Genomic DNA, 63,445 nt, shown 5'->3' with positions numbered 1-63,445 from the left:
CATGTGCATCCTGGACCTGGCACACCTGGCTTGCCCATCGCCAGCCTAGAGACACCGCCAGGAGCAGAATCTCGGAGGCCAATAAAGACTCCAACTTTGCAAGCAGAGGGAACCGATTTCTGGCCTCGAAGGCAGGGTCCGGGGTCAGTGTCCTCTACAGGATATAGGAGGACGTGTCCCCGAAGCTGCTCCATCCCTCCACCTCCTGCGATGCCACAGAACACCCGCCAGCGAGTTTCTTCCCCAGCGCGCACCAGAGATGGGCTGCGGGCGGCAGCAGCAGGGGAAGAATCGAGCTCAGGGAACTCAGGCCCCGGCCGTGCACCCCCCCACGCCCACCACCCCTCGCGCAACAAAACTTGCCACGGCCGCGCCTCGACCCAGCTGTGCGCCCGCGGGTCCCGGTTTCACCGCCCGCCCAGCCGGGCAGGGCGTCCTTACCTCGGAAAGGATGGGTGGACTTCGCCGTAACTTACCATCCAGAGGGCAGCCGGCAGCCGCGCCGCCGCGCCTCTGCCCAGCTCCTGGCGCAGCAGGTCGCCCGTCCGCGTTCCAAAAGCGCCATGCTCACTCAGAAGCTCAGGCAGCCTCGCGACCCTCACCTACCCGTCCCAGTACCGCCGCGGTCACAACAGCCAGCCAGCCCTGCGCCCGGTCCCCCGCTCGCGCCCGCGCCAGACTGCAACTGGCGCCTCAGGATGGCGTCAGAACCCAAGGCGCAGGCGCGGCGGGGTCTTAAAGGGACCGGGCCGCCTCTACTGCATAAGGGTTCCAGCAGGTTAGAGGCCTCGCCGGCGGAGAAAAGGAGTAACCGATGGACCGAGTGCAGCGGGGATGGGGAAATCCCTCTCTCCCCTCCGCCTCTCTTTCAAAGCACTAGCCCTCTACTCTGCAAATGGCTGATTTGGGCGTCCACTTGAACAGCCCCTGCCAGCTTGAAAAGGCAGGAGACACACCCCCTCGGAGGCCAGGAGCCACCCCGCGCTTAGCACTGCAGGCCTCCAGCTGGCTCACAGGCGGGAGTCTGACTTCCAGGCCCGGGCACGCGGTGCAGACACGCAGGCTTCAGAAGGCAGCCCCCAGCTCCCCCGAGAGGTGGCCTTAGGTCACTCGCAAAAACAATAACCAACGTGTCAATGGCACTTGTAGTCATTTTCCTATTTAAATTTATAACAGATTTTGCAGAATCTGGGTAGTCTGTGCTACCACCACTACTAATATGTGAGACACACTCCAGCCCCTTTCCTGGAGCCTGGAAGTCCCAGTTCATCCAGGAGCTACTGATGGTGAATCCAGATGCTGCACAGGAGAGTCTCAGGGACCCCCCAGGTTGCACCAAGCCTCCTCCAGACTCCACCCACTGCACCTTACACTGGACACCTGCAAAAACAAACAAACAAAACAAACAAACAAAAAACCTGGTCAGAGACTGCCACACATATCCACTGTTTATCTCACTCTTATCCACTCACACTCAGTTTTTCTATTTCTCTAGGAATCACCTTTCAAAAGAGCAACAAGAAAAACCCAGCTCAGCCATGACTCCATGGTGAGTCCTCTGTGTTCCGTCCTGATCACCAAATGAAAACACCTGACAATCCCAGGGCTGGTGCTCCCCGCCCAGAGCTGCAGGGATAGAGCTGGGCTGGTTTTCATCAGCAGAGGGAGGCCTCTATTGGCATGTCTCCTACTATATAGCAAGCTCTGGGGTGAGACTCCTGAGGACAGAGTGGGGCTCAGAGCATGTGACAGTGTCCTGGGGGAGATTTGTGATATTGACAGCATTCTGGAAATTGTGGTTTCTTATCGTAAGTTTGTTCTGTAGTAAACACTTAAAGCCTATGAAACTTATACTTCTATAATGTTGATTTGAAAAGTTTTACTGAGCTACAATAGATCTACATAAACTGCAAATATTTAAAGTTAGCAAAACAAACATGTTTTATTTTTACAGATGTAGAGAAAGCAGGGTATGTAGTATCAATGTCATTTCCATGTTATAGATGAGAAATTACCAGCAAAATCACAGATAGGTTGCACAATGTCCCCAGAGCTCACATTTGGTCAGAGTGAGCCTGGGTATCTGGGCCTGTGCTTCTCACCACTGGACCTGACTGCTCCCTGAACCGAGCCCAGCACACAGGTGGTCACACCTAGTGAGGTCTGCAGAACTTTTTCTTGGTAATGAGAACATGGTGTGATGTGTATGCATTGTTGTGATTACCTAACAAATGTAAAGAAAAGCTTGTTTCCTACAGTTTCATTTTCTTAAGTGTCATACATTTCTCACGTTAGTGTCCATCTTTCCATCAATCTTTATAGAGCAAATTATCTATGCACTTATTTGCAACATGCTTTTTGAAGCATTATTGCTATGTAATAAATATTGCATAATTTAAACGTGCAGTTTAATGCACACCGAAGCTGAGCAAGATGCTGCATACACGTAGTCCCATCTACACGTGGCAGAGGGAAGAAGATTACTGGAGACCCAGGGTCTGAGGCTGCAGAGAGCTATGATCTCACCACTGAGCTCCAGCCTGGATGACAAAGCAAGACCATGTCTCTAGAGGAAAAAACATGTAATTTCATGTAATTTCACATGTGCTCACCTGTGCATCCAATATAACAATCCAGATAACGATGAATTACACTTAAAAGCTTCCCTGTCTTCCTGGAATTCCTGTGTCCCAGTCGTTTTCCTCTCTCCATACTGAGTCAATGTCTCATCTTTGTTACCTCAGATCTAGTTTTCAAGATTTTGTTGAAGTGAAATCTTATAGTTTCCATTTCATTTGTGTGGCTTCTCGGTCAGCATAATTACCTATGAGTCAGTAATGTGGTTGTGAACAAAGAATGTGTTGATTCTAATGAGGAACAGTATTCCGGTTAATGAGTGCCTCCCTACTATTTATTTATAAATCTCCTTAATATTTGTGTTATTTCCAGTTTCTGAGTGTGAAAAATATAGCTTCTACTTGGCCTGGAGATGTAGGCATCCCATAAAAAATATATAATTTTTACAACAACTAACCTTACTGAGCTGCAAATCAGCACATTTTCTTTAATACATGAGTTATAGGACAAAAAAGAGACTTTACATCTTGAGAAAGTCAGTGACTTTCAGGTATAAACAGGAAGAGAATCTGACCTTATCTGGGGCAGTGTCCAGCAAATGTCAGAGAAGCTAATGCAAGACTAAATTAGACAAATTTACTGGATTGTTTACAATTGAGAATAATAAAGAAGCTGTTGTTTAAATTATCAGAGCACATACGACTGAGGGACTTCTACTGCTATTGAAACCTTTCTCCCGGGATTGAGGACACATCACAAAAATCTCCACGCCCTCCCTCCTGAGATGGTTCTGCCTGGGCAAGCAGAGCAGGAGCTGTGGCCGAAATGCATCCAGACACACCTCCCCTGCCACCACTACATTACCAAAGAATTAACATGCAGGGGCAAAGCCACTAACATCTCTGTGTTACTGGCACTGGAGGAACTCAGAGAAACTGTGTTAGAAGAAAGAAAAGCTCCAAAGCTCTGTCCATTCTCTCATGAATGACAGACTTAGGTCCCACCTCCTCTCTTTATCCTCAGGAAAAGCAGCCTGATCCTGCTGGGAAGGGCAGAAAAGAGGAAGCTGAAGACAGCAGTGGTAAGAGATAGTGGCTGCTGGAAGAAGATCTGGGGAAAAACAAGGAGACACTCTACCTAGAAATGGGAGGAAGATGCATGGATCAGCGTCACACCTGCAGGAGGGGCAGGGATACTTGGAAGGACACACGCTGAGCCAGGACGGCGATGTCTGCCTGGAGTATGGCTCCCTCAGAAGGACAGAGAGTGCCTGTTTGCTGCAGTCCTTCCCACCACATTGACAACTGTCAGGTCCTTGTGGCTCTGGCATGAACTGGGGGAGATGAAAGTCAGAGTCTCCCTGGATAGCACAATTTAAGGACCAAAGCCAAGAGGGAAACAAAATTAAGGTGTCACTGGAGGAATCCGAGTGTCTGGTGACTGCAGAGGAAATGCACTTCAATTCTGGCAGCCACTGCAGTCATGACTTTCAAATGTAGCCCTGAGTAGTTTCACACACTTTTCTACAATAAAGGCCTAGAAGAGATAGGGTGTGATCATTTGTGAAAAAATGCAAAAATTATAAAACAAATAATTAGCTGTCATCCGGAATCTGATAGGAGTATCTGTGGAACATAAAGTTTGAAATAACTGGTGTGCCCCGGCTGTCGTGGGTTCCGGCGAGCGTGCGGGGATGAGCGGGTTCCTCGGCCCAGCGGCGGCGGCTCTGCTCCGCTGGGGGCGCGGCACGGGCGGCGGTGGCCTTTGGGGTCTGGGCGTGCGGGCGGCGGCGGCTCGGCGGAGCAGCTGGACGCGCTGGTGAAGAAGGACAAGGTGGTGGTCTTCCTCAAGGGGACGCCGGAGCAGCCCCAGTGCGGCTTCAGCAACGCCGTGATGCAGATCCTGCGGCTGCACTGCGTCTGCGACTACGCGGCTTACAACGTGCCGGACGACCCCGAACTCCGACAAGGCATTAAAGACTATTCCAACTGGCCCACCATCCCGCAAGTGTACCTCAATGGCGAGTTTGTGGGGGGCTGTGACATTCTTCTGCAGATGCACCAGAATGGGGACCTGGTGGAAGAACTGAAAAAGCTGGGGATCCACTCTGCCCTTTTAGATGAAAAGAAAGACCAAGACTCCAAGTGAGGGCGGCCAGGTCCTCACTGAGCAGAGAGGGAGCCGTTCACGTCAGAGACTCACTGCCAGAAAAGCCTTACCCATTTTGGTTTTCACTCTTGAGACCGCAGCTGCTTGCACTGATCATTTTGGTTCGTGAGCAGTTGGGTGATTTTAGTTTGTCTGGTGTTTGGGCTAAGAATATTTTATTGTGGACTTAATTCCAACCACCGCACTGTAATGATTCAATGCTGTATTATGAGATTGCTGTAAACAAAATTCATTCTTGTATTGTCGCTTATTCTTTGCCTGATTCAGGAGTTAAGTAGGAGCTTTGGAATCATTATTCATGACCCCTCTGCAAATGTGTCAGTCTCCAAAGACAGTATCTCCCCCCAGATTTTGTGTTGCTTCTTTTGTTACGGAAAATGATGGACAAAAAAAGAAACTGGGATAACTGAGGCGTTGGCGTTGTTTTTTAAAATAAACTCCAGCACAGGGATGCTGTGCGTGCCTAAGTTAATTCTGAAGTGCATATGTCTGTAAGGATTTGGAGTGTCTCCAATGTTTTATGTGTGGAAAGTAAGGGTGATTCTCATATTCTTCTATTAAATTTGCCATAAGAAAAAAAAAAGTTTGAAATAACTGCCTAGGCCGGGCGCGGTGGCTCAAGCCTGTAATCCCAGCACTTTGGGAGGCCGAGATGGGTGGATCACGAGGTCAGGAGATCGGGACCATGCTGGCTAACACGGTGAAACCCCGTCTCTACTAAAAAAATACAAAAAACTAGCCGGACGAGGTGGCGGGCGCCTGTAATCCCAGCTACTCGGGAGGCTGAGGCAGGAGAATGGTGTGAACCTGGGAGGCGGAGTTTGCAGTGAGCTGAGATCCGGCGACTGCGCTCCAGCCTGGGCGACAGAGCCAGACTCCATCTCAAAAAAAAAAAAAGAAATGAAATAACTGCCTAAATACTTTGAAACATTTACACTTGATCCCATAGTTAGTCCACATATAACTTCATAAGAAACTTCCAACATGTGGTTATTTTTAATAACTAATACTTTATTAATATCATGCTTATGAATGTAACAAAGACCACAGAGTAGGCTCTATTGGAACTATTGGTAAAAAGCCAACATTGTAAAATATTTAGAGAGATTTATTCTGAGTCAAATGTGAGGCCCGGGCCCTGTGACACAGCCCCAGAAGATCTTGAGAACATGTGCCCAAAGTGGTTTGATGGCAGCATACATTTAATAACATCAATGGATGCGTGTGAGATATATGTTGACTTGGCCCATAAAGACAAAACTGCTAGAAGTGAGGCAATGTGGGGAGGGGATTACAGTTTACAGGTGGATTCAAAGGTTTTCTGGTTGACAATTGATTGAAAGACTTAAGTTTTTTATTTAAAGACCTGAAATCAGCATAACAAAGTGTGTGGGTTAAGATAATGGGTTTTGGAGAACATGATTCTTATTATTGAAGAAGTCTCTTTTTTTTTTTTTTTTTTTTTTTGAGACGAAGTCTCGCTCTGTCGCCCAGGCTGGAGTGCAGTGATGCGATCTCGGCTCACTGAAAACTCTGCCTCCTGTGTTCATGTCATTCTCCTGCCTTAGCCTCCCGAATAGCTGGGACTATAGGCGCCCACCACCATACCCGACTAATTTTTTTGTATTTTTAGTAGAGACAGGGTTTCACCATGTTAGCCAGGATGGTCTGGATCTCCTGACCTCGTGATCTGCCTGCCTCGGCCTCCCAAAGTGCTGGGACTACAGACGTGAACTACTGTGCCCGGCCCCTGAAGAAGTCTCTTATGTGGCCACCCTTAGAGAAAATAGATGGCAAATATTTTCTGTTAAGACCTTTAAAAGATGCTAGGCCGGGCGCGGTGGCTCAAGCCTGTAATCCCAGCACTTTGGGAGGCCGAGACGGGCGGATCACGAGGTCAGGAGATCGAGACCATCCTGGCTAACACAGTGAAACCCCGTCTCTACTAAAAATACAAAAAACTAGCCGGGCGAGGTGGCGGGCGCCTGTAGTCCCAGCTACTCCGGAGGCTGAGGCAGGAGAATGGCGTAAACCCGGGAGGCGGAGCTTGCAGTGAGCTGAGATCTGGCCACTGCACTCCAGCTCGGGCGACAGAGCAAGACTCCGTCTCAAAAAAAAAAGAAAAAAAAAAAAAAAAGATGCTAGACTCTCAGCTAATCCTCTCAGTATAACAAAAGGCCTGGAAAGGGAAGGAGATTCTCTGCAAAATGTAAATTTCTCTCACAAAAGATAATTGTGCAGGGCAATTTTAAAATATGTCAAAGAAATATATTTTAGGGTAAAAGCCTTTGATTCATTTCAAGGCCTGCTTGCTGTCATGTGATGCTATTCTTGAGTCAGGTTGGAATTTGGTATCTTACTTCTACAAAGAATCTGTTTTCTGAGGCTTGAATTCTCTGTTTTCATGAAAATGCTGGCTAGTCGTGCTTGAATTCCAAAGGGAGGAGTGTATAATGAGGCATTTCTGATCCTCTATTTCTAACATGACCTGAGCTAGTTTTTCAAGTGTCTCTGGAGCCACTTAGTGAAGAGAAAGGGTCCATCCAGTCAGTTGGGGCGCTTAGAATTCTACTTTTACTTCATAAGACATATATGAGACTTCTCGCCAGGGGTATCAGAAAACTATTTACTGAGGCAATCACACTGAAGTTGAGACTTGAAAGGTGGTCTCAGATTCCTCCCTGCAAACCTTTTATCCTGACAGGAGAAGAAGAAAACTTACCAGAAAAGTAAAGCAATGATATCTCTGAAATTGCCCATCCGGGAAACACCAGGACACTGGCCTCTCCTTCCTTCTCCCATCCTGGGATTTAAGGAGTTAAAACCCACCCCCTCTGCCCAGGAAGCCAAGGCAGCAGCTTGGAGCTGGAGCCAGAGCCAGAGCCAGAGCCACTCCATCCATGGGAGCTGGGCCTCCTCTGCGTCCCCGCCATGCTGAGTCAGGCTTTGAAATGCAGTCATCATCGGGAAGTGGTTCTTGTTGTGACCCCATCCCCCTGTGTTATTTTCCTACCTTGGCTCACTTAAAATTTCAATCTGGCTCTGAGAGGAGACTCAGCATTTCCTGGGCTGGCCAGGAGAACCTGGGACCTCCCCTCCTGTTTCTGCACCCGCCCCTCCCTGGGCCCTCACTGATGAGCCCGCCAGATGCAGAGGCTCCTTCTCTCCCTGACACTGCAGCCAGGTAGAGGCAGCTGCAGCCACAGCCCAGGGAGGGATGGGAGACGCTGAGGCAGGTGCACGGGCGGGGTCTGGCTCCCCTCAGTTCAGTGTGGCCTGCAGGTGCTGCGTGAAACTGTCTGGTTTGACATGGCTCCCACCAAGGGAGCTGATGAGTGTGGGGGCCAGGAGCACTGCCTCATCAGGCATCCCCTCACCTGCACCAATGAGGAGGACATCCTGGAGCTGGGGCATTAAGATCCACAGATTGTTTTCTCCATGTTGCGAAGTGCAGGGCTTGGATTTCACAAGGCAGATGGCAAGCCAAGTCGGGTTCCACTGCGCTGCGTCCTCCATGGCAGAAAGGACCTGCCCCCCATCACCCTGACAGTGGCTTGCCTGCCCCGAGAGCAGCCAGCTCCCAGAACGGGCTTCCCTTGTTCCTCTGTTCATTCTCTTTAAGAATCACTCAGAGCCAGACACGGTGGCTCATGCCTGTAATCCCAGCACTTTGGGAGACCAAGGTGGGTGGATCATTTGGGGACAGGAGCTCGAGATTAGCCTGGCCAACATGCTAAAAACCCATCTCTACTAAAAATACAAAAATTAGCCAGGCATGGTGGTGCGCATTTGTAATCCCAGCCACTCAGGAGGCTGAGGCAGGAGAATCGATTGAACTCAGGAGATGGAGGTTGTAGGGAGCCGAGATCGTGCCACTGCACTCCAGTCGGGACCACAGAGCGAGACTCTGTCACAAAAAACAAAATTAGTTGAACATTTGAATTCAACCAATGTATTTAAACAAATAAATAGAATAAAAGCACCAGAAAATGATCATCTTAATTGATGTAGGAAAAACATTTGAAAAAATTCAATGACTCATTCAGGATTTTAAAAATATTCTCAGCAAAATAAGAAAATAATTCCTCAATATGAATTCCTCAATGGGATTACAGGCACACACCACCCTCCTTATCAGTCAGTCCCTTAGTAAATTCTATCAGTGTTTGTTAGGATTAGGGTGGAAGTCGAGAATTCATTCATTAATGCCCTGCACAGAGAAGGAGTTGTTCTAATATGTGACCTTCCGAGTTTTGAGCTTGAGACAGGGAAGGGTTCAATCTGTTCCTGAGATTAGACTGAAAAACAAAACGAAAGCTTTATAGTTCAGAGATCTTTGGCTGGATCAACTTTACCAAAATGAATTCTTGACTTGCACCCTAATGCCAACACTTTCAGTTTCATGACTGGATATCCAAAGGATTGAATGGCCACCTGAATTCACAGGCTTAACTGGGTGGAGCTTCAGAAATCTAATCAGGCATCACTCTCTGATGGGAAGTTGGTGGTTGAAAAGGGGAGGTGTGATGAGAAAGGTTCAAGAAAACTTGTGAGCACCCCCAGAAGAGATCCAGAGCACACTCCAATGAGTGACCTCCATGAGGTCCAAGCACACTGCAAACTGAGTCCAGATCTGGTAGGTCAGGGACCTCCACAAAGGGCACTCCTATGATTCACAGTTAGCCAGTCAGGATAGCAACATCGCAGGTCAAGGCGACACAGAGAATTCTCCTGCCTGTTTTTCAGATGAACAGATACAGTCTTTGATTTTTCCTCTAATACAGTTTTATCTACACTCCAAATATATATATTTTTGTTTGTTTTTGTTTTGAGACAGAGTCTCACTCTTGCCCGGGCTAGAGTACAGTGGCACAATCTCGGCTCACCGCAACCTCTGCCTCCTGGGTTCAAGCAATTCTCCCGCCTCAGCCTCCTGAGTAGCTGGGAGTACAGGAGCACACCACCGCGCCCGGCTAGTTTTTGTATTTTTAGTAGAGACAGGGTTTCACCATGTTGGCCAGCATGGTCTCCATCTCCGACCTTGTGATCCACTTGCCTCAGCCTTGTAAAGTGCTGGGATTACAGGCATGAGCCACCGTGCCTGGCGCCTATTCATTCTTCAATGGAGATGGCATGCGAGGATTACTTTATAAAATTCGTAGAAATATTTTTTCTTCCCACTCCAGTCCAAACCATTACCATGCAACTTGATGTCAATGGAAGTTAAGGCTGTTGAGGCAGCAATAATTAATAAAGCTTCATTGGAAACTAAATGTGAGGATCGACCTGGAAGACACACACTGACAAAGTGGGTGTGTACCAAAGTCTTTTACAAGTTGGAATGCTTTTGTGAGAAAGGTCAAAAGAAGGGAATGGGACTCCTCATATCAGTTTGGTTTTTTGCTTGTTTGTTTTTGTTTTCTTGACCCGGCAAGCCTCAAATAGAGTTGTTTTTTGAATGTGTCCTTTCCATTGGAAGATACAATACAGAGGCTACCATCATTGGCCTTAGATGACAACATAATAGGCTAAAACAATTCCTTGCAAGACAACCAGCAAAACTTCATGATCAGAATCAAATCGGTGTCCTTCTCACTGTCTGTAGGTGAAGTTTCCATCAGTACTTGAAGAGTTTGAGGCACTCATGAACTCACGATCAGATTCTTTACTCAGGGACAGGATGTAACCCAATCCTAAGACCTTCCACAGGTGGTTAATTGGGAAGCCTGCCCAGTGTGACCCGCAGGTTTTCACCGGCAATAAGCAGGTGCAGATATGACAAAGAATAACCATAACCTTCATATCACCCCCAGCTGGTTAAGAATGGGATCCTTTTGACCCTTTCTCTCCATAAAACCAGGTTACTCATCTTGTGTGGTGACAAAATATATGGTCTACTTAACAGAGAAAGAGACTCTGTAAAAAAATAAAAATAAAAAAATAAGGACTTTTATTATGAAATGAGCAAAGCAATGGGAATAAATGTGAGATTATCCAGGGAGGTAAAAGAAGACAAAGATTTGAAAGGAAAAATAAGGATGATTATATAAATTGTTTTGAAAGACTCATCCTTGCTCCTAAGGATCAAAACCAAAGGGGTATCAGTGCAATGTTGGATAGATTCCTCCTTCACCCCCTCAATAACCCCCAACATGTTTACCAAGTCTTGGTTCACTCCCAGGATCCCATTAAAACACCCAGCTCAACCCTGCCCAGCCCCCACCCTCACTTCCCTTTGTAATTTTGACATGACTTTATTACAGGACCATCAGGTTTCTATGCCTGCTGCACAGTAGCTCACCAATATTCGGAGACAGCAGGGTTTGCAGTAGAGAGTTTAATGATCACAGGGTGGCTGAATGAGAAGCTGGGAAGAGATCCTCAAATTCATCTCCCCAAGGATTACTCAGGGTTTTCAGGGGATCATGGATAGCAAGGGGCTGGAAAGTTGGTGTATTTTGGTGGTGGTAAGAGGGATGAAGTCATCAGGATGTTGAAACTGCATTTTTTGGTGAGTTGGTGCCTTGCAGGGCCTTTCAGATCAGCTGGCATCAGTAGTTTCACTAACATGCAGAACCTGAAAGAATATCTCAAATGAAAAGTTAATGTTTTACAATGCTTAAATTGTTGCCTGCAGGGCAGTTAAGGGGAACTGTAATCTAAGGTCTACATGATTTTGAGACAGCAGGCTGCCAGCAACCATGAGGAAGCAGGTCAGAGAGCAAGCTGACCTCCTGATGAATGCTGAATGTGCTGCAAGCTTGGTTTATTTTGGTTTCTCCCCCTCCCTTCTTCACTGATTAAATTTATAAAGTTTATAGGTATGGTTTGAATTTCTTCCAAAGAAGTCTTAACCTAAGCCCTGAGACCACTCATGCCCTCAGTGGCACCCCTCTTCCACTAGAACGAGTATATAATCTGCTACATTAGGTGATATAAAACCCAGAAGACCACTCGATACATGGAGATTTTTATTCTGATTTTGTAGGGATGACACCTCTGTTTTTACAAATCTATTTTCACTATAAAGCATTTTTTTTTTTTTTGAGATGGAGTCTTGCTCTGTCGCCCAGGCTGGGGTACCTCACCCTCCTGAGTAGCTGCGATTACAGGCGCATGTTGCCAAGCCCAGCTAATTTTTGTATTTTTAGTAGAAACCAGGTTTCACCATGTTGGTCAGGCTGGTCTCGAACCCCTGACCTCATAATCCACCCACCTTGGCCTCCCAAAGTGCTGGGATTACAGGTGTGGGCCACCGTGCCCGGCCACTGTAAAGTGTTTTTATAATTTTGATGTGGCCAAAGATCTCTCAACAATACTACTTTCAGATTTTATTTTTCTCTCTAATGTCTTGATCAAACCCTTCCCTGCCTCACACTCAGGACTGTGCAGGTCACATATTAGTAAAATTCCATCAGTGTTTGTGGAGTTCATGAATGAATGAATTCTTTTTTTTTTTTTCTTTTTTCTTTTTTCTTTTTGACAGAGTATCCCTCTGTCACCCAGGCTGGAGTGCAATGATACAATCTCTGCTCACTGCAACCTCTGTCTCCCGGGTTCAAGCAATTCTCTGGCCTCAGCCTCCCAAGTAGCTGCATTACAGGCCCCCACCATCATGCCTAGCCAATTATTTTATTTTATTTTATTTTATTTTATTTTATTTTATTTTATTTTATTTTGAGACAGAGATGGGGTTTCACCATGCTGGCTATGTTGGTCTCGAACTCCTGACCTCAGGTGATCCACCCACCTCAGTCTCCCAAAGTGCTGGGATTACAGGGGTGATCTACTATGCCTGGTCTTAATTGTTCTATTTTTGTAGAGACAGGGTTTCACCGTGTTGGCCAGGCTGGTCTTGAACTCCTGACCTCAGGTGATCCACCTGCCTTGGCCTCCCAAAGTGCTGGGATTACAGGCGTGAGCCACCGAGCCTTGAATGAATGAATTCTTGACTTCCACCCTATCCCTAATGCTGTCACTTTCTTGATTCATGAAATGAATATGGATATCTGATATGAATGGATATCTGGTTCAATCCATTAATCTGTGGAGAACCAAAAACCCAATCAGGATTAACTGGGTGGAGCTTCAGAAATCCAATCAGATGTCACTTGTTGATTGGAAGCTAGCAGTGGATACGTGGAGGGGTGTGGATGGGAGTTATGATTAGAAAGGTCAATAAAAGCTTCTAAAGACCCACAGGAGAGACCCAAAGTCTTCAAGCCTGGAGTTACTGCTCGGTTCTTCCTGAGGTCTGAGCACCCTGCAAACTCAGTCCACATCTGGTAAGTCCCTAATCTCTACAAGGACAATCCCATTTGATCTACAGTCAACCCATGTGGGATGGTGACAGTACGGGCACAGAGTTATATCCTATTTTTTTGTTTGTTTTTTTTGGGTTTTGTTTTTTTTTGTATGAACGATTTGAAGCTTTGAATTTTTTCTTTTAAATGCAGTTTTATCTTTGTTTCAAACATTTTGATTTGTGCTTTGCTTTATGTCATTTCAGAGTTCTTGGTGGGAGCAGTGACTCATGCCTATAACCCGAACACTGGGAGGCCAAGGTGGGAGGATCATTTGAGCCCAGGGTTTCAAGACCAATCTGGGCAACATGGCAAAACTCCATCTCCACAAAAAAAAATTTTTTTGGTGGGGGATAGAGTCTTGCTCTGTTGGCCAGGCTGGAGTGCAGCGGCGTGATCTCGGTGCACTGCAACCTCCACCTCCCAGGCTCAAGCAATTCTCATGCCTCAGCCTCCTGAGTAGCTGGGATTACAGCCATCTGCCACCATGCCTGGCTAATTTTTGTATTTTTAGTAGAGGTAAGGTTTCACCATGTTGGCCAGACTGGTCTCGAACTCTTGACCTCAAGTGATCCACCCACCTTGGCCTCACAAAGTGCTGGGATTATAGCCATGAACCACCAGTCCCCAGCATCTACATAAAATATTTTTAAATTAGCCAAGCATGGTGTCATGCATCTGTAGTCCCAGCTATTTGGGTGGCTGAGGTGGGAGAATCTTTGAGCCTGGAAGTTTGAGGCTGCAGTGAGTCATCCTCCCACCACTGCTATACTTCAGCCTGGGCAACAGAGTGAGACCCTTCCTCCCCACAAAAAAAAAAAAAAAAATCTTAAGCAGTTAAAAAAAATCCAACTACTTGAAATCAGTGGGCAGATCCCAACCCACCCCCCAACCCTCAAAAAAGGGGAGAAAGAGTTTAGAAGCCTCTACATGCTAGTATCCCATTCAGACTGTTTAATCCTACAACTGTGGTTTTGTAAGAAAAACAGTCTTAAAGATTTCTAATAATTCCCACAGTGGCCATAAATTATCCTGGGTGTGTAATTTTCCCATCAGTTTAAAAATGCATATGAGAATAACCATGAATTTTCAATGTATAGCTGGCTGGAGTCCCAGAAGCTTTGTCTGGGATGCCTTAGAATTTTGAGGATCCCATTCCATTTCTTAATAATATCTCTAGAGCAAAGGAAATCTTAAATTCTGTTGGAATATGAAGTTTGGGCAAAGTGATTTGCTTTGACAAGTGTTCCTTGTACAGAATTATCTTTTTATACTTGGTGGCGGCCTGTGCCCGCATTGTTCCACCAGTGACCAAGTCTTTCCGAGTTGCATGAAAATTGTCTTGAGACTTGCTTATGTCCTAGTGGTAATTTTTGCCCACCCATGACCAGATTATCCTGACACTAGAGACTTTTTCTCTGGAGTCCTTTATACTTGGCTGTGACCACCATAGTGGCGTTTAATTGGTCATCCTGTGTTGCCTTTAATTAAATTTAATTTTTTTTTTTTAAGCAGAGTTTTGCTCTGTCACTCAGGCTAGAGAGCAGCGGCGCCATCTTGGCTCACTACAACCCGCCTCCCAGGTTCAAGTGATTCTCATCCTTCAGCCTCTCAAGCAGCTGGGATTAGAGGCATGAGCCACCACACCAAGTTAATTTTTGTATTTTTAGTAGAGACAGGATTTTGTTGTGTTTCCCAGGCTGGTCTCCAGCTCCTGGCTTCAAGTGATCAACCCACCTCAGCCTCCCAAAGTGTTGGGATTACAGGCATGAGCCACCACGCCTGGCCTCACATTCTTTAATTTTCTCAAACTGCTTTGCTGAGCTAAGCCCATGTCTTTGGGAGGAAACACCCTTTAACTTCTTGGAAACATTGAACTTCTCTCACTCCCCTCAAGGATAATGTTGAATTTTCAGATTCTACATCTTCTCTTTTGTAGCTACTTAACCTTTTAATTTTTAACCTCAGTCTAGACACAAGACTTTCAATTCTTGCAAAGATCCCCAACAGATCTCCCAAGATCCCCCAACATATTCACATGTCGTGGTTTCTTCCCCAAATTTCATTTAAAACAATCAGCCCCACCCTGCCCGGCTCCCACCCTTCTTTTTCCTATCTAGTTTTCATTGTAATTGAATTATCCTATCTAGTTTTTCATGGTAATTTTGGCCTGATTTCCTTCAGAGAATCTTTGACCTTAATTTTAAACCGATCACATCCTCATTGTAACTCTTCCACCCGAATGGAGACGTGGGGATGCATGCCTGTAATCCCAGCTACATGAAAGGATGAAGCATGACAATCACTTGAACCTGGGAGGTGGAGGTTACAGTGAGCCGAGATGACACCACTGCACTCCAGCCTGGGCTAGGAAGTGAGACTCAGTCCCCAACCCCACCACATCAAAAAAAAATTAAATTATACCACCCAGGTAATCGCTGGATACATGATGATTTCTATTGTGTTTTCTTAGGGAATGTCATCTCTGTCTTTGTAAAATTTTTTTTTTTTTTTTTTTTTTTTTTTTTTTTTTTTTTGTTGAGGCGGAGTCTCGCTCTGTCGCCCAGGCTGGAGTGCAGTGGCCGGATCTCAGCTCACTGCAAGCTCCACCTCCCGGATTTATGCCATTCTCCTGCCTCAGCCTCCCGAGTACCTGGGACTACAGGCGCCCGCCACCTCGCCCGGCTAGTTTTTGTATTTTTAGTAGAGACGAGGTTTCACCGTGTTAGCCAGGATGGCCTTGATCTCCTGACCTTGTGATCCGCCCGTCTCGGCCTCCCAAAGTGCTGGGATTACAGGCTTGAGCCACCGCGCCCAGCCTGTAAAACTTTTTTAACTCTGAAATATTTTGATAAATTTCTGACCAGGGATCCCTCAACAAAGATACTTTCAAGTTTTTTCTGTCTGTCTAATGTCAGAAAGAGATTCAACCCTTCCATATCTCACACTCAGGACTATGAAAGACACATGTTAGTAAAGCTCCATGTTTGTGGAGTGAATCAGTGAATGAGTCCTAGACTTTCACCCTATCCCTAAATCTTTCACTTTGATGGATGAATATTTAAGTTCATCAGTTAATCTGGAAGAAAGCCAAAAATCCAATCAGGATTTACTGGGTGGAGCTTAAGAAATCTAATCAAATGTAGTTTTCTTTTTTTCTTTTTCTTTTTTTTGTTTTTGTTTTTGAGATGAATCTAGTCTATTTCTCAGGCTGGACTGCAGTGGTACAATCTCAGCTCACTGCAACCTCCGCCTCCTGGGTTCAAGTGATCCTCCTGCCTCAGTCTCCCTCGTAGCTGGGACTACAGGCACACACCACTGCACCTGGTTAATTTTGGTATTTTTAGTAGAGATAGGGTTTTACCATGTTGACCAAGCTGGTCTCAAACTCCTGACCTCAAGGGAGCTACCCTTCTCAGCCCCCTAAAGTGCTGACATTACAGGTGTGAGCCACTGTGCCGAGCCAAGGTGTTTTCTGATTGGCAAAGGGGTGATGTGATTAGAAAGGTCCATAAAATCCTCTAAAGATCTAATGGGAGAGACCTGAGGCCTGGAGTTACTTATTAATACTGTGAGGGGTCCAAGCACCCTGAACACTGAGTCCAGATCTGGTAAGTTACCACCTCCATAAAGACACTCCCATTTGATCTGCAGTCAGCCAGTTTCAGATGGTTTCAGGCAGCCCAAGATGGCACAGAGAATTATCCTATCTGTTTTATCAGATGAACGGATTTTGGCTTTGAATTTTTCTCTAAATGCAGGTTTGTCTTTATCCTCAACATTTTGATTTATGCTTTGGTTTTTGCCACTTCAAAATTCTTAGACAAGCAGTTTTTGTGTTTTTGTTTTTTGTTTATTTGTTTGTTTGAGAAGGAGTCTCACTCTGTTGCCTAGGCTGGAGTGCAGTGGCGTGATCTCAGCTCACTGCAACCTCCAACTCCCTGGTTCAAGCAATTCTCCTGACTCAGCCTCTCAAGTAGCTGGGACTACAGGCGCCCGCCACCATGCTCGGATAATTTTTTTTTTTTTTTTTTAGCAGAGACGGGATATCACTATGTTTTCCAGGCTGGTCTTGAACTCCTGACCTTGGGATCCACCCACCTCGGCCTCCCAAAGTGCTGGGATTACAGGCGTGAGCCACCACACCCAGGTTTCTTGACATTTTAAATACATATTTTGTGATTTTGTGTGCCCTTAAATTATAGTTCATAGACTTGGGGGCATTGTGATTTTACAAGTTAGGTTTTCGTTTTTACTAAAAGTTGTTTTTTGAGACAGGTTTTCACCCTGTCAACCAGGCTGGAGTGCAGTGGTGCAATCTCTTCTTCCTGGGTTCAAGCGCTTCTCATGCCTCAATCTTCCAAGTAACTGCGATGGCAGGTGCATGCCACCACACCCAGCTAATTTTTGTGGGGTTTTTTTTTTAGTAGAGACAGGGTTTCACCATGTTGGCCAGGCTAGTCTCCAACTCCTGACCTCAGGTGATACAACCGCTATGGCCTCCCAAAGTGCTGGGATTACAGGTGTGAGCCACGACACCCAGCCCCTTCAATAAAAGTTTTGAAACATTCTATGTAATATATATATATATATATAATGTAATTACATTCTATGTAATATATAATATATATTATATATAATATAACATATATGTGTCATATATATATATATACACACATATATATACACACACACATAGTCTTGCTCTGTCACTCAGTCTGCAGTGGAATGGCCCAATCTCAGCTCACTGCAACATCCACCTCCCAGGTTGAAGTTATTCTCCAGCTTCAGCTTCCCGAGTAGCTGGGATTACAGGTGTGTACCACTATGCCCAGCTAATTTTTTGTATTTTTAGTACAGACAGAATTTCACCATGTTGGCCAGGCTGACCTCAAATGATCTGCCTGCCTCGGCCTCTCAGAGTGCTGGCATTACAGGCATAAGTCACCATGCCCAGCCATTTTTAATGGTTCATTTTTGATATGTGTAAGAGGTCAAAATGATGCAAATGATGCATAACACTGTCACATAGCTTTCAAAGTTTCCCACTGAAATTTTCAATAATGAGGCTGGGGCAGAGGCTCATGTGTGTAATCCCAGCACTTTGGCAGGCCAAGGCGGGTGGATTGCTTGACTATAGGAGTTCAAGACCAGCCTGGACAACATAGGGAAACCCATTGTCTTTAAAAAACGTCAAAAACTAAAAGGTTAGCTGGGCATGGTGATGCATGCCTGTGGTCCCAGCTGCTTGGGAGACTGAGGTGGAAGAATCCTCTGAGCCTGGGAGGTCAAGGCTGCACTGAGCAGAGATTGCACCACTGCACTCCAGCCTGGGTGACAGAGCAAGACCTTGTCAAAAAAAAAGAAAAAAAGGAGGAAGGGAGGGATGAGGGAAAGAAGAGAGAGAGAAAGAGAAAGAAGGTAAGCTTAAATAATGAAAACAAATGGAACCCATTCTAGGGATGACCCGTGAATGTTCCCATCCAGCTTATTTGTAGGAACTGAGAATGTAGGCATGTAGGCTTGTGACGCTCCCATTCCCAATGTTTTAGAATCTTGAGTAATTAGAAATTTCCCCCAAAGGTGGGAGGGATTAACTTTCAGGCTCCTCCATGCTCACTAGTCACTGGATGGAGCACTGGATAGAGAGGAAGGGCTAGTGCGGGTCCTGCCTCCTCACTGCTTGGGAGACGCTCATGCTGATGCAGCAGAGGCAGAACCCTAGCTTTGTGGCCGCTAACTACAGAGTAGAATTGGAGTAAACTGAGGACTCTTTCATCCTCACCAGAGCAGTGACTTTGGCCATAGGAGAAGATGAGATTGCAGGGGCTTGGCCTGAGAGTGATGCCTTTTCTCTGGACTTGTCCTGTGGAACTTTTCCTTGCAGATTCATGAAGATGCACATCCAGACTCCACCCAGACTTCTGGAGCTGGCGGGGCGGAGCCTGCTGAGGGACCAGGCCTTGACCATGTCCACCCTGGAGGAGCTGCCCACGGAACTTTTTCCCCCACTGTTCATGGAGGCCTTCAGCAGGAGACGCTGTGAGGCCCTGAAGCTGATGGTGCAGGCCTGGCCTTTCCTCCGTCTTCCTCTGGGGTCTCTGATGAAGAGGCCTTGCCCAGAGACCTTCCAAGCTGTGCTCGATGGGCTTGATGCACTGGTTACCCAGAGAGTTCGTCTCAGGTGAGGTGGCCCAGATGGGCTGGTGGGGAGGGCCCAGGTGTCCAACACAAGGAACAGCTGGGTCATGAGGAGTGAGGAGGTCTGAGGAGGGCCCACAGGCTTCTGATGGTGCTGGTGAGGAAGCTCAGAGAGGCCTTGGCCATTGCCCAGCTCCTCAGGGAAAGGACTGCTCACCACACGGGGTCCACTGAGGTAACAGGAACCTGTCTCTAGTGGCACTGAAAGGCACCACTGGAAGTGGGAACTAGGCTGGGCACAGTGGCTCACATCTGTAATCCCAGCATTTTGGGAGGCCAAGGCAGGTGGATTGCCCGATGTCAGGAGTTGGAGACCAGCCTGGCTAACATTGTGTCCAGAATTGGTTCCTGCCGGTGCGTTCTTAGTCTCGCTGAGTTCAATAATGAAGCCACGGACCTTCGTGGTGAGTGTTACAGCTCTTAAAGATGGCACGGACCTAAAGAGTGAGTGGTGGCAAGGTTTATGGTGAAGAGCGAAAGGACAAAGCTTCCACAACGTGGAAGGTTGCCGTGGAAGCGCGCAGGTTGCTGCTGCTGACTGGGGTTTCCAGCTTTCATTCCCTTATTGTCCCCTCCCATGTTCCATTTCTGTCCTATCTGTTCCTTTTTTTCAATCCTCCCCATGATTGGCTACTTTTAGAATCCTGCTGATTGGTGTGTTTTACAGAGCACTGATTGGTGCATTTTACAATCCTCTTGTAAGGAAAATTCCCCAAGTCCCCACTCGACCCAGGAAGTCCAGCTGGCCTCACCTCTCAATCCCCCCTCTAAACAGGACACCCCAGCTGCTGTTGGGAACTGGGTGGTGACCGCTCTAGCTACTTCCTGCTGGATAGAGGCAGAGAAGGAGCCCTGCAGTTGTAGCGTCCTCCAGAGGGGAACTCTCTAGGCCAGTCAAAGGTCCAGTGGGTCAGTCCAGAGGTTCTAGGTAGAAGTTGTGAGTAGAGCTCATTTGGGGTTCCATTTGTAAGTCTGCCTGTAGCTTGATGACCTTGATCCTGGAGGAAACAAATTTGACAAGGAGGTTAAAAATACAGGGCCCAAAGGTGAGTAATAACAAGATGGGTGTCACCAGATGTAGAAAGGGGAGAAGCCAGGTCACCCAACTCCAGAGGTTGGTATAAGAGTTTGAAAGGCGTTGTCTGATTTCAGAAGCCTTTTCCTGTAAACACCGGGCAGCATCTCATACTATCCCTGACTGGTTAGTGTAAAAACAACACTCTTCCCCTAAGAAGGTGCAAAGTCCTCCTTTCTCAGCAGTGAGGAGGCCTAGGCCTCGGCGGTTTTGGAGAGTCACTGCCTCCAAAGGGTCTATTGGGGATTGTAGATTAAGGATAGATTTTTTTTTTTTTTTTTTTTGAGACGGAGTCTTGCTCTGTTGCCCAGGCTGGAGTGCAGTGGCCGGATCTCAGCTCACCGCAACCTCCGTCTCCTGGGTTCACGCCATTCTCCTGCCTCAGCCTCCTGAGTGGCTGGGACCACAGGCGCCCACCACCTCGCCCGGCTAATTTTTTGTATTTTTAGTAGAGACGGGGTTTCACCGTGTTAGCCAGGAGGGTCTCGATCTCCTGACCTCGTGATCCGCCCGTCTCGGCCTCCCAAAGTGCTGGGATTACAGGCTTGAGCCACCGCGCCCGGCCAGATTTTGTTATTTCTTGCAAACTGCCTGAGAAATCCTTTGAGTGTGGTGGTAGGATAATGAATTAGATAAACTAGCTATTCTGGTTCCTGTAACTGTGGCCATTCCTAACCCCATAAGTAGGGTTATTAGTTGTATGGCCCTGTGCTGACACACTTGAGCTTTGAGGGGCACTGATAGGGTCTGATTTCCTGGGGCAATGTCAATGTTGGGACTTAGGAAGACTAAGGTGCAGGTGCCTGTCCAGTTGGTGGGGAGGCAGATATAGGTTGAAATTCCATATTCTTATAGAATATGCCTTGGCTGGGTAGGCAGAACTGGTTGTGTACGTTAAAAAGCAGTGTGAGTTTGTTGTTTTCAGTTTTCCATACTCCTAGAGTACTTGCCAAGGTAGCTCCCGTGAGCGGCTGGAAAGGGGCATTGGGAGCAAACTGAGTGGCTCCCTGTGTTCTGTTTTCCCACTGGAGAAGAAAAATTTTGTATCTACTAGGAACTATTCAAGAAAGTAATTGTAAGAGTGGATGAGAAGGCATTCACGAGTGGTGGGGGTGCTGCTGCAGGGGGGTCCAGGGGTGAATGGTCATGCAGGGAGTATGTTTGCCATTACCAAACCCGGACTGTTTGTTAAGCAGGGAGGAGGTGATGGCTTTTGGGGTCCCTGAGGAGCAGACAAGCCATCTGAATGGAGCTGTTTGGGTGACTCGGAAGTCACTATGATCAATGGGGACTTGAAGCTGTAGGGTGTAATTACTCTGATGGGGTGGTAGGTGCCCCAGGGGCAGGCCTGATAACAGATTGGGTTGGATGCATAAAGGGACTTGGAAAGTTCAGATGGTATTCATGGTTACAGGGTCGCGTATGGGTTTTTCATTGCTCATGTAACAGGTGAGGTTGGAAATGTAAGAGCATAAAAGCTGGATTGTGCATCCTGTTAGGGTATTTTTGGTCCTATCAGAGATGGGGAAGTCGGCTAATGATTGCATATTTAGAATTTGGAGAGGGTCTTTTCCTTCATAACGGGGGTGGTAAGTTAAGTCAGTAAAGACCCAGTTTTTTGGGGGAACAGGAGTGTCAATGTAAGCAGTGGCTGATAGAGAGATACAAAGCCAATAGTCATTTGCCAGGGAAGGATTGGACTGGTTTAACAGAAAGTGGGTTGAGAGTCTTGTAGAGGTATGTAAGTTTTCAATTATTATCTTTTTTTTTTTTTTTTTTTTTTTTTTTGAGATGGAGTCTCGCTATGTCGCCTAGGCTAGGGTGCAGTGGCACGATCTCAGCTCACTGCAAGCTCTGTCTCCTGGGTTCACGCCATTCTCCTGCCTCAGCCTTCTGAGTAGCTGGGACTACAGGCGCCCACCACCAAGTCCAGCTAATTTTTGTATATCTAGAGACGGGGTTTCACCACGTTAGCCAGGATGGTCTTGATCTCCTGACCTCGTGATCCGCTGGCCTCGGCCTCCCAAAGTGCTGGGATTACAGGCGTGAGCCACTGCCCCCGGCCTTCATTTATCTTTTTAAGTAGGAAGGGGTTTTTCCTCAGGATCAGTTGTAGGAGCCTGTTTAGTCTGGGATGTTTCCTTCCAAAATAGGAGACGCAAGTCCTCCAGTGGTTCACAGTTGTATTGAGGCTGGTCTGGCTGATCTTGGGACTCCTGAGCTGAGGGTCCCATAGGTTCTTCAGGGGGTGTCCAAAGTTTAACTTGGCTGTGGTGAATCCAAGATTCCACTCCTGCCACCTTAACTGAAGTAGGGGTAGAAATAATTACCAAATATGGTCCTTCCCACAAGGAATTCATAGATGGGGAGGGAGAGGGGAGGGACTTGTCCAAGACTAGATCTCCCGGTTGGAACAACTCTGTTCCCTTGTCTCTGTGACATCCATCGGGTAGGTTTTTAAGGTTTTGTTGATATTTTGTCAAGGAAGTTATATCCTTGACCAGGTTGGCCATTTCCTGATCAAGTAGGAAGTCATTTGTGAGAAAATGTTGTCCATACAGTATTTCATATGGACCAAGTCCCATTTTGTGAGGAGAATTTTGGATTCTCAGTAAGGCAGTGGGCAAGAGAGTAGGCCATGGGAGATGAGTTTCTTGTGTTAGTTTCCTTAAGTGTCTCTTGAGTGTTTCATTTGCCTTCCCGACCTTCCCTGAGGATTGTGGCCTCTAGGTGCAGTAAAGGTGATATTGTATCCCTAGCGCCCTGGAAATTCCCTGAGTTATCGTGGCTTTAAAAGCCAGATCATTGTCACTTTGGGGAAGCCCAAATCTAGGAATTATTTCATGAATTAGGACTTTAACCACTTCCTGAGCCTTCTCTGTCTTGCAGGAGAAGGCTTCTCTCCAATTTATAGAGGTATCAACACAGACCAACAAGTGTTGAAATCCCCTTGATTTAGGGGTATGCATGAAGTCTAACAATAATAATTGAAAACTTATATACCTCTACAAGACTCTCAACTTAACCCACTCTCTGTTAAACCAATCTAACTGCCAGTGCTCTCCGGGATAGTGCCCTATTCTTTGTTCCCCCAGAGAGGCCTTATGATGAACCAAGGGATTATTCCTTCGGCACACCTCACGGGCTTTGACTACTTGTCAGATGATCTGGAGGGGATTTGGCCTTGTAGGGATTTGGCCATTTGATGAGTGCTCTCAATACCCATATGAAAAGTTTGCTGGAGGGTCTTAAGTATTTTCCACTGACTGGCTTCGGGTATGAGTACCTTTCCCTCTTCTGTCGTTGACCAGCCCGGGAGGAGAAAACTATGCCCCCGTGAAAGTCCCCATTCTGTTTCTGTCGGGAAATACTGGGGCTTAATCTCTTCTTGGAGAGGGTTGTTCCATACCAAGTGTCCTTCCAGAGGAATTTCTAATGGGAGGTTCTGCCTGGCAGCAATTTTGGCCTCAGCGTCTGCCTGATGGTCTCCTTCTGCCTTTTCTCTTTACCTGTTCAATGGTTTCAGCAGCGTAAGCCTGCCACCTCCTTGGGTCTTTGCACTGTGTGCAATAACTCCGTGATTTCCTTGTGTTATTTAATGGGGGTTCCCCCAGAAGTTAGGCACTCCATTTCTTTCCACATTGCAGCCTGGGCATGTAGGATTAGATAAGCATACTTGCTATCTGTATACACATTTATTATTTTTTCCTTTCCCAGTTCTAACACTCGGGTAAGTGCCACTAGTTCTGCTAACTGGGTGCTGGTCCCTGGGGGAAGAGGCTTACTTTCAAGTACTGTTACGTCACTAACCATGGCATAACCTGCCCTTCGTATCCCATTCCCCACAAATGAGTTTTCATCGGTTTATGGGTTAAGGTCAGGATTAGCTAAGGGGACTTCTAAGAGATCCTCTCAGGCGGCATTAAGTCTGGGCTACAATTTGTTTGCAGTCAGGCTCGATTGGTTCCCCATCCTCTGGGAGAAAAGTAGCAGGGTGGAGGGTCACTATGTGCATATTTGAAGCACCGGTCCCTCAAAGAGTAGCACCTGGTATCTAAGCAGGTGGTTGCCTGATAGCCATAAATTTCCTGTGGCACCTAGTATGCCATTTACATCATAAGTAGTCCAGTGAGATCCTTTCCTTGTATTATTTTGATAGCCTCTGATACTAAGATGGCCACTGCCACAGTTACCCGTAAACTGTGAGGCCAGCCTTTTGCTGCTACATCAATTTCCTTACTGAGGTATGCCGCTGGTTGTGGGGCTCTCCCACAGTCTGAGTAAGGACGCCAAGAGCTATTCCCACTCTGTCTGTGACATATACAGAGAAGATTTGTCCCGTGGGAAGGCTTAAGGCTAGAGCTTGTACTAGGGCCTGCTTTAAGGTTTTGAAGGCTGTTTCTCCCTCTGGTTGCTATCCTACTAGATGAATATATAGAGGAATTACTGTCTCATTGGTGGCACTAGGTCTCCACTGACCATTTGGTTTTTGCACTCCTAGAATTGGGGTGCTGCAGGAACTGCTGCATTTTCTTACTAAGCCTTGAATTTTTAAATGTCTGACAATATCCTGCAATCCTTTACGAGCTTCAGGCCTTAAGGGATATTGCCTTTGATAAAGAAAAGTGTTGGGTTCTTTTAGCCTGATTTGGACTGGGCGGGCATGTTTTACCCTTCCAAATTGTCCTTCCAATGCCCAGACTTCAGGGTTGATTCCCTCCTCAAGTAGAGGACAACAAATGGCTAACTTGTTCCCCATATTCATATAGATAATAGCTCCAGCTTTGGCTAATATGTCCCTCCCTAATAAGGGTGTAGGACTTTCAGGCATAACAAGAAAGGCGTGTGAAAAGAGCAAAGTCTCCCTATTACAACTGAGGAGGCGGGAGAAATACCTGGTTACAGGCTGTCCCAGGATTCCTCGGATGGTAATGGACCCTGAGGACAGCCATCTAGGGCAGGAGATTAACACTGAGAAAGCTGTGCCAGTGTCCAGGAGAAAGTCAATTTCCTGGTCTTCAATGGTTAAACTTACCCAGGGCTCAGTGAGGGTGATGATATGAGCTGGCGCTTGCCCCAGGTGCCCTCAGTCCTGTTGTTGGATCATCTAGTTGGGGGCTTCTGGCCCAGAGAACCTTTGTCCTCTGGGGCAGTGTGCCTTCCAGTGATTGCCTTGGCATAGTGGACATGAGTGAGGAGGTGTCTTGTTTCTCATTGGACAAATGTCCTTGCAAACCACACTGATAAAAAAGCCCTACCAGGTGATTGGTCTGCTCCATTTTCTGTCCTCTCTGCACCACCAAGGTTTGTTTGTCTGAGGACCATGACTAAGGCTGTGGCCTTTCTCTTATCTTGCTTTTCCTCTTTGAACTGTTCCTCTTGGTCCCTATTATAGAACACCGAGGTTGCCAGGTTTAATAAAGCCTCCAAATTTTGTCCAGGGCCCCGGGCTAACTTTTGGAGTTTTCTCCTGATATCTGCAGCTGATTAGGTAATAAACTTAGGATCAATTGACCCTTGAGGGAGTCAGGTGACAAGGGAGTATATTTTCTTAAGGCCTCCCATAGGTGCTTGAGGAAGGCAGTAGGATTTTCTTCCTTTCCCTGAGTTATGGTGGACATCATTGAATAATTTATGGGGTTTTTCCCATTTCTCCTTAGTCCTTCTAAAACACAGGTCAACAGATGTTTGCAACTCCAGTCCCCATGATCTGAGTTGAGGTCCCAGTGGGGATCCATCCTGGGGATAGCTTGCTGACCAGTAGAGAATTTGTCCCTTTCTTCAACTGTCATTCTATCATTTACTTGACTAAGATACCAGCTATCTCCAAACTCTCAGGCTACAGCTAAAGCCAATTTTTTTCATTAAAGGCCAGGGTTTGATCTAACAATAGCATGATAGCTGTCCAAGTGAGGTCAAAGGTTTGCCCTGGACCCTGTAGGACATCTATATACCTGTCAGGATCATCTGAAAACTTCCCCAGGTCTACCTTGATCTGCTTTAAATCAGAGAGGGAGAAGGGGACATGTACCTGAATTGCCAGATTCCCCTCCCCTTACAGCTTGAGGGGGTCATAACCGATAGCCTGGGGTGGGGGGTTGTGGTCCCTTGGAGATTTCTTTGCTTGTTTCCTTCTGGGTGGGGGAGATTAGAGGAGGCTCATCATTAATAGGAAGGAGAGCTGTAGGGAGGCTAGGATATGGGGGTAAGCTGAGAGGTCCTCCTGTGGAATATAGATTGCAAGCTTTGCATAGTTGTGGATTATCTTTCAATGAAAAGAAAGCTTGGACATAAGGTATTTCACTCCATTTGCTTTCCCTCTTACAGGAAAGGTCAAGCTGCAGGATAGTATTATAATTTATACTTCCCTCAGGTGGCCATTTTTCCCTCTCAGAGAGATAATAATGGGGCCAGGCCGTAGTGCAGAAAAAAATAAGCTGCTTCTTTTTCAGGGTTTGTGGGTCAAATTGGTCCCAATGGCTTAGGATGCATTTCAAGGGTGAGCTTGTTGATGCCTGAGTGTTTCCTATCTAAAACAGAAAAAAACCACCTGCGGTTTTGGTCTATTTTTTCCCCACCCAAGAACCCACAACGGTCCCTGAACCCTGCTGTTCGGAATAGTTGCACTCACGGAAGCAGCAGCAGAAACACCTGTTTTCCTCCTGACCGCAAAGAGGACCAAGGAAGGTCAGATTTAGTGGCCTTTACTCCCCACTATTGGCTACTTTTAGAATCCTGCTGATTGTTGCATTTTACAATCCTCATGTAAGACAGGAAAGTTCCCCAAGTAACCACTCGACCCAGGAAGTCCAGCTGGCCTCACCTCTCAACATGGTGAAACCCAGACTCAGTTAAAAATACAAAAATTAGCTGGGCATGGTGGCAGACACCTGTAATCCCAGCTACTTGGGAGGTTGAGGCAGGAGAATTGCTTGAACCCAGGAGCTGGAGGTTGCAGTGAGCTGAGATTGCACCACTGCACTCCAGCCTGGGCAACAGAGGAAGACTTTATCACAAAAAAAAAAAAAAAAAAAGAAAAGAAAGAAAACAGTGGAACTGGGCAGGATCCAAGGGTAAAACAGTGTGGAGAAAAGTCAGAGAGAGGGAGAAGAAGCAGGGAGGAGAGGAGCTGATATCGAGGAGCTGATACAAGTTCAGAAGTGAGTCCTTAAATTCTTAGCTTCTCTTCTATTTTTCCACAGGAGGTGGAAGCTTCAAGTGCTGGATTTACAGGATGTCAGTGAGAACTTCTGGATGGTTTGGTCTGAAGTCATGGTCAGTGGGTGCTTCCCAAATGATATGTGGAACAGAAAACCAGTGCAGGACTGTCCAAGGATGAGAGGACAGCAGCCCTTCACTGTGTTCATAGACCTTTGCCTCAAGAACAGGACTCTGGATGAATGCCTCACCTGCCTCTTTCTATGGGTCAAGCAGAGGGAAGGTTTACTACACCTGTGCTGTAAGAAGCTGAAAATGTTGGGAATGCCCTTCCACAATATCAGAAACATCCTGAAAATAGTCAACCTAGACTGTATCCAGGAGGTGGAAATGAATTGCAATTGGACACTCCCTGTCCTGGCAGAGTTTACCCCATACCTGGGCCAGATGGGGAATCTTCAGAAGCTCGATCTCTCCCACGTGGATGTCTCTCACTACGTTTCCCCAGAGAAGAAGAAGGAGTTTGTTACCCAGTTCACTTCTCAGTTCCTCAAGCTGCGCTACCTCCAAAAGCTTTATATGAACTCTGTTTCTTTCCTTGAAGGCCACCTGGACCAGCTGCTCAGGTGAGGGACAGTGGTGAGCTTTCTCTGCAGACCACAGCAGAGCCTTTCTTGTTAGAGTGGGCATCTACTGTAAGCCAGCCTATGAGGATGTAACAGTAAAGGGGACACTAGAATGTCAGTGCATTTCCCTGTTGGAAGCTCTGTCCTGAAATGGGTATCACACATTCATCCCAATGAAAACAGAGGAATCAGCTGGGGTAGATGCTATAGAGAGGCTGCCATGCTAGGAAACTAGCTACTGGAGGGTTCAGATTTAGTGAGGGTGCATTTGTGAATTCTTCCTGAGGATGTGTGTCTAAGTTAAGATGACGAGAAATAGGCCGGGGATGCTGGCTCATGCCTGTAATCCTAGCACTTCGGGAATCTGAGGCAAGAGGATAATTTGAGCCCAGGAGTTTAAGACTAGTCTGGGTAACATAGCAAAGACCCCTGCTAAAAAAAGAATAAATAAAAAATACAAACAAGATAATTTTGCTTTTTCTGAGATGAAATTTCACTTTTATTGCCCAAGCTGGAGTGCGGTGGTGTCATCTCGGCTTGCTGCAACCTCCGCCTCCTGGGTTCAAGCAATTCTCCTGCCTCAGCCTCCTGAGTAGCTGGGATTACAGGTGTGGGTCACCACACCTGGCTAATTATTTTTGGTAGAGGCAGGGTTTCACTGTATTGGTCAGGCTGGTCTCAAATTCCTGACCTCAGGTGATCCCCGCTTCAGCCTCCCAAAGTGTCAGGATTACAGGCGTGAGCCACTACACCTGACCCAAAAACAAGACAATTGTTAAGAAGATTATAGGAAGTAGGGAAGTGAAGTGGGCACTGAAGAGGGGGATGCTCAGCAAACCTGCACATTTCAGAATCTAAGCTCTGTGCTCAACAGCTTGGTGAACACGAATTACCCATCTCTAATTCCCTGTCCTAATGGTTGTTTTGAGTTCCAAGTAAATTAATTACCTGAGAAATGCATGATTCAGAAACAGAGGGTCAGGGAGCAGGCACAAAGAATGATGAAAGAGACAGATGGTTTGCTGATGATACAGGCATGTGAGGGACGCCTGCAGCCTGCCCACCCCAGCTGATGTTGCAGGATCCTGCCTGGATTTGTCCCTTCTTCCTGTGTCTCCACTGGGCTCCTATAGCCCAGAGATGTGTTTTTCTGCCTGACAGATGAGGAAAGGAAGCTTTAGGGATTCTGAGAACTTGATCCATTCCTATAAATGATGGTGAAACGACTCAGCCTCAAATGGAATCTTTTTCTCTCTCTCTCTTTTTTTTTTTTTTTTTTTTTGATACAGAGTCTCACTCTGTCACTCAGGCTGGAAGTGCAGTGGCATCATCTCTACTCACTGCAACCTCCACCTCCTGGGTTCAAGCGATTCTCCTGCCTTACCCTCCCAAGTAGCTGGAATTACAGGCGCCCGCCACCATGCCCAGTTAATTTTGGCATTTTTAGTAGAGACAGGGTTTTGCCATGTTGGCCAGGCTGGTCTCAAACTCCTGACCTCCAGTGATCTGCCTGTCTCAGCCTCACAAAGTTCTGGGATTACAGGCGTGAGTTACTGCTCCGGGCCTAAAATGGAATTGACCTCGGTGGCAAAGCTCTTCATCACGCAGCATTCTAAGTGTTGACCATCAGACAATCAGAATGGCCCTTGGCTTAGGCAAAATGGTCTTCGTCCTTCACCTTGACATTCCCCACCACCCTCCACTCACCCCTATAATTCTCCAGAACTAACTTCTTGCTCTCTCTCTCCCCAGCTGTCTGAAGACCTCATTAAAGATCCTCGCAATAACTAACTGTGTGCTTTTGGAATCAGACTTGAGGCATCTGTCCAAGTGTCCGAGCATCGGTCAACTAAAGACCCTGGACCTGACTGGCATCAGACTAGCCAATTTCAGCCTTGTGCCTCTCCAAGTTCTGCTAGAAAAAGTTGCAGGCACCCTTGAGTACCTGGATTTAGATGACTGTGGGATCGTAGACTCCCAAGTGAACACCATCCTGCCTGCCCTGAGCCGCTGCTTTGAGCTCACCACCTTCAGCTTCCGTGGAAATCCCGTCTCCATGGCCACCCTGGAGAACCTTCTGTGCCACACAATCAGACTCAACAACTTATGCCTGGAGCTGTATCCTGCCCCGCGGGAGAGTTATGATGCTGGTGGTACTCTCTGCCGGAGCAGATTTGCCCAACTTGGGGCTGAGCTGATGGGGAGAGTGAGGGATTTAAGGGAGCCCAAGAGGATCTTGTTCTGTACTGACTACTGCCCTCGCTGTGGCAACAGGTCATTTTATGACCTGGAGTTAGATCAGTGCTGCTGTTGAATACCTGCCTATTTGGGTAGATATATCAAATTCATTTTTCTGGACACCTGAAAACTAAAACCTAGGCCTTTTTGCACCCAGACTGGAGTTCAGTGACACGATCCCCACTCACTGCAACCTCTGCCTCCTGGGTTCAAGTGATTCTCTTGCCTCAGACGCACCCACAGTAATGCTTCTTAAATATTTCAATGCCACATTTTAAAAGTTTCATCTAGGCTGAGCACGGTGGCTCATGCCTGTAATCCTAGCACTTCAGGCGGCTGAGGCAGGCGGCTCACAAGGTCAAGAGATGGAGACCTTCCTGACCAACATGGTGAAACCCCGTCTCTACTAGAAATACAAACATTAGCTGGGAGTGGTGGTGCACGCCTGTAGTCCCAGCTACTTAGGAGGCTGAGGCAGGAGTATCACTTGAACCCGGGAGGCGGAGGGTGCAGTGAGCCGAGATTGTGCCACTGCACTCCAGTCTAGTGACAGAGCGAGACTCTGTCTCAAAAAAATAAATACAGACCGGGCATGGTGGCTCACGCCTGTAATCCCAGCACTTTGGAAGGCCAAGGCGGGCAGATCACGAGGTCAGGAGATCGAGACCATCCTGACTAACACGGTGAAACCCCGTTTCTACTAAAAATACAAAAAATTAGCCGGGCGTGGTGGCGGGCACCTGTAGTCCCAGCTACTCGGGAGGCTGAGGCAGGAGAATGGTGTGAACCCGGGAGGCGGAGCTTGCAGTGAGCCGAGATAGCGCCACTGCACTCCAGCCTGGGCGACTGAGTGAGACTCCGTCTCAAAATAAATAAATAAACACAAATAATCTGTCTCAAAAAAAAAAAAAGTTACATCTTTTTGGGGAGCTGGGTCAGATCGATGAGAGATTTTCTCATAATGTCCCCCCGCTAGAGCCCTATCAAGGAAGAGCCTCTGGGAGGCACCAACACTTGACTTGTTCCCTGATGACTAGCAGCCCTTCTTGAATTAAATTGGTTGTAGCCAGTAAAGACAGCCACACTCCGTTTAAGCAAAATACTAAAACTATACAGGCATCACTTTTTAAATATTTCCATCTGACATTTAAAAAGTTTCATCTTTTTGGGGAGCTATGGCCGGATCGATGAGAGATTTTCTCATAACACCTCCTCTCTCTCCTCATCAAGGAAGAGACTGGTGCAGTGTGTTTTGGAATCTCACATCATTCAAGGGTGGAGAACGATCAAGTGCCTGTGGGTGATGAGTGACCTCCCTGAAGAGCCTCAGGTTCCCTGTAAAATGAGGATGATGATGTCCAACAGCTTATGGGACCCTGGTAGGATCCAATAAGATGGTTCATGGTTAGGGCTTGGCATGGGGCCTGGCATAAGATCAATACATCTTGTGCTTTTTTCTCTTCTCAGCAGAAGTCCCAGCATTTTTCATTTTTCTTTTCCTTTTTCTTTTTCTTTTTTTTTTTTTAAGACAGAGCATCACTCTTTACCAGGCTGGAGTGCAGTGGCGTAATCTCGGCTCACTGCAACCTCCGCCTCTTGGGTTCAAGCCATGCTCCTGCCCAATGCTCCCGAGCAGCTGGGACTACAGGCGCACGCCACCATGCGTGGCTAGTATTTGTATTTTTAGTACAGACGGAGTTTCACCATGTTGGCCAGGATGGTCTCAATTTCCTGACCTCGCGATCCGCCCCGCTAGGCCTCCCAAAGTGCTGGGATTACAGGCATGAGCCACCGCACCCAGCCGCATTTCTCGTCTTTCAATCTCACCTCTGATTCCTGGTAACAGGGAGGCAACAAGAACCCTGGGCATGCAGTAGACGCCGCCACAATTTCATCATGAGTCCTCCAAACAGCAGAGCCGCAGGAGCCAGCAGGCGGCAGGGTGGGCAGTGCAGGACTGGATTCATTTCTAGTGATTGTTAAGATCAAAATTTCCAGTCCGTGGGTCTCGACTGCCATCTGCTGGTAGATCAGACCAGATAGTGTAATTTAGGGTTGCAAGGATTATATTTTATGGTATTTTTAAAATTTTACTATTATGCAAATACTATTTGAGTATAAATATTTGTGTTGTCATTTATGTATATTAAAGATATAGGACTTCTAAATGCAATGTAGTATTTTAAGAATGGTTAACAACTGGGCGCGGTGGCTCACGCCTGTAATCCCAGCACTTTGGGAGGCCAAGGTGGGTGGATCACCAGGTCAGAAATTCGAGACCAGCCCGGCCAAAATGGTGAAACCCCATCTCTACTAAAAATACAAAAAATTAGCCAGGCGTGGTGGCACACACCTGTAATCCCAAGTACTCAGGAGGCTGAGGCAGGACAATCGCTTGAACCCAGGAGGCAGAAGTTGCTGTGAGCCGAGATCATGCCACTGCACTCCAGCCTGGGCGACAGAGCAAGACTCTATCTCGGGGGGAAAAAACAGTCTGGGCGCAATGGCTCATGCCTGAAATCCCAGCACTTTGGGAGGTAGGCGAATCACCTGAGGTCAGGAGTTCGGCACCAGTCTTGCTACATGGAGAAACCCCGTCTCTACTAAAAATACAAAAATTAGCCAGGCGTAGTGGTGCATGCCTGTAATCCCAGCTACTCGACAGGCTGAGGCAGAAGAATCACTTGAACCCGGGAGGCGGAGGTTGCAGTGAGCTGAGATCATGCCATTGCACTCCAGCCTGGGCAACAAGAGCGAGACTCCATCTCACAAAAAAAAAAAAAAAAAAAAAGAATAAAAAAATGGTTAACTTAGTTTGCATTGTCAAAACGAAAGAGATTTTTAAAACTAATTTTAAAGACACTGAACAATAATCGTTTATTCTTTAAAATATACTTAGAATAATACAATTTTAGCACTAGAAGGAAGTATTACAGGTTTTTTTAAATATTGAGTTTATTTTATTTTATTTTGAGACCGGGTCTCACTCTGTCATCCAAGCTGAAGGGCAGTGGCATGATCACGGCTCATTGCAGACCTGACCTCCCAAGGCTCAGGTAATCTTCCTGCCTCAGCCCACCTAGTAACTGGAACAACAGGCGTGCACCATCATGCCTGGCTTATTTTTGTATTTTTAGTAGAGACCAGGTTTCACCATGTTGCCCAGGCTGGTCTTGAACTTCTGGGCTCAAGCTATCCCAAAGTGCTGGGATTACAGGTATGAGCCACCGTGCCCAGACTTGAGTTTGTTTGTTTGTTTGTTTGTTTTTTTGTTTATTTTAGTTTATTTATGAGAATGAGTCTCCCTCTGTCGCCCAGGCTGGAGCACAGTGGCACGATCTCGGCTCACTGCAACCTCCGCCTCCAGGGTTCAAGCGATTCTACTGCCTCAGCTTCCCAAGTAGTTGGGATTACAGGCATGCACCACCATACCTGGCTAAGTTTTGTATTATTATTTTTATTTTTAGTAGAGACAGGGCTTTGCCATGTTGGTCAGGCTGGTCTCGAACCCCGGACCTCAGGTGATCCACCTGCCTTGGCCTCCCAAAGTGCTAGGACTACAGCTGTGAGCCACTGTGCCCGGCCTATTATTATCATTTATTTATTTATTTATTTTTATTTGTTTATTTATTTTGAGATGGAGTTTCACTCTTGTTGCCCAGGCTATAGGCAATGTTGCTCTCTCTGCTCACTGCAACCTCTGCCTCCGGGGTTCAAGCAATTCTCCTGCCTCAGCCCCAGAGTAGCTTGGATTAGAGGCGCCCACCACAACGCCCGGCTAATTTTTTGCATTTTTAGTAGAGACGGGGTTTCACCATGTTAGCCAGGCTGGTCTCAAACTCCTGACCTCAAGTGATCCACCTGCCTCGGCCTCCTAAATTGATGAGATTTCAGGCGTGAGCCACCACACCTGGCCTATTATTTTTTTTATAGCAGTTTTAGGTTCACAGAAAAACTAAACAGAAAGTTCTCATCTACCCTCTTCCCCCTTCAATATACAGCATCCCCACAGGATCAACACCCACACCAGCGCAGAGCATTCGTCACAATCAATGAGCCACATGGACAAATCATTATCACCCAATGTCCACAGTTTACATGAGGGATCATTGCTGGTTTTGTACATTCTATGGATTTTAATAAAGGGATAATGACATGTATCCACCATTAGAGCATCATGAAGAGTCGTTTTGTTTCCCTAAAAGTCCTCTGTCCTCTTCTCATTCATCCCACTGTGCTCCCAGCCCATGGCAACCACTGGACTTTCTACCGTCTCTATAGAAAAAGGCAAAAGTCTTTTCTGGAACATCTAACAGAATGAGTCTTTTCACATTGCCTTCTTTCACTTGTACAGTAAAATCATGCATTTAGGAACCTTTCTTTGATTTTTTTGTTTTTTGTTTTGTTTTTGTTTTTGTTTGACACGGAGTCTCATTCTGTTGCTCAGACTGGAGTGCAGTGGCACGCTGTTGGCTCACTCCAATCTCTGCCTCCTGAATTCTCTTCCTCAGCCTCCCGAGTAGCCAGGATTACAGGCACCCACCACCACACCCAGCTAATTTTTGTATTTTTAGTATAGACAGAGTTTCACCATCTTGACAGGGCTGGTCTTGAACTCCTGACCTCATGATCCACCCACCTCAGTCTCCCAAAGTGCTGGGATTACAGGTGTGAACCACTGCACCCAGCCAGGAATATTTCATATCTTTTTATGGCTTCATAATAGCTCGCTGGATGGATCAGTTTGTTTATCCAGTCACCTACCGTTCAGTAGGTGCCATTCAGCATCTCCCTTGCTTCCAAGTTTTGGCAGTTAATAATAAAGCTGCTATAAACATCCAGGTGTGAGTTTACTCATTTTGTTAAATACCCAGGAGGATGATTACTGAATTGTACAGGTATGGTATGTTTTACAAGGATTTTTTTTTCTTTTTTTTAAGACGAAGTCTCACTCTGCCACCCAGGCTGGAATGCAGTGGTGTGATCTCAGCTCACTGCAACCTCCGCCTCCCAGGTTCAAGTGATTCTCCTGCCTCAGCCTCCGGAGTAGCTGAGATTACAGGCACATGCTGCCACCCCAGCTAATTTTTATATTTTTAGTAGACATGAGGTTTCACCATGTTGGCCAGGCTGGTCTTGAACTCCTGACTACAGGTTATCCACCCGCCTCAGCCTCCCAAAGTGGTGGGATTACAGGCGTGAGCCACCATGCCCAGCCTGGGATTTTTTTCTTTCTTGACAATCCCACTTGTTAGATATTGCTACTAAAGGTCAGGAACTTGGTCTCCATCGTCCTGTGGTCCCACTGCTGAGCATGGAACCTGGCACTTGGTAGCAAATGCTGTTGACCATGTAATGCAGGGAAATGTTTTGTCATCAGCCAGGCACTGTGGCTCATGCCTGTAATCCTAGAACTTTGAGAAGCTGAGGTGGGCAGATCACCTGAGGTCAAGAATTGGACACCAGCCTGACCAACATGGAGAAACCCTGTCTCTACTTTAAAAAAATACAAAATTGGCTGGGTATGGTGACACATGCCTGTAACCCAGCTACTAGGGAGGCTGAGGCAGGAGAATAGCTTGAACCTGGGAGGTAGAGATTGCATTGACCTGAGATCACTCCATCTCAAAAAAAAAAAAAAAAAAAAAATTGCTAACTTGGGTGCATCAACATTATCCAACAAATAAATTGGATTATGAAAAAAAAGCCCTTGTGACACTGTGGTCATTCCATGTGTACCATGAAAGTCCAGCAATTGGGTGAGCACAGTAGCTCATATCTGTAATCTCAGCACGTTGGGAGGCCAAGATAGGCGGATCACTTGAGGTCAGGAGTTCGAGACCAACCTGGCCAACATGGTGAAACCCCATCTCTATTAAAACTACAAAATTAGTTGGGCGTGGTGGTGCGTACCTGTAGTTCCAGCTACTGGGGAGGCTGAGGGAGGAGAATTGCTTGAACCTGGGAGGCAAAGGTTACAGTGATCCAGTGAACTCTAGCCTGGGCAACAGAGTGAGACTCCATACCAAAAAAAAAAAAAAAAAGATAAGAAAGTCCAACATAGTAAGAGGTACACAGAGGTACATGTGAGCAAGCTTCATTTGTTTCTCATCCTTTTTTCCTCCCTCTGGACAGAATTCTCAATGCAAAACATTCTAAAAACACAGAGCAAACATCTCCTCTAATCTCCTTATCCCAGACTTCTCTCCAGAGTGTGTGTGCTAGTGTGCTGTCTTCCAGATTTTTCTGTGACTTGCTATACATTTCTTTTTTCCTTTTCTTGAGACAGAGTCTTGCTCTGTCACCAGGCTGGAGTGCAGTGGCGCGATCTTGGCTCAATGCAAGCGCCACCTCTCGGATTCAAGTGATTCTCGTGCCTCAGCCTCCTGAGCAGCTGGGACTACAGGCGCGTGCCACCATGCCCAGCAAGTTTTTGTATTTTTAGTAGAGATGGGGTTTCATCATGTTGACCAGGATGGTTTTGATCTCTTGACCTCGTGATCCTTCCACCTCGACCTCCCAAAGTGCTGGGATTACAGGAGTGAGCCACCACACCCAGCCGCAACTTGCTATACATTTCTTTTGTTTTGTTTGTTTGTTTGGTTTTTGTGGTTGATTTTTTGTTTTTTGTTTTTTTTGAGACATAGTCTCACTCTGTCACCCAGGCTGGAGTATAGTGGCATGGTCTCGGCTCACTGCAATCTCCATCTTCTAGGTTCAAGCGATTCTCCTGTCTCAACCTCCTTAGTAGCTGTGATTACAGGTATGTGCCACCACACCCAGCCCTAAATTATCTTTAGTGAGGTGCTTTTTTTTGTTTGTTTGTTTGTTTTCCCCCAGTATTGTAGTATTTTTAGCTTCTGGGGCCAGAAAGCTTACGCATGAAAAAGGCAGGTCTACCAGAAGGTGGAGTACTCAGCTCTTTAGAAATTAGAGATCTGGACAAGGTGGCTCGCACCTGTAATCCCAGCAATTTGGGAGGCCAAGGCGGGCGGATCATGAGGTCAGGAGATAGAGACCATCCTGGCCAACATGGTGAAACCCTGTCTGCGCTAAAAATACAAAAAAGTCAGCCAAGCATGGTGGCGGGCACCTGTAATCCCAGCTATTCAGGAGGCTGAGGCAGGAGAAGCACTTGAACCCAGGAGGTGGAGGTTGCAGTAAGCCAAGACTGCACCACTGCACTCCAGCCTGGCAACAAAGTGAGACTTAATCTAAAAAGAAAAAAAAAGAAAGAAAGAAAAAGGAAGAGAAAGAGAAATCAGAGATCCCAGCCAGGCGTAGTGGCTCACGCCTGTAATCCCTGCACTTTGGGAGGCTGAGGCAGGTGGATCACAAGGTCAGGAGTTCGAGACCAGCCTAGCCAACATAGTGAAACCACGTCTCTACTAAAAATACACAAATTAGTTGGGCACGGTGGCACACACCTGTAGTCCCACCTACTCGGGAGGCTGAGGCAGGAGAAAAACTTGAACCTGGGAGGCAGAGGTTGCAGTGAGCTGAGATAGTGCCACTGCACTCAGCTTGGGAGACAGATCAAGACTTCGCCTCAAAAAATTACAAAAAGAAAGAAATTCGAGATCCCATTTTCATGTTGTATCTTGGGTCTCTCAGAGCAGGGATGGTTTTGGCTCCAAGAGCTGCTCAACCAACATAGCCAATGATTTTCCAATTTCTCTCTGACCAGGTCAGACAACCTGAGGCTTTTTTACCTAAATACGAAAAAAAAAAAAAAAAAAAGAACCCACATATCTGTGATTTCCATAAGCTGGAGTTTATGCCTCCCTGCAGTATTAAACACTGACAGCAACTGTCAATTTCCTTTATAACTACAGCTTTTGACCAGGCATGGTGGCTCACACCTGTAATCCCAGCATTTTGGGTGAAGATCATTTGAGGTCAGGAGTTTGAGACCAGCCTGGCCAACGTGGTGAAAGCCCGTCTCTACTAAAAATAAAAAATTAGCTGGGCATGGTGGCACGTGCCTGTAGTCCCAGCTACTTGGGAGGCTGAGGCAGGAGAATCGCTTGAACTGGGAGGCAGAGGTTGCAGTAAGTGGAGATCAAGCCACTGCACTCCAGCCTTGGCAACAGACCGAGACTCTGTCTGAAAAGAAGAAAAAAATATCTGCAGCTTTTCATGCTAGCCAAAAATGGAGTACAACTCACATTTCTGTCTGGTCATACACTAGTCACAGATGGGGTACAAGCCACATTTCTGTCTCGCTCTATTCTTAGGGACTTCATTCAAGCCTTTTATGGAAGCACACAGGAGACATCTCCAAAGAGGGAGCAGAAGGATGCAGCCCTAGTCAGCGACTTGTCATCCACATGTCATCCAGAAGTCATGTGCCTTGCCACAGTACAAACTCACCCTAGGTAATCTCACGGTCAAGCACTCTTACAGTGCAAATTAACCCTGACGTCCCAAAGGCCAAAAAAATTATGGAGCTCAAATGCAACAGAGGGTAGAGCTCAGACCTGAGAGAGACATGGAAATCTTGGGGCTCCATGACGAAGACAGAATACCCCTTTCAGAAAAAGAGGATTGGTGACACCTTTTCCTGTGTTCCTCCAGGGGTCTCAGGGTCACCAGCAGTCTTCTCAGGTCCTTTCATGGCCACCAACGGATCAAAAGATAAAATTACTATAGACTTAGTTTAAATATTCCAATTGGGCTTACTTGAAATTCTAGAATCAGGCAACATTTAATCCCATAAGTGGGGTAAGTGTTCCTGTAATTAACTCTTATCTTGGGGTTTCTTAGACCACACAGTGAATATAAAATAGATAGGCCCAAACCCACCCCAAAAACAGGTTGGAGGATGAGATTTACATGGGGAAACATTTTCTCCTACTCAGAACCATCCCTGCGCTGACAAGTGGACTTGGAGAATCTATCCTTTCACTTAGGGTGAGAAAGCAACGGTCCGGCTTTTTGTAATGGTATTAATTCCAGATCTCCATCCTTTGCAGGCTCTGGCCTATTTTCCTGTCCCTCCCCTATATAGGTATTAAAATCTATGCCCCTAGATTACTGGGCTCATAATGGCTCTCTGCATGACATTTCTCTTGCCCCTCGCAGACATTACTTTAGTTCACTTCCTCACCACTCTAGTTGCAATCTTCATTTTGTTCTAGCACAAAAATACTTCTTTTTTTTCTCTCTCATAGGCTAGTTATGCATTAAAAGTAGGTTGTGGCCTGGCGCAGTGCCTCACGCCTATAATCCCAGCACTGTGGGAGGCCGAGGTAGGTGGATCACGAGCTCAGGAGTTTGAGACCAGCCTGACCAGCATGGTGAAACCCCGTCTCTACTAAAAGCACAAAAATTAGCAGGGCGTGGTGGTGCATGCCTGTAATCCCAGCTACTCGGGAAGCTGAGGCAGGAGAATCGCTTGAACCCGAAAGCAGAGGTTGCAGTGAGCCGAGATGGTGCCACTGCACTCCAGCCTGGATGACAGAGTGAGTCTCCATCTCAAAAAAAAAATAAAAAATAGTTTGTATTATAGTTCATCCAGCATTCATAAATTTGTTGTTAGGTATTTGGGCAAGAATTGGATTCTGAGAGGTCCCAATATCTGTACGTTGATTTTGCACCTGCCCGAATTGCTGAACTGACATATTAGTTCAAATAAGTTTACCGGTTATCTTGAATTTTCCAGGTAGACAATCATATTATCTACATTATTTCTTCATTCCATTTCAAATCCTTTGGTTAAGATCTTTAGTGCAATGTTGAATAACAGCAAAGTTAACAGATATATTATAGCACACCCAGCCTGGAGAGCGTCTTCTTTGTTTGTTTTGTTTGTTTGTTTGTTTTGAGACAGTTTCGCTTTCACTCTTGTTGCCCAGTCTGGAGTGCAATGGTGCAATCTCTGCTCACTGCAACCTCCACCTTCCAGGTTCAAGCGACTCTCCTACCTCAGCCTCCCCAGTAGCTGGGATTACAGGCATGCGCCACCACATCCGGCTAAATTTTTTGTAGTTTTAGTAGAGACGGGGTTTCTCCATGTTGGTCAGGCTGGTCTCAAACTCCTGACCTCAGGTGATCCGCCAGCCTCAGCCTCCCAAAGTGCTGTGATTACAGATGTGAGCCACCGTGCCCAGTCACTGGAGACCTTCTGATGTTTCCACTATGAAGTATGACATTTGCCATAGGTTTCTGGAAAATGCCCTTTATTAATAAAACTTCTCTGACCTTGTATTATTTAACATCAGCCAAAAAAACTCTTAATGTTAAATGATTCCACTAATGCTAACATAAGCCAGAATTTTTACTTTATAACATAAGGAACATATGAATATAAGCAGTGACACTATGGAGATTTCCAAAAAGATATCAGGGCACTGGGTACATTATGAGGGCCTCAGACCACTGAGGAATCTACTTCCAAAAATGAAGCAGGCAGTATCAGGGAAGCCCTTTGTTCACCTCCCCAGACCACTGGACAAACTTGCCTTTGTCCCTTGGGGGTGTCCAGTCTTGTCCCACTCAGTTTCATATTTCTGTGTGGCCATTAACGGTACAAGAGTTTACAAAACGCCTCTTGATCCAACTTGAGAGAAATTTCACTTGTTCCTCCAGTGAAAAGCATCACAGCCCAGTCTCTACAAGTCCCCCAGTGAGGAGAAAATGGCCCTAGGTGTTTGTTATCAGGCTACGTGTTCTCAATTGCAAAAGCTTTTCAGGTTTTCAAATTATTTGAAGGCTGGGACGATAACGAGGACAAGTTATCGCTATGCAGTTTGACTGTCCCTTATAGGCACCTGCACATATGGATGTCTTAGGCTTGGCACAGAGATTAGGTACACAGGATTTACTGGTGGGGGAGGTCTTAGGAGAACAGAGCTGGGGACAGTAGTGGTGCAGGACAGGGCAGAGGAAGGAGCCATGCAATGGCAGGTTCGCAGCTGGAGCTAGCTTCAGCCTCACCCCCCAGGAGCTGGAGCTAGCTTCAGCCTCACCCCTCAGGAGCTCTGGAGCATGAATCTTAGCAGAGTTGGTCCCACCTGCAGGCCAGGGGGCTGCCCTTGTCAGTGAGTTACGGTGGTGGGATGCCTGGGGGTGAGGCTGCATAACCTTCCTGGTAAGGTGATTTCACTTCTGCCAAGGATGATTTTCTAGAAGTGGGAGTGGGCACTGAGCCATTAGCAATCCACACCCACAGCAGTGAGGTGTGCCTAGTCCTGCAGATCTGGATGGCACAGTAAAGTTCACTGCACCTAAGGAAACCTGTGTCTAGCCGAGGGAAAGGCTCTGTGGGCACTGCTGTGTGACCAGAGAACAGACACCAGGTTCTCAGGACAAAGGACTATAACAGTAGTATCAATAGTCAATGTCACTCCAGGGTTTAGGGCCTGGGCACCCAACCCACTGAAGAAAGCTGAGACATGCAAAGGGAAACTGGTTTCAAGAAGACACTTTAAAAAAAAAAAAAAATGAGGCCGGGCACGGTGGTGTTGGTGGCTCACACCTGTAATCCCTGCACTTTGGGAGGCCAAGGTAGGTGGATCACCTGAGGTCAGGAGTTCGAAACCAGGCTGGCCAACGCAGTGAAATCTCATCTCTACTAAAAATTCAAAATTAGGCAGGGCACGGTGGCTCACGCCTGTAATCCCAGCACTTTGGGAGGTCGAGGTGGGTGGATCATGAGGTCAGGAGCTCAAGACCAGCCAGGACAAGATGGTGAAACCCTGTCTCTACTAAAAATACAAAAAAAGTTAGCCAGGCGTGGGGGCCGGCACCTGTAATCCCAGCTACTCAGGAGGCTGAGGCAGAGAATTGCTTGAACTCAGGAGGCCGAGTTGCAGTGAGCCAAGATCGTGCCACTGCACTCCAGCCTGGGTGACAGAGCAAGACTCCGTATAAAAAAAAAAAAAAAAAATTAGCTGGGCATGGTGGCACACGCCTGTGATCCCAGCTACTCAGGAGGCTGAGGCAGGAGAATGGCTTGAATCTGGGAGGCGGAGGTTGCAGTGAGCTGAGATCGAGCCATTGCACTCCAGCCTGGGCGACAAGAGCAAAACTCCACCTAAAAGAAAAAAAAAAAAAAAATTAGCAATGTGGAGGAGGTAAGCACTTCTCAGTGAATCTCTCTTTAAACATTTACGTATTCATGAAAAGGCACAGGAGGCTGTCTGAAAGTTAACTCATTGTCAAAACATAGTATCTTTTTCCTCCACTTAACATTGTGTGGTCTGACTCCATGTCCTCAACATCTTCATGCAATCCAGCGGCTCCTGCATGAGAAATATTCTATTAACTTTCCATCATTAGCTGGGCCTGGTGCCAGCTTCCTATTTGACAGTGGAATCTGTTAGAGCAGATACGTGACCTACTTTGATGTGGCTACGGACAGAGGCTTCAACCTCCTCGAACATTCAAATCCCTCTTTTGTCCCTGGAGGGAGAAAGTTAGCACAGCTACCCCAGTTGACTTTAATGAGTGGCTCCTACTCACAGTATTTCTCCGAAAACTTTTCAGCCTTGTATGACCCCTTATTCATCAGGAAAAAGAAATGACAACAAAAGAGCATGTTTTGAAGATTTACTGCTTTTCTCCCTTTGCTCCTTCCTTCAGAAGGGAGATGTGCATTACTTTTAATCCTTGGTAAGCATGGAACGTAACCTACCATATCCACCTCTTCTAGTATGAATCCTTGATTTTATTGTGACTCTGTTCAGGACAAAGAAGTAAATTCGAGATACTTAGAGTCAAAGAAGGGAGGAGAAGGTGTAAAGAGTTTTTTGTTTGTTTGTTTTGGAGATGGAGTTTTGCTTTGTTGCCCAGGCTGGAGTGCAGAGGCACCATTTCGGCTCACTGCTACCACTGCACTCCCTGGGTTCAAGCGATTCTTCTGCCTAAGCCTCCCAAAGGGTTAGGATTACAGGCTTGAGCCACCGCCCGCCGGCCCTTATCGGCCAGGTTTGTTCAGAGAAATGAGGCAGGAGAATAATATGGTCTGGAGGCAGGGAACCTAAGGCCGATTCATGACTGCCTAGAACTAAATCAAAACGAAAACCCCAACTTTCCACACCCAAGTAACAAAAGGACCAGACGCTACTCCCTTTGCCACCCCCACTGTCTTCTTCCATGTGGCTGAAGAAAAATGGAAAGTACCTCTGATTGGTTCCCTCCCATAACCAATCAGGCTGGTGGTGGGCCAAATCTTCATTTGCATAAGGCATAATTTTGTAACTTCACTTCAGCCTCTGATTGGTCCCTTCCCACAACCAATCAGACTGATAGTGGGCCATTACTTCATTTACATAGGGTGTATAGCACGTAACCAATGGGAAACTTCTAGAGGGTATTTAAACCCCAGAAACCTCTATAACCAGTCTTTTTAGCCGTTTGCTTAGGTTTGTTTCATATCCTGTGAAGTGTGCTTTCGTTTTCAATAAATCTCTGCTTTCCTTGTTTCATTCGTTCCTTGCTTTGTTTATGCGTTTTGACCAATTCTTTGTTCAAAACACCAAGAACCTGGACACCCTCCACCAGTAACAGAAGTTAAAGGGGGAACCATTAACTTTGAAAAGCCAAATGCCATTTCCAAGGTCAGAGAAAAAGATGAGAATTGTTGGCTCTTCAGAACTCACTAGATGTGCTCCGTACAACCAGGCTTTTTTCTTTTTTTTTTTTTAAACTCCCTTTTGCCTAATTCAGCCTATATTGTGGTGTCATCAGAGAACATTATGAAAGAGTAGGTAATGGTGGAATTTGTTTTGTTTTGTTTTTGCAGGGGCTCAAAATTGATTTTCCATGTTGTCATTTATTGGAGCTCTACTGAAGAGGATCTGGTCAGTGTGATAAGTAAGTTAATTAAGCAGTCATCTTTTCCCCCGCTTTTCATTGCTTTGTACATGGATTTGGACAAACTCCTTCAGTTTCTCAGCAATTCTTTTTGCTAACAAATAGCTCCTTACTGGTTTCTGCTTTCTGAATAAATATGTATGCAGGCTGGTTTGTCCAAATGCACTTCAGGTCTATTTAAGGTGCTGCCTGGTCACAGATTGGGAGGAGTGTCAGAGAGAGATAAATCAAAGAGCTGTCACCTTCCACCGTAGCACATTGCAAGGGACATTAACTCACCTCCAAGCAAGACAGAGGTGGCCTGCCTATCTCTGGATAAAATCTCCCACTGCTGGAGGTTGGAGTGGGAGTTGGGACAAGGAGCTGTAATTGTCTGCATCAACCTTGGCTCTGGGGAGCTGACAGCCAGGGAACCTCTCCTCTGTGGAGTTCTCTCCCTGCACCCTCCCTCACATTTCCTTGTACTACATTGGTACCTTCTGGTCCTCCAGGTCTCAGCTTCGGTGCTACCTCTTCAGAGAAGCCCTCCGTGACCACCTCCACTGTTCCCACCCCTCACCCTGTTGATTTCCTCCACGGAACACAGGTGTCTCAGTTTGCCACGACGCACACTCTTGTTTCTTCCAGATGGCCAGCTCTAGGAAGGCAGGGGCTCACCCATCATATTCATCCGTGCTGACCGTCCATGCTCACGTTTCAGGAATTCGCATGGCCCCATGGGAACAGCATCTCTGCTCCTTAATGTCTGGGGCCCCGTGTGGGGAGGCCTGCACGGCTCCACTGGGGCCCGGTCTTCTCTGTGAGGTGTATACAGTGCTGGAGTGTCCAGGAGCTCCTTTGCTCACAAGTCTGGCTTCTTGGTCCTGCAGGTTTCTTCTTGTCTCTTTCCGTGTGGCTTGTACCCACCAGAGTCTGCCCCACCCCCGGTGGCTGGGCTTCTCACAGCCTGGTGGTCTCAGGATAGCTGAGCTTCTTATATGATGCCAGATTTGACGGGGCAAGAAGCAGAGCCTGCCAGGCCAGGTAGGCTCCTCCCCCAAAGCTGACCCAGCCTCACTTCTCGGTATACTATTAAAGCCGTCCCAGGGCCACCCCGCACCCACGGCCGACTTGCCTCTTAATGGGGGCATGGCAGAGTCATGTCGCAGAAGGGCATGTGGGGGTGGCAACTACTACTGCAGCCATTTTTGGAAACTTCAATCTGCAACATAGAAAGTGGAGGGAAGGGGCTGGGCGCGGTGGCTCAGGCCTGTAATCCCAGCACTTTGGGAGGCCAAGGTGGGCGGGTCATGAAGTCAGGAGTTCGAGACCAGCCTGGCCAGTATGGTGAAACCCCGTCTCTACTAAAAATACAAAAAATTAGCCAGGCATGGTGGTGCGCACCTGTAATCCCAGCTACTCGGGAGGCAGAGGGAGGAGAATCACTTGAACCCAGGAGGCAGAGGTTGCAGTGAGCTGAGATTGCACCACTGTACTCCACCCTGGGCAACAAGCGAGACTCTGTCTCAAAAAAAAAAAAAAAAAAAAAGAGAAGGGCTGGGCACGGTGGCTCACGCGTGTAATCCCAGCACACTGGGAGGGCAAGGTGGGTGGATCACCTGAGGTCAGGGGTTTGAGACCAGCCTGGCCAATGTGGTGAAACCCCTTCTCTACTAAAAAAAAAAAAAAAAATTAGCCAGGTGTGGTGGCACATGCCTGTAATCTCAGCTATTTGGGAGGCTGAGGCAGCAGAATTGCTTAAACCTGGGAGGCGGAGGTTGTAGTGAGCTGAGATCATCCCACCGTACTCCAGCCTGGGTGACAGAGCAAGACACTGCCTCAAAAAAAAAAGAAAAGTGAAGGGGAGAAATGCAAAGTACTTAGAGGAGGTAGCCTCAGTAAAGCAACAGTGTAATAACAGGAGGTAGAGAGGTGAACACCCATGTGGGACAACAATGAATTGAGATAGGAATAATGCTTCATAAAATAAATATTATTTTTAAAGTTTGGAGGAGGTATTATCGAAACATCAGGAGTTCAGCCTAGGTTCTACTGCTCGCTGCACAGAAAGTCAATCACTGAGTCAATTTTTGCCAAGGAAGAAGGCTTTAGTTAGGTGCTGAAGCTGAGGAAATGGGAACTGGGTCTCAAATCCATCTCTCTGACTGACTAAAACAAAGGGTTTATATAGCAAGGAAGAAATGTAGCAATGTGTAAGAAAACAGGAACTAGGGAGGGGCAAGGAAGCAATCATAATGAATGAGGGGGCCAGTGTCTCATTGTCTAGATTTAGTGATCTGGTGAGTTTCAGTTCTTTTATACTTCTTTTTTTTTTTTTTTTTGAGAAGACTGGAGGAAAGAACTCAGATAAACCAAATGTGAGTTTCAAGCTCTAAGACCGGAAGGGTCAATTTCTATGTTTATCAAAAAAAAAAAAAAAAAAACCGATGGGACTATTGGTTTGGTTTCAGAGAAGGAGTTTACTTGTACCTAGGGGTACAGAAGGCCACTGCATTTGGTTGTACAGGTTGTGCACTGCACAACTCTTGGGGGTGGCATTTCCAGCTGCATGCAGCAAGCCCTGCAGAGGAGAATCCAGGAAACTTCACAGAAGAGGCGGCACTTGAGACTAGGATTTCAATGGGTGGAAGAAGTTGGCAGATGGCATTCCAGGAAGAAGGAGGAGTACAGGGAGCCCTGCAGAAGTAGGGACCCGTGGGTGGTTATGGTTGTGTGAGCTCTCAGGTGTGGCAGGAATGTAGCATGGGAAAGGACAGTAACTTGTGATAAAACTCAAAAAGGGGCTTCAGGGCAGATCACAGGAGGCCTTGAATGCCAGGTTCAAACTGCAGTTTATTCTCTCGGCCTGGGGTCAGCCAATTACAGCCCATGGGCCAAATTTAACCTGTAGCCTGTGGGAATAAGACCTGTGAACTAAAGCCAGACACAGAAAGATAAATACTATATGATCTCATTTATGTGTAGAATCTAAAACAGTGAAACTCATAGAAGCAGAGAGTCAAATGGTGGTTGCCATGGACCAGGGAGGAGGGGAGATGAGGAGGTGATGGTCAAAGGGGATGAAGTTTCAATTATGCAAGACGAGTCAGTTCTGGAGATTCACTACACTGCATAGTGCCTGTAGCTAACACCACCACTGTACTGTGTCCTTAAAATGTGCTAAAGAAGGCTGGGTGAGGTGACTCACAACTGTAATCCCAGCACTTTGGGAGGCTAAGGCAGGCAGACTGTTTGAGTTCAAGAGTGTGAGGCCAGCCTGAGACATGGCGAGACCCGTCTCCACCCGTCTCCACCAAACATGCAAAAATTAGCTGAGCTGGGCGTGGTGGCTTACGCCTGTAATCCCAGCACTTTGGGAGGCCGTGGAGGTAGTATGGCTTGAGGCCAGGAGTTTGAGACCAGCCTGGCCAACAGGGTGAAACCCCATCTCTACTCAAAACACAAAATTAGCTGGCCGTGGTGGTGCACACTTGTAGTCCCAGCTACTCAGGAGGCTGAGGCCCGAGAATCACTTGAACCAGGAGGTGGAGGTTGTAGTGAGCAGTGACCGCACCGCTGTACTCCAGCCCGGGTGACAGAACAAGACTCTGTCTCAAAAAAAAAAAAAAGAAATAACTGGCCAGGCATGGTATTGCACGCCTGTGGTCCCAGGAGGCTAGGGTGGGAGGTTGGCTTCAGCCTGGAAGGCAGAGATTGCAGTGAGCTGAGATAGCCTGCCAGCACTCCAGCCTGGGCTACAGAGCCAGACCCTGTCTCAAAAAATAAATAAATAAATGCTAAGAGGGTAAGTCCTGTGATGTTTTTAACATACACACACACGTACAACCTGTACATCAAATAATATATATTACTTATATATTTATCAAATAGTAATGATAAAGGGACCGGGAGGAAACTTAGGCAGGTGACAGAAATGTCACTGACCTTGATGGTGGTGATGGTTTCACGGGTTCGCACTTATTCCCAAACTCACAAAGTTGTGTGTACAGCTTTTTACATGTCCATCATACAACGATAAAGGGATTTTTAAAAAAATAAATAGTTGTAAAAATGAGAAATTATCAACAGAGATAGTACATGGTTGACAAAGCCTAAAATATTGACTGTCTGACCCTTTACAGGGAAGGTTCCACTGCTGTGTTTGACAGAGTGATTTGATGACGGATTCATCAGACACAGGAGAATAGAGGAGGCTGGGAGACCAGGTAAGATGCTGCTCTACTTCTCCTGGTTCCAGCAAGGGAGAGCTTGAGCTAGGGAGGGTGATGATGGCTAGACTGCCAGACAAATGAGCACCCCCACCCAGGACCAGGTGCCTGTTGTCTCATTGTGGCTGATAGGATTGCTTTCTTCAACATCACCATCACGCCTAATAGGATTGCTTTCTTCAACATCACCATCACGGGGATGTGATGGGACGGGGAGATAAGGGACGTGCCAGGAGGCTCCCCATTCTATTGGGTCCCCCATCTGCAATTTGCATCAAAGGTTCTTCATCAAGTTCTATTCAAGATTTTTTTTAGTGATGTTCTGCTAAAAATAGATTCAGTTGGAAATCACTGGTAGAAAGCCATGGTCCCCCTTTCATTTCCAGGAGCTGGAGGAGCTGTTGTTGTTGTTGTTGTCGTTGTTGTTGTTTTTTGAGACAGAGTCTCGCTCCGTGGCCCAGGCTGAAGTACAGTGGTAAAATCTCAGCTCACTGCAACCTCTGCCTCCTGGGTTCAAGTTATTCTCCTGCCTCAGTCTCCTGAGTAACTGGGATTCCAGGCGTGGCACGCCTGGCTAATTTTTGTGTTTTTATTAGAGTTGGGGTTTCACCATGTTGGCCAGGCTGGTTTCGAACTTCTGACCTGAACTGACCTGCCCTCCTTGGCCTCCCAAAGTGCTGGGATGACAGGCATGAGCCACCACACTCAGCTGTCAGAGGAGCTGTTTCTAACAAAGGACTGCCAAGGAATTCTATCTTCCTGCCCACTCTCTCCAGAGCTCTTGGCTTCTGGGTGATTCCAGGTGTTGATGGTGGGATAGCATGGCATAGTGGCCTCCGAATGGATGTGTCTCACTGGGCACCTGGCTTCCCCTGTGAGCACAAGTGCTCCCCAAGGGAAAAACAGGGATACAAGGGCTTGTCTCGGATGGAGGTTTGGAAGCTGTGTGAAAGGTACCTGGCTTGTGGCAGCAGGAGCTCACCAGGTAATTATCATTATGATTATTTTCATCATCTTTGAAGGGGTGGCCTGCCCCTCCACACCTGTGGGTGCTTCTCGTTAGGTGGGACGAGAGACTTGAGAAAAGGAAATAATACACAAAGTATAGAGAAAGAAAAGCGGGACCCAGGGGACCAGTGCTGTGTTTTCAGAGGACCCACGCCGGCACCGGCCTCTGAGTTCCCTTAGTATTTATTGAGAATTATCTTTACCATTAAAAGGATAAGGGAGTGGCTGGACAATAGGATTATTGTAGGGAGGAAATCGGCAGTAAGACATATGAAAAAATCCTTGTAACATGAATAAGTTTAAAGGAAAATGCTGTGCCTTGAGATGTATATGCGACATCTCCATAAACCTTTTAGCAGTATTGCTCCAGCAAGTCCCACCTTACTCCAGCAAGTCCCACCTTATTCCTAAAGGCGTTTTCTCCTTACTCAGTAAACAAGACACACAATGGGTATTACCCGGAGATGTTCCAATCCCAGGGAGGGGCAGGATTTTTAACCATCAAGCTTCTTTCAGGTACTTGTTTAACAAAGACACATCCTGCACAGCCCAATATCCTTTTAACCTTAAATCACCTTCGAACATGTCTCTTGCAAGGACAAAGTTGGGGGTAGGGTCACAGATTAACAGCATTTCAAATACAGAACTAAATGGAGTCTCTTATGTCTACTTCCTTCTATATAGACACAGTAACAGGCTGATCTCTCTTTTTCCCACATTCTTCATGGCTGACATCAGCCTAACACTTACGTCTATAGCCACATGACTTGGAGAATACCAGGGTTTAAAGAGATCTGTGCAGGCCAGGCGCGGTGGCTCACACCTGTAATCCCAGCACTTTGGGAGGCTGAGGTGGGCAGATCAATTGAGGGCAGGAGTTCGAGACCAGCCTGGGCCACATGGTGAAACCCTGTCTCTACTAAAAATTAAAAAATTAGCCAGGCGTGGTGGCACACGCCTGTAACACCAGCTACTCGTGAGGTTGAGGCAGGAGAATCACTTAAATCCAGGAGGCAGAGGTTGCAGCGAGCTGAGATTGTGCCACTGCACTGCAGCCTGGGCAACAGAGCAAGACTGTGTCTCAAAAAATAAAAATAAATACATGAATACATAAAATAAAAGAGATCTGAGCAATATGAATCCCTAGGGCCTGAACCCAGCCCCATCTCCATAGTGATTTATAACAATTAGGTTGGGGCCCAGTTGGAATGGGCTGCCTCGCAAAATGTTGCAGGTGGGAGGCCGAGGTGGACGGATCACTTGAGGACAGAAGTTCGAGACCAGCCTGGGCAACATGGTGAAACCCTGTCTCTACCAAAAATACAAAAATTAAGCCGGGCACGCTCCTGTAATCCCAGCTACTGGGGAGGCTAAGGCAGGGAATTGTTTGAACCCAGGAGGCGGAGGTTGCAGTGAGTCGAGATCATGCCACTGCACTCCAGCCTGGGTGACAGAGCGAGACTCCATCTCTAATAAAATAATAATAATGTTGCAAGTGGTGCTCAGGCAGAAACCCTGCCACATCACCAATCATCAATGGCCAACCCCACCCAGAAATCCAGAGGGCAGAGCAGTTGGTTCCCTTTGGGAGGGTGAAATCCCAATGAGTAGGAATACTTAGAATCATTTAGAGCCATCATCTTCTGCTCTCTGACTCTGGACTTCCCACAGCTCTTCTGATTTCGCTTCTATCTCAACGTTTCCCCTGCGTCTTCTTTTCCAGACTAAACATCATGAATTCTTTCTGCATTTGCTGTCTGCTGTTTGCATATTCTCCGGTGGTGAATATCTTTTTGTTCTTTCTGTCAGGACCTGCTTGTAAAGGGACTTGCTAGCCAGCTCCTGAGGCTGGGGGTGGGCTGCTAGCTGCTGGCTTTGTGTAAAGATGAAGGATTGCAGGACTGCTGCGAGGCACAAGGAGAAAGAGGAGACAGCAGCCATCAATTCTCGGTTATATATAACTGTCCACCCGCAGCGGAACCAGCCCTGCCAGGGCCCAGGCAGCTTTGCTCGCTTTTGCTAAGGCCCCACTCCAGAGGGTGGGGCTAGAGAGAATGGGAGACGGGGCTCTAGGTCCATGTGCTCAGCAGGGCTGAATGCTTAGCTTCTCAGAACAAAATTCTCCACCTTGCTACTTTACATCTTGTTCTTTGAATTTATCCCACCTCTTTCTTCAGCTTGGAGAGGGGCAAGAGGGAGAAGTTAGGTTGAACAGAACTGAGTTGAAGCACACTCATTGGCTGTGTGACTTTGGAGAAGACACTTAACCTCTCTGAGCTGATTTTTCCGTTTGTTAAATGAGCTTAAATATTTCTCTTTCATGGGAGTATTGTAAGGATTAAATGGGTTATGTGTGTATCTGTATTTGTATATATGTGTATATATACACAGTTGGTTCTTCTTATTTGAAGTCATCATGTTTTCTTCTTCTTTTTTTTTTTTTTTTTTTTGAGACGGAGTCTTGCTCTGTCACCCAGGCTAGAGTGCAGTGGCGCGACCTCGGCTCACTGCAAGCTCTGCCTCCCGGGTTCACGCCATTCTCCTGCCTCAGCCTCCTGAGGAGCTGGGACTACAGGCACCCGCCACCATGCCCACCTAATTTTTTTTGTATTTTTTAGTAGAGACAGGGTTTCACTGTGTCAGCCAGGATGGTCTCGATCTCCTGACCTTGTGATCCACCTGCCTTGGCCTCCCAAAGTGCTGGGATTACAGGCATGAGCCACCGCGCCCGGCCCAAATCATCATGTTTTATAAAGTCATCTCGAACACTGAATTATGAAATACTATACTCGTTTCCCTAGGAGAAACACAGGGCTAGGTTCTTTGAGCCTCTGGTCACATTTTTATCTATCAATACACAGCCTCGTTTTATGTATGTTACTGTTTAAAAATACCTTATTTAGTGTATATCATTGCCTCATTAACATTGAACTTCCCTACAGCACTATAACTCATGCCTGGATAAAATTTTTTTTCTCGCAACAGAGTGAGACTCCATCTCAAAAGTAAGTAAGTAAATAAATAAATAAATACAAACATGGGCTTAAGTAATCCTCCTGCCTCGACCTCCCAAAGTGTTGGGCTTACAGGCATGAGCCACCATGCCTGGCCTGGATGAAGTTTTTCTAACACACATATTTTCTCCATAAGGAACATCACAGGCTTCTTGCACTTAGGAACACTAGTCAGCACTTCACATGCGTGGGGGGCATCTTCTTTTTCTTTTTTTTTTCTGAGAAAGAATCTCGCTTTGTCACCCAGGCTGGAATGCAGTGGCGCCATCTCGGCTCACTGCAACCTCCACCTCCCAGGTTCAAATAATTCTGTGCCTCAGCCTCCCGAGTAGCCGGAATTACAGGCGCGCCACCATGCCTGGCTAATTTTTGTATTTTTAGTAGAGATGGGATTTCACCATATTGGCCAGGCTGGTCTCAAACTCCTGACCTCGTGATCCGCCCGCCTTGGCCTCCCAAAATGCTGGGGTTACAGGCGTGAGCCACCGTGCCCGGCCTAACTGTGAAATTTAAATCTGCATCTTCTGTTTAGGACGCCCCAGTGGGGAAGTCCGGAGGAAGCTCAGAGGCATTGAATACTGGTTTCACTGGACAGCAGTTTGGTGGAACCACCGTGAGCCCCTGAGAGCGGCCCACTCTGCTGAATGGGACAAGTTAACTTCAGGTGGGCACATTTTTGGATGGTGGGGATGAGGCTACTCAGGATATCCTCTTTTATTTGACGAACTTCTCAGCTAACTTACTCTGGGGTTCTTCTGGTTTTGTTTTGTTTTGTTTTCTCTCATCACTCTGGAATTCTAATTCTTTCATGTAGCAAGTATTTATTGATTGCCTGTTATGTGCCAGGACTGTGCTAATCCAAGTAGCACAGTAGGCTGGGTGCAGTGGCTCATGCCTATAATCCCAGCACTGTGGGAGTCCAAGACAGGTGGATTGCTTGAGCCCAGGAGTTCGAGACCAGCCTGGCCATCATAGCAAAACCCCATTTCTACTAAAAATACAAAAATTAGCCAGGCATGGTGGTGCACACCTGTAATCCCAGCTGCTTGGGAGGCTGAGGCATGAGAATCATTTGAACCCAGGAGGCAGAAGTTGTAGTTAGCCGTGATCACACCACTGCACTCCAGCCTGGGCCACGGAGTGAGACTCTTTTTTTTTTTTTTTTTTTGAGACGGAGTCTTGCTCTGTCACCCAGGCTGGAGTGCAGTGGCCAGATCTCAGCTCACTGCAAGCTCCGCCTCCCGGTTTCACGCCATTCTCCTGCCTCAGCCTCCCGAGTAGCTGGGACTACAGGCACCCGCCACCTCGCCCGGCTAGTTTTTTGTATTTTTTAGTAGAGACGGGGTTTCACCGTGTTAGCCAGGATGGTCTCGATCTCCTGACCTCGTGATCCGCCCATCTCGGCCTCCCAAAGTGCTGGGATTACAGGCTTGAGCCACCGCGCCCGGCCAGGAGTGAGACTCTTGTCTCAAAAACAAAACAAAGCCGGGTGCAGTGGCTCACTCCTGTAATCCCAGCACTTTGGGAGGCCGGGGCGGGTGGATCACCTGAGGTCAGGAGTTTGAGAACCACCTGGCCAACATGGTTCTCAACCCTGTCTCTACTAGAAATACAAAAAAATTAGCTAGGCATGGTGGCACGCACCTATAGCCCCAGCAACTCAGGTGGCTGAGGCACCTGAGTCACTTGAATCCAGGAGGTGGAGGTTACAGTGAGCTGAGATTGTACCACTGCACTCCTCCAGCCTGGGCGACAGAGCAAGACTCCATCTTAAATACAAAAAACAAACAAAAAAAGTCAGCACAGTGGACAAGACAGACCTAGTTCTGTCTTCAGTACTCCTCCTGCAGGGAGGAGGGATGTTCAACAAATGATATGGCATTGATTAGGCACAGTAGTGAGGCGAGTGGATCACTTGAGGTCAGGAGTTCGAGACCAGCCTGGCCAACATGGCAAAACCCCGTCTCTACCCAAAATGGCCGATATTGCACCATTGCACTCCTGCCTAGGCAACAGAGCAAGACTCCGTCTCAAATATAAATAAATAAATAAACAAATAAATAAATAAATAGAAACCAAAAAAAATTGCTAATGAAAATATGTGCATCTAGGTATGTTTCTACTTCTGGGGGTCTATGTAGTCTTCACTTTTTTTTTTTTTTTTTTTTTAGATGGAGTTTCGCTCTTGTTACCGAGGCTGGAGTGCAGTGGTGAGATCTTGGCTCACCACAACCTCCACCTCCCGGGTTCAAGCAGTTCTCTTGCCTCAGCCTCCCGAGTAACTGGGATTACAGGTATGTGCTACCACGCCTGGCTAGTTTTGTATTTTTAGTAGGGACAAGGTTTCTCCATGTTGGTCTGGCTGGTCTCAAACTCCCAACCTCAGGTGATCCACCCGCCTTGGCCTCCCAAAGTGCTGGGATTAGAGGTGTGAGCCACCATGCCCAGCCTAATAGTCTTCATTTTTAAATTAATTTTTTTTGAGACCATGTCTGGCTCTGTTGCCCAGGCTGGAGTGCAGTGGCACGATCTCGGCTCACTGCAACCTCTGTCTCCTGGGTTAAAATGATTCTCCTGCCTCAGCCTCCCTAGTAGCTGGGATTACAAGTGCACACCACTACACCTGGCTAATTTTTGTTTTTTGTTTTTTGTTTTTTTTTAGTAGAGACGGGGTTTCACCATGTTGGGCAGGCTGGTCTTGAACTTCTGACCTCAAGTGATCCGTCTGCCTCAACCTCCCAAAATGTGATTACACATGTTTGCGCCACCATGCCTGGCCAATGTAGTCATTTATCCTAGTTGATTAAAACTGAACCAGGGAGGTACCAGTCAGTGGCTTCATTATCATCAACTTGATGACTGAGGTCAAACTTTTAGAATCTTCTAGAATAAATAATGTCTTACACCTCTAACCACATACACAGGTTTAAAAAAAAAAAATTTAACATAGGCTGGGCGCAGTGACTCATGCCTGTAATCCCAGCACTTTGGGAGGCCAAGACAGGCAGATCACCTGAGGTCTGGAGTTTGAGGCCAGCCTGACCAACCTGGAGAAACCCCATCTCAAAAATACAAAAATTAGGCCAGGCACTGTGGCTCACGCCTGCAATCCCAGCACTTTGGGAGGCTGAGGCGGGCGGATCACGAGGTCAGGAGATCGAGACCATCCTGGCTAATACGGTGAAACCCCGTCTCTACTAAAAATACAAAAAATTAGCCGGGCGTAGTGGTGGGCGCCTGTAGTTCCAGCTACTCAGGAGGCTGAGGCAGGAGAATGGCGTGAACCCAGGAGGCGGAGCTTACAGTGAGCCGAGATCGTGCTACTGCACTCCAGCCTGAGCGACAGAGTGAGACTCCATCTCAAAAAAAAAAAAAAAAAAAAATTAGCCAGGTGTGGTGGTGCATGCCTGTAATCCCAGGTATTTGGGAGGCTGAGGCAGGAGAATCGCTTGAACCCGGGAGGCGGAAGTTGCAGTGAACTGAGATTATACCATTGCACTCCAGCCTGGGCAACAAGAGCAAAATTCCATCTCAAAAAAAAAAAAAAAAATCTATAACATGTAGTTCCTATAACAAACATTCCTAGGTTGTAAGTCACAGTCCTTACATCTATCATAACACATTTTCACTATTATAAGAAGGAGGTTCCTCTCTTGGTGAACAGACAACATACAGAGTAAACTTAAATTTAACATAAATATGAAATGGTAACTGGAATGCACAGACTTGCTGATCTCCACAAAAGCAAACTGTTCACTGAGTCGTTTGCATTCTCAAAATCACAGTGTTATGTTCTCTTGAGTGCCCTGCTATAGTAATCTCTAATCAAAATTTATATTCAGGCTAAATTCAAGATACACAGGGCTTGTCATTTTTAATTCTATAGTGCAAAGCACACCCCAGTTTTTTTGGTTTGTTTGTTTTCTTTTTGAGACAGAGTCTTGCTCTGTTCCCCAGCCTGGAGTGTAGTGATGCGATCTCAGCTCACTGCAACCCCTGCCTCCCAGGTTTAAGCAATTCTCCCTGCCTCAGCCTCCCGAGTAGCTGGGATTACAGGCACCTGCCACCATGCCCAGCTAATTTTTTGTGTTTTTATTAGAGACGGGGTTTTGCCATGTTGGCCAGGCTGGTCTCGAACTCCTGACCTCAGGTGATCTGCCCACCTCAGCCTCCCAAAGTGCTACGATTACAAGTGTGAGCCACCATGCCTGGCCTTTTTCTTTTTCTTTTCTTTTCTTTTTTTTTTCTCTGAAACGAAGTGTCTCTCTGTCGCCCAGGCTGAAGTGCAGTGGCGCAATCTTGGCTCTTGGCTCACTGCAACCTCCACCTCCTGGGTTCAAGCGATTCTTCTGCCTCAGTCTCCCACCACGCCTGGCCAGTTTTTGCATTTTTAGTAGAGATGGGGTTTCACCATGTTGGCCAGGATGGTCTCCAACTCCTGACCTCAGGTGATCCACTCGCCTTGGCCCCCCAAAGTGCTGGGATTACAGGTGTGAGCCACTGCACCAGGCCCAAACTTTCTTTTTTACTAGTTTAGGCAAATGACTATTTCAAGGCAGTTGCATGGTGGGCATTTAATAAATATTTTGGACTGAATCAATGAGTGGTTGAATGAATGAACACATGAGAATCGAGGGGTAGTTTCGACTAAAGCTTGCAGAAGAGAATTTGAAAGCTTTTTGCAAAGAGGAAAAGGACTATTGATTTTAAGGGCTAGCCTGGTCCAATGAATACACCCCTGATCCAGCATCTTGGATTTTCGGAGCCGGGATCTCTTCTGTACAAAGCATTTGAAGAGTATCTAGTACCTATCACCATTCATTCTCGTGACTGCCTTAGGTGAACATGTACTTTCAAGACCTTCACTTTCATCTCAGAGCAAGATGCAGGGGTCACCCGAAGTGGGCTAGATATTGGCCCTGTATCTGCTAGGTGTCATAAATCAGCGCTCTGGTCACCCTCTGAACAGAGAGCAAAGAAGCCACCAATATCACATCTGTCACCCCGGTGCTCGGAACTGTCATAACTGCCGGCCAGTGTGACTCAGGCATGACCACATTCTCAGGTGTAACAAACCCCCCAGGATGAGGCATGGCTTTCAGCAAGAGCCAGAGAAGAGGCAATGCAGAAGGAGCTACCCACAGGGCTCAAAGCCAGAGCAACAGAAGTCAGTGATCATAAAACACCCTTTGCCCTTTGACCGATTGCAAGGTTTGGACCTCTGTAGACTCTTCTGAAGATACCCTAACCCCCAAAAGGGGATTGTAGATCTAATTGTAACAATATTTAATGTCTAAATAGTTATTTCTTTTTTTCTTTTTTTTTTTTTTTTTGAGATGGAGTTTCACTCTTGTTGCCCAGGCTGGAGTGCAATGGCACCATCTCAGCTCACTGAAACCTCTGCCTCCCGGGTTCAAGTGATTCTCCTGCCTCAGTCTCCTGAATAGCTGGGATCACAGGCATGTGCCGCCACACCCAGCTAATTTTGTATTTTTTGTAGAGACGAGGTTTCTCCATGTTGGTTAGGCTGGACTCGAACTCCTGACCTCAGGTGATCCACCCACCTCGGCCTGCCAAAGTGCTGGGATTACAGGTGTGAGCCACTGTGCCCAGCCTCTGAACAGTTATCTCTAAGGAAGAAAGGATTTGACGTTCTTGCCTTGGCCAAGGTTCTCAACCTCTCTCTGCCTGTTTCCTCAACTGTAAAATATGGAAAATAGAGTAATCCAGCTTGTAGTGTTGTTGTGAGGATTAAATGAACAAATTGCACACAGCACTTAGAGCAATGCATGCTCAATGCACAGTAGGTGTTATCTGTTGTTATTATTTGTGTGGGTGTACAGAAAAATTGGAGCACAATTATGATGATGATGAGGAGGAGGAGGAGGAGGAGACAGGATATCCCTTTGACACCCAGGCTAGAGTGCAGTGGCACAAACACGATTTACTGCAGTCTTGACCTCCCAGGCTCAAGCGATCCTGCTGCCTCAGCATCCCAAGTAGCTAGGACTACAGGTGTGCCACCCTGCCTCGCTAATATTATAATATTTCTGTTTTGAGGCTCAGGACAGAGCCTTGCGGTTCCCTATCGTTTTACAGCCATCTTGCTGAGTTAGGCAGAGTGGGAAGAATGCGTGATCTTTTCTTCACAGTTGAGGAAACTGGCTATATTGGTGTCATCGGTATCTCCTGTTCCTCCCCTCCCCGCCTCTCAAGGGGTTTGTCTGGAGCCACAGTGTCTGCAAAATTCTCTTGGTGTTCTCCCTGCTGCCGACCTCTGGGAGGCAGTGATCTCACTAAGAAGAAAAAGAACCTCAATGTCCAGCAAAGAAATCTCCGAGTTGGCTACCAAAGAACCAAACAAAGAAATCCTAGTGCTAACGCTTTCGGGGCCAGATGGTGGTGGCAGTTTTCCAATCTGAGATTATCCAAGAGTATAAACCCCCAGGCTCCTCCAGTGACTCAGACAGGGAGCTGGCTCAGACAGTTCCTCCTATTGGCAGTGTTCCTAATGAGTAAGTGTGAACTCGGTGACCTTGCCCTTACTCCACAGAATTAATGGGTGACGATTCTTTTCTGTGCATTGACTAAGTAAGCCTTAGCTCCCACCTTTCAGATGGCCCCATTGAGGCCTGGTGCGATGAAGGCCAGACAACTTTGCTTTTCTTTTTTCTTTTCTTTCCTTTTTTTTTTTTTTTTTTTTTGAGATGGAGTCTCACTCTGTCGCCCAGGCTGGAGTGCAGTGGTGTGATGTCTGCTCACTGCAAGCTCTGCCTCCCAGGTTCACACCATTTTCCTGCCTCAGCTTGCCCAGCAGATGGAACTACAGGCACACGCCGCCACGCCCAGCTACTTTTTTTTAATTTTTAGTAGAGATGGGGTTTCACCGTATTAGCCAGGATGGTCTCAATCTCCTGACCTTGTGATCCGCCCGCCTCGGCCTCCCAAAGTGCTGGGATTACAGGTGTGAGCCACTGCGCCCAGCCTCATAACTTTGCTTTTCAATCTGATCAGTGTTACCAAATTCAAATTCAAAATATCACTTCCAAATTTGATTCACTTCATATCCAGTAAAGCCACAATGAGTACAAGTACGTCTTAAATATTGGAAGAGATATACTAAAAAAGTTAGTGTTTTGTTTTTGTTTTTGGGGACGGAGTCTCACTCTGTTGCCCAAGCTGGAGTGCAGTGGCACCATCTCAGCTCACGGCAAGCTCTGCCTCCCAGGTTCATGCCATTATTCTGCCTCAGCCTCCCAAAGTAGCTGGGACTACAGGCGTGAATCACTGCACCAGGCCAGTAATTCTTTAAAATTTGAATTCAACTGGGAGTTGTGTCTTTTATCTGGAAACTCTGCGTCTGCTTGTACCTCCATTAAGCTGGTTGTTTTAGGCAGTAGAACAAAAAGAAAGATATTAGAAGGTGCTAGGCCAGTGTGCAAGCTCTGAGCTTAATCTACCTGGGTCTGAATTCTAGATCTATAGCTGGAGATGGTGGCTCACGCCTGTAATCCCAGCACTTTGGGAGGCTGAGGCAGGTGGATCACTTGAGGTCAGGAGTTCGAGACCAGCCCGGCCAACGTGGCAAAACCCCGCCTCTACTAAAAATACAAAATTTGGCCGGGCATGGTGGCAGGTGCCTGTAATCCCAGCTACTTGGGAGGCTGAAGCAGTAGAATCACTTGAACCTGGGAGGCAGAGGTTGTAGTGAATCAAGATTGTACCACTGCATTCCAGCCTGGGGAACAGAGCAAGACTCTGTATAAAAAAAACAAACAAACAAACAAAAAAAAACCTAGATTTACCCTTTTCAAGTTTTGTGACACTGGATGAGCTATTTATCCTCTCTGTGTCTCTTGTGTAAAATGGAAATAATAATTGTACTCTCAGGGTTTTGTGGCAAATTAAATAGTACCCATGGCCGGGCGCTGTGGCTCAAGCCTGTAATCCCAGCACTTTGGGAGGCCGAGATGGGTGGATCACGAGGTCAGGAGATCGAGACCATCCTGGCTAACACGGTGAAACCCTGTCTCTACTAAAAAAATACAAAAAACTAGCTGGGCGAGGTGGCGGGCGCCTGTAGTCTCAGCTGCTCGGGAGGCTGAGGCAGGAGAATGGCGTGAACCTGGGAGGCGGAGCTTGCAGTGAGCTGAGATCCGGTCACTGCACTCCAACCCTGGCAACAGAGCAAGACTCCTTCTCAAAAAAAAAAAAAAGTACCCATAATGCATATAGTAGGCACTCGACAGGTGATATTATTTATAGTACTGGGCAAGCTGGGATATTATGTAACTATGCCTGGGGTTCAGCTTCACTTCCAGTCTTCCCTTAGTTTTCATTGTCATTTGCTGACAATCCCAGACTCTTCACACGCAGGCACAGTGGGCAGTGACTTCATTAGGACAATGTTCGATAATGTCCTAAATCAAGCTTGTCCAGCTTATGGCCCACAGACCACATGGGGTTCAGGATGGCTTTGAATGTGGCCCAACACAAATTTGTAAACTTTCTTAAAATATTATGAGATTTTTTGTGACTTTTTTTTTTTTTAGCTCATCAGCTATCGTTAGTGTATTTAATTTAATTCAATTAATTAATTTATTTTTTTGAGACAGAGTCCCATGCTATTGCCCAGACTGGAGTGTAGTGGCATGACCTCGGCACACTGCAACATCGGCCTCCTGGGTTCAAGCAATTTCTGGCTAATTTTTGTGTTTTTAGTAGAGATGGGGTTTCACCAGTTTGGCCAGGCTGGTCTCAAACTCCTGACCTCAAGTGATTCACTTGCCTCGGCCTCCGAAAGTGCTAGGATTACAGGCATGAGCCACTGCGCCTAGCCATTAGTGTATTTTATATGTGGCCCAAGATAATTCTTCTATTGCAGCCCAAGGAAGCCAAAAGACTGAACACCTCTGTGTATAAATGCTAAACCCCATACCGTCTTGGAATAACAAAAGCAGCTCGGGGCTGGTAGATGGGAGACCTCAGAAGAGGGTTCTGGATGCCTCTCAATACCCAGTCTCCCCCACTTCTCAGTTGAAAAACAACAGTAACATTTCAGCCAGTCACATAACTCCCCAGCTAAATGACATTTCCCAGCCTCCCTTAAAGGAGTTATAGCCTGAAGGCCAAGTTCAAAACAGTAAGAAACCCAGGTGTTGTGTGGAACTTCGGGGAAGTCCACTTTAAAAAAAACATTAATTAATTAATTAATTAATTAATTAATTAATTATTATTATTTTTTAGGGGGGATGGAGTCTCACTCTTGTCACCCAGGCTGGAGTGCAGTGGCGTGATCCCGGCCCACTGCAACCTCTGCCACCTGGGTTCAAGCAATTCTCCTGCCTCAGCCTCCCTAGTAGCTGGGATTACAGGTGCCTGCCACCACGCCCAGCTAATTTTTGTATCTTTAATAGAGACAGGGTTTCAACATGTTGGCCAGGCTGGTCTCCAACTCCTGACCTCAGGTGATCCACCCACCTCAGCCTCCCAAAGTGCTGGGATTACAGGGGTGAGCCACTGGAAGTCCTCTTAAAAGGGAGTGGGGGTTCCCTCCCCCTCTTTCCCTTCAGTTCTTTCTTCTTGCTGACTAGGGTGGTGAAGTGATGACTGGAGTACAAGCAGCCATCTTGGACCATGAGGTTCCTGGAAGCCAGAGCCACAGTGAAAAAAAGCCTGGGCTCCTGGAATTGTGGAGTGGCCAAGAAGTCCTCTACTGACCACCCTATCTGAGAGAGAAATAAGCTTCTGTCTCATTCAAGCCACTGTTATATTTTTTGTTGTTGTTTGCTTGTCTGTTATTATTTGTAGCCAGACTCAATCCTGAGTAATTCACGGGGATTCTCCTCCTGCTTCACCATTAACCCGCTTTATTTATTTCTTTATTTATTTTTGAGACAAGGTCTCACTCTGTCACTCAGGCTGCAGTGCAGTGGTGCAATCTTGGCCCACTGCATCCTCTGCCTCCCGGGTTCAAGTGATTCTCCCACCTCAAGCTCCCGAGTAGCTGTGATTACAGGCATGTGCCACCATGCCCAGCTAATTTTTGTATTTTTGGTAGACACAAGGTTTCATCATGTTGGCCAGGCTGGTCTCAAACTCCTGGCCTCAAGTGATCCACCCGCTTCGGCCTCCCAAAGGGTTGGGATTACAGGCGTGAGCCACTGCACCCGGCCACCATTAACCAGCTTTATAACTTTACTGCAGTCATTTTACCTCTTTATGCTCAATGTGCACATCAACAAAACAATGTGGGAATAAATTAGTAGAAATGAAGTAACTTTCTTGTTCTAAAATCCTAATTCCAATCAGTCTGAGACATAAGCCTTCCATAGCATGTATTCATAGGGTCATTTTCTTAAGGTAGATGGAAAGTAAGATGTGGTTGTCACGGAGATGCCCCAGGGATGTTGCTCAGTGCCAGTTGTAGCAGAGAAGATGCTCAATGCCTGTTTGCTGGACAAACGGAAGGAACTTGTGCCAGCATGTGGTCAGAAAGCCACTAGTGGGCTTTATGATGAATCAGAAGGATGGCAGCCTTTGTCCTGGCCAAAGAAAGCCATTGTTCTTGCCTCAGGAACCCGGGGATGGAGCAGGGTAACTGTTAAAAGTGAAGGTTTCTTATGCAAGAAAGCCAGAGATTGCTCAAACTAGACCACAGGCGTAGATGCCCAGAGGAGGGAGTTCCAGGACACCTTGAAAAATGGACCTTATAGGTACAGCCCGTCCAATGCCCCCACTCCCAGCAGCAGGTGACGCTTCCCTGATAGGGGGAGGGATGTAGCCCAGAAAGGGGTGGGGTTTCAGCTCAAGGGAAGGGCTTCCTTGCCCAGGTGACTCTAGGGCCAGGGGCTGCCTCCATCAATAAGTGTCCTCTCTGTTTTGGAAGTTCTAGCTGTGTTATGTTATGTTATGTTATGTTATGTTATGTTATGTTATTTTTTGAGACGAAGTCTTACTCTGTCATCCAGGCTGGAGTGCAGTGGTGCAATCTCGGCTCACCGCAACCTCCACCTCCCACGTTCAAGCGATTCTCCTGCCTCAGCCTCCG

At 46.8% G+C, this 63,445-nt stretch overlaps 1 protein-coding gene, 1 long non-coding RNA gene and 1 pseudogene across 3 annotated transcripts; all 3 read left to right on the top strand.

Moving 5' to 3' along the window:
• Positions 1–2,809: 2,809 nt before the first annotated feature.
• LOC111532143 lies at positions 2,810–5,228 on the top strand (annotated as a pseudogene). The gene has a single exon (XR_002728465.3). The product of XR_002728465.3 is annotated as a glutaredoxin-related protein 5, mitochondrial pseudogene (transcript).
• Positions 5,229–18,863: 13,635 nt separating this feature from the next.
• Positions 18,864–30,686, top strand: LOC111528543 (PRAME family member 20). Its single transcript, XM_023195281.1, has 3 exons — positions 18,864–19,233; positions 27,528–28,109; positions 29,862–30,686. Exons 1-3 carry the CDS (start codon positions 18,941–18,943, stop codon positions 30,421–30,423), a joined length of 1,437 nt encoding a protein of 478 aa, XP_023051049.1. The 5' UTR covers positions 18,864–18,940; the 3' UTR covers positions 30,424–30,686.
• Positions 30,687–44,092: 13,406 nt separating this feature from the next.
• Positions 44,093–53,060, top strand: LOC111528540. Its single transcript, XR_002727048.1, has 3 exons — positions 44,093–44,165; positions 48,287–48,370; positions 52,928–53,060. It is a non-coding gene; the product is annotated as an uncharacterized LOC111528540 (long non-coding RNA).
• The last annotated feature ends 10,385 nt before the right edge of the window (positions 53,061–63,445 follow it).

Source organism: Piliocolobus tephrosceles, chromosome 1, assembly GCF_002776525.5.
Source record: "Piliocolobus tephrosceles isolate RC106 chromosome 1, ASM277652v3, whole genome shotgun sequence".
In the NCBI taxonomy this organism is placed as follows: Eukaryota; Metazoa; Chordata; class Mammalia; order Primates; family Cercopithecidae; genus Piliocolobus; species Piliocolobus tephrosceles.
Note: the sequence above shows the minus strand (reverse complement) of the source record. Positions and strands in the feature narration are given on the sequence as shown.

Bases quoted from the DNA above. Each gene is read 5' to 3' on its own strand.
- LOC111528543 (XM_023195281.1), top strand. From the start codon at position 18,941: ATGAAGATGCACATCCAGACTCCACCCAGACTTCTGGAGCTGGCGGGG. The intron at 19,234-27,527 runs GTGAGGTGGCCC...ATTTTTCCACAG, and splicing joins ACCCAGAGAGTTCGTCTCAG to GAGGTGGAAGCTTCAAGTGC. The intron at 28,110-29,861 runs GTGAGGGACAGT...CTCTCTCCCCAG, and splicing joins CACCTGGACCAGCTGCTCAG to CTGTCTGAAGACCTCATTAA.